The sequence below is a fragment of the Hordeum vulgare genome, chromosome 7H (genome assembly GCF_904849725.1).
Source record: "Hordeum vulgare subsp. vulgare chromosome 7H, MorexV3_pseudomolecules_assembly, whole genome shotgun sequence".
In the NCBI taxonomy this organism is placed as follows: domain Eukaryota; kingdom Viridiplantae; phylum Streptophyta; class Magnoliopsida; order Poales; family Poaceae; genus Hordeum; species Hordeum vulgare.
In genome coordinates this window covers 429,980,920-430,053,008 of record NC_058524.1, presented here as the reverse complement: position 1 = coordinate 430,053,008, position 72,089 = coordinate 429,980,920, and the positions used below count along the sequence as shown (strand labels likewise).

Here is a 72,089-nt window from a genome sequence, read left to right as displayed (position 1 = left end):
TATTGATATCCGAAGATTTCAAGGCTATCAAAGATGCTAGAAAAACTAGCATGTCCACTAGAATTTCATTGTCATAGGTTATCCTGGAGGTTTGCCACTTACTACCAGGGGTTTGGACAACCAATGGGATTAGCATATCACAACAGGACATGCTATGCAACTGTGCATAACTTTCTGAAATGAAGGAATGAGATGACCCAGTGTCAAAAAGAACAGACGCTGGGTGATGATTGACAAGGAGCATACCCAATATGACGCCGGGATCCTCTGCAGCTTCTTTTGCTGAAACATAGTTCATGTGGCCACGTGCAGGAGTTGGCTTCACATAGTAAGCTTTGCCCGACTTGCCTTGCCCAACAGACTTTCCAGGTTGCTTGGCACCCATATTCTAAGGACACTCTCGTGAGTAGTGCCCTAGTTCTCCACACTTGTAAGAGATCACCTGATTGACACGTGGTGCAGCATTGCTAGCTGGACCACCATAGGTTTTTGCTGGAGGGTTGGTCTGATTCGCCTGGGGCGCCACATAGGATGGCCTCGGGGTATATCTGGGCGACAGAGAGCTATTTGGAACCCACAACCTGCATTTTGGGAACTCGGAGCCATATGAGGAGTGAGAGTCACGGGAGTGCTTCTTCGTGGCTTCATAGTCGATATGACCAGTCTCGGCACTGATCGCCTGGTTGGCAAGAGCTTGAAAACCTGTACATTCATGGAGGTGCAGGTGATGACGAAGTTCAGGACTCAGACCCTTGCGGAATCTTGCTTGCTTCTTGGCATCAGTTGACACCTCTTCAGTTGCGTAGCAAGCGAGATTACGGAACTCGCGGCTATAAGCATCCGCGGTCAACTTTCCCTGGGTGAAGACACATAATTCCTCTCTCTTACGGTCCATGAGACCCTCTGGAATGTGGTGCAGACGGAAGACTACACTGAAATCTGCCCATGTGGCTGCTGGTCCGACAGGACGCATAGCTTTAAAATTCTCCCACCATAGATTGGCGGGGCCTTCCAGAAAGTACGCAGCAAAGGTCACCTTGTCGGCCTCAGAAACATTGACAGAGCGTATCTTGCGCGATATACTGCACAACCAGTCATCAGCGTCGAGAGGATCGATGGAGTGATGGAACTTCGGGGGATTCAGCTTTACGAAGTCATTGAGGGACACTACGTCATTTCGCGGATGACGAGCCGTATTTTGCTCAATATGCTCTAGCAAGCAGTTAGCCTCTCGCTTGTTTCTTTCCGCCTCAAGCATAACTTCCGCCACAGAAGGCGGGTGAGGCAGTTCCATCTGTGATGCTTGACTACCTTCTCCCTGCTCATGGGTAGGGGCACAGTTCAGCCTGGTGAACACCATCCTGGCAAACAGACTCACAACTTAGACTAATATCAGTATCAATACTAGCTATGGATTAATAATGCACTGAACACATGGAATGCGCAAATGAACATCTGAACAACATGGTAACAGGCAACTGCTATATATACACCATGGTTCATACACACCATTACATAGTTCAGTACAACCTTAACCGAAGAGCAAACTACTAAAAAGATGATACTAGTCATCAAAGGCTGTCCAAGGTTCCTATACATTATTTATCTATGCCTCCGGAATTCATCTCACGACATAAGCATACTCCACAAGACACACAGGACTGTGGAAGTACAACTACTACTATACTACTCTTCCACTCACGGGTTCAGGCATTCGCATAAAACATCTCATAGAGATTGCCTCCATGGCCTGGAAGATCAACCTGCGGATCAGGAAATACTCGAGCTTGAGACCCCTGGGAACCGTAAGGACACGGGTGTGGCCTTGGTCCCCTGACTAGTGGTAGTAGAGGTACCCGAAGAGGGGTGACTCCTCCTATACCAGGCTAGTCACCATGAGCCGGAAGATGGGTCCTACCAGGGTTCAACATCTCCATATCTCCATACCCTGGCTGGATTACAGGTGCCAGCTATGTCAAAGCCGTCCACAGACGGGCATGTGTAGCATAGAGCTCCATGCGAAGGGCATGAGCATCCCTGTCTCTATTTTCTAACATCTCAGCGGTGGACTGCAGAAGCGGATCCTCCAGAGAGGAATCAAAGTAGACCCCACTGAGGTATCCTTCTTCTCCTGGCTGAGAAGCGGGAACATAGCAGAACTCTGGATTCTGCAGCACTGCATGTCTGGCTCTCATGATGGTCAACATTGAATAGGCAGCATCCTGTAGTGCCATGTCAATAGTAACCCCCAATCCATAAGACCAATGGATCGGCTCCTCAGCTCCAGGGTAATCTGGGAATACCCTAACAGTGCACAGGTACTGATTCTGATTAAAATCCCGGTACTGCTCCTCCACTGTATACTCTGGGTACCAGCGGTAACCGGCTACTGACATCATCCTTACTAACATAGCCGTGTGAACCGGCACATCAATGCACCTAGTCAGACGGACCACCTGACGAGAAGGACGGCTAGGCATCTGAAAATAGAGAGTAATGCAAAGGCATTAGAGCTCTGGAGACAAAATTGGGTAGCCTAATGGCTGTAAATGCCGAAAAACAATTTTGAGACAACCCAGAAAAGATAGGATAGCATAAACACTCAACTATCAAGTTCAATTCCATGGTCATCAAAACTTACTTTCTTTCCTTTGGAATAAAAGAAACTCGGAGTAACTCTCGACTGGTCATCCTATAATCTACCGATCAGAGTACACGAACCTGAGACAAAGATAAATAATCCAGTTCTTAATCCCCGCAGAAAAGATGAGGATGACCAGAATAGAATAATTTAAGAAGAGAAGCAAGAATCTTACGTTCCCTTCCACAAACAATTCCCTTATATATAACTAAAGCAATTCTAGACTCAACTTCGACTAGTTTGGCTTGGTAATCCTACAGTCAGTCAGGCTCTGATACCAACGCTGTTGGGACCCCTATCCTAAGCCATAGGAATCCAGCCTGTAACACATCACATCCCTTTGCGGTCTCACGCACGGTTATCCCCACGGCTGCAGCCTTACCTTAGCTAGAACCATTTGCGTCTTTTGACTCGCGTATGCAATTGTGTCGCTAGAATTCCGATGTCAAAGAACCCGGGTTGACATGTCTAGTCATAAACTCAAGTGGCAGTTCCATACACGGACATGCATACATGACCCAACAAAGTAGGTGTCGGTCAACAGCGAGTGTAGACGAGTCGTAGCAAGCTACAAGGACTCTATTACACCCCGTGACATTTCCCCAAAGGGACAGACACATCAGCTAAGAAGGACACATGCCGGTCAACCAATGTGTCCGGAGCAGTAGCGAAGTACCATGGCTCGGTGGAAACACAAAGGGGCATTTCCCCGTAAGGAATGCTACTAAGGCATACAACTAGGTGTTCAAACACCATACATATCAAGTACAAAACACGTACACATGACATACCCAATATGCATAGCTACATCGATGGCATCACAACAAAACCATAAACATAAAAACTTTATTTAGAAGGCTTAGAAGAGCCTTACACGTAATATTACGCAGATAGGGGTCTCACGACCCACCATCACAAGTCATTCAAACAAGTCTTACAAGCCAGCGGAAGATTAAAACTGTCTGAGTACAGACAGATGGAAAGGTAAAAGGCACATGGCCTGACTATCCACAAACCCAACCTAGGGCCAGATCGTAGCTCGGACACCAGCTACTCGTCGTCGTCAACGTTTAGATAGAACCCACCATTAGGGTTATTAACAACCTGTGCAACAAATTATCTAGCAAACGTGAGTACAAAAGTACTCAACAAGACTTTAGAATAATCTATCTACTCATGCAATGTATCAACAAGGAGTTGTGGGGTTTCATGCAGAATGCTAGCTTTGACTCTTGGCTAGACAAACTACATTTTTAAATAGTTTTGACAACTTTGTTTTCTCGCACACAATTCCACTAACTCCACAACAATACACCATCGTGGAATCATTCCGTCTCCCTACGGAAATGCCATCCACGACACTCACACTTATCTTGACATTTTTATGAGTAGCCATTATAGTTGTCTATGAACAACATATGTTTCCAAGTTGTCCATATCCGCGGACGCGACTATTCGAATAGATCATAACCCTGCAGGGGTGTACTTCTTCACACACGCTCTCGCCACTTATTGCTATGTGCACGTCATGCACCTCGGCAACCTTCAAGCGGAAGCCCAGCGAGGGAGTCGGCCACGACCGTTAACCACACTAATACCTAGTCCAGGTTTATCGCCTATTTGAGGGTAACCCGCATGGAAGTCCGGCTGAGGTTTCCACCATGGCCCCAAACGATGTGCGCAGGGTTCCCAAGCCCACCATCCGGGTGTCACTTGGTACACCGTGACACTGCCTACCGCATCATAGCCCACCTCTAAGGTCAGCAGTATGCACGGCCTCCAGCATGACTATAAACACCAGAAATTACTTGCAACTCCTGGACCTAGTACTAGGCGATTAATAAGTCGAGAGGGCCAATTAGGTATCCCAATGTGTGGTAGTATCTAGTCTTGGATTACATACACGGAACTCAGTTCCTAAGGACGGTTCCAATGAAACAACCCGCCATGTACTCCTATATAGCCTTTCACTGTTACCTTTACCAAATCAGGTTCAACACACAACCTTTATTAACTGAACACATTCTCACGATCCTGTTCATCACCCAAATGATAGACCAGACACAACTCTAAGCATATCATACATAGCAGGATAAGACGCAACATGGCTCAAGCATCTACCACGTATGCTAGGTTGCACAGTTTAGCTAATTACTGTGACAAAGACAGGTCATGCAAAGGAATGGGTTCAACTAATGTGGTAAAAGCATTTGAAGCATTTTGACCTAATGCAATAAATAAGAGCAGGAGCGAGAACATGGGATTTATCGTGATGATCAAAATTGTTGCTTTCCTTGTTTCTGAGCAGAGGGGCGATATCCGTCAGTCGGATAATCAGTCATATCCGGAGGGGCGGGGCCTACCGAATAACAACATACAATTAATAACAATCATATGCAACAATCATGATGCATGAACATGACATGAAATGAAGGGTGATATGTTTCAATGTGGTTGGTGAAACCTTGGTTTGCATCTGGTTTGAAATCCAAATTCAAATATCATTTGAAATGCATATTTATCTTAAGCATTTAATTGATTTGACCTGATGCTGTTTCATAACTTTGTTTTTCATGCATTAAAGTAGCACCATTGGGTTCATTGAATTGTTCTGATCAATTTGCATATATTATTTGTCTGATTTGTAGTTATAATCAAATTTCTATGAATTTCCAAAGTTTTGAAATTATTCTGGAATTATATTAAAACCAGAATTGGATTTATTGCATCACCAGGTCAGCTGGCCGTTGAAAGTCAAACCTGACCAGTGTGACCCATTGGTCAGTGACTATTTAACTTTTAATAAAACTTTTATTTTTAATTTTAACTAAATTTAATTAGTCTGGGGCTGGCCCCACCTGTCATAGGCTCACGGAGGTTGAACCCACCGGCGACGAGGTCGATCTAGCCGGCGGTGAACCTTCGGCAGCACCAGAGACGGCGGAGGGCGTCGGAAACGCGTCTCCGATTACCATTCGAGCGGCAGAAGGCACAGGGAGAACGGCCACTCAATGGCGTGCAGGATGGAGCAAACCCCAGGGGCTGGTGTGGCTGGAATCGACGCCGGCGACAAGCTTGGCGGCGGCCAAAGCTCGACCATCGTCGAGGTCATCGTAAACGGGGGCAAAACGCACGGGGCTGGGCTCCTAAAGCACGTACAGGACGAACTGGAGGTGTTGCAAGCCTCGGATGGACCAACCGGTCACCGTAGGGTCACCGGCGACGAGCTATAGTGGCGGTCCTTGTCGGGCTACGGTGAAACTGGGCCTAGAGCTCGGAAAAGAGAGGGGAAGATGGGGGAAACACTCCGGAGCTCACCGCGGTGACGAGGGGATGCTCAGGCTTCTCGGGGAGGCACTGGATCCGGCGAATTGACGATGGCTTGCTGGCGGCCGAAGGTTGAAGACGACGGTGACGAGGGCGATGCAGGGCTCGGGGGCCCTTCTCCTTTGGCAGGGACAACCAGCTTGTCGAGGCGGAGCGAACAGCAAACTCAGATGCGAGGGAGAAAGACCGGAGCAATGGCTAGCTCAAGCTCGAGCTCGCAGCAATGGCGGCCGAGAGGGGGAGACACAGGGGGCGAGTGAGGAGAGGGAATGGATGGGAACGAGCTCGGGGAGGCTTATCCTCCCTCTCCAGCTCATCCGGGCGAGCCAGGCACACATATAGGTGCGTGGGTGCGCCGGGAGAAGCGGCGGCCAGCTCGTGCTCCGAATGGCGAAGGAGGAAGACGAAAGAAGGGGAGGACATGGGCCTGGGCCAGGGTGAGCGTTAGGTAAGCTTCTCCACCTTTTCTATCCATTTCTATTCCTGTTTTAAACTTTCTGGCATTAGTTTCATTTTCTTGTTAGCTCCAAACTAATTCTAAAATAGTTTGAAACATGCTGAGATGTTATTTGGAATATTTCCAAACATATATAAAAGTTTCAGCATTTTTGGAAACTTTGGAATATTAGAAATAAATTATATAGTTGGTTTCAGTAAATTTTAACTTTAAAATAAAATGCCAAAAGCATTTTGAAAATATATTTCACCCCTGATATTTTGTTTTCAACATTTATCAGAAATGATGAACTTTTCTAATGGCCATCTTGGATTCTTTAGTTGCCACCAAATTTGAATTGCTTTTGAATATAGAGTTGCTAGGGTTTGCTTTTGTTTTCTTTGCTTTGATTTTGATTTTATTTCATTTACTTGGATGCAAAGAAGAAGACATGAGGACAAACTTTCTATACTCTATTTGGGATTCAGGGATGTGACAGCATCATAGCCCACCTCTAGGGTCATCACTATGCACGGCCTCCAGCATGGCTATAAACACCATAAAATACTTGCAATTCCTGGACCGAGTACTAGGCGATTAATAAGTCGAGCGGGGTCATATTTCAGGTCCCATCATGTGGTAGTAACTAGTCTTGGATTACATACACGGAACTCAGTTCCTAAGGACGGTTCCAATGAAACAACCCGCCATGTACTCTTACATACCCTTTCATCGATACCTTTACCAAATTAGGTTCCACACTTATTCTTTGTCACTAGAACACATTCATCCATTCCTGTTCATCACCCAGACGAAACAGACCTGACACAACTCTAGGCATAGCAAGCATAGCGGAATAAGACACATCATGTCTCAAGCTACTACTAGGTATGCTAGGTTGCAAGGTTTGGCTATTTACTGTGACAATGACAGGTCATGCAAAGGAATAGGTTCAGCTACCGAAGTAAAGCATTTGAAATATTTTGTCGTAATGCAATAAGTGGGAGCAGGAGCAGGAACATGGGATTATATCGGGATGATCAAAAGGGTGCTTGCCTTGCTGCTCAGCAGAAGGGTTAAATCCGTCAGTCGGATATTCGGACGTATTCGGAAGGGCAGATCCTACCGAAATAATGACGACAATCAATATCATTCATATGCAACAATATGACGCATGATCATGGCATGAAATGAAATGTAGCATGAGCTACTGTGGCTATGAAAACCTTAGTATGAATCCGATTTGAATTCAAAATTCAAATATTAATTGAAGTAAGATATTTATCAAATTCATTTAATTGATTTGCCTGATGCTGTTTCATTACTTTTTTGTCATGCATGAAAATAGCACCATTGTGTTCATTAAATTTTTCTGATCATTTTACATATATTATTTGTCAAATTTGGAGTTATATTTAATTTTCTATGAATTTCCAAACTTTTGCACTTATTCTGGAATTATTATAAAACAGAAATAGCATTACTACATCAGCATGACATCAGCGGGTCAATCTGGCCGTTGAAAGTCAAACCTCACCAGTGGGACCCACTGGTCAGTGACTCTGGTTAGCTAATTAACAGTGGCTGGCCCACATGTTAGTGACTGATTAGTAATTAATATTTTCTTTAATTCTGTTTAGGTTAGTTTTATTTAACCAAGGGCTGGCCCCACCTGTCATAGGCTCAGGGGGTTGATCCCACCCGCGACGAGGTCGATCTCGTCGGCGGTGAGCCTCCGGCAGCACCAGGGACGGCGCAGAGCGTCGGAAACGCGACTCCGATGACCAAACAAGCGGCGGAGGGTACTGGGAGAACGACCACTCGATGGCGCGCACGATGGAGCAAACCCCAGGTTCTCGGGTGGCCGGAATCGACGTCGGCGATGAGCTTGGCGGCGGCCGAAGCACGGGCCTTGTAAGGATCACTGCTACAAGGCTCAACACCCTGAGCTCACGGGGGTTGCAGAGGCGTCGAGAGCGGGCTCGGGGATGGCCTGGAGAGGAAGAACGACAACGACGAACTACGGTGATCCGAGTAAGAAGACGACTGTGTTGAGGCGATGTAGGGCTCGGGGGCTCGTTTCCTTTGGCGGGGACGACGTGCTCGACGCGGCGGAGAGGAAGGCATGCTCGGGGAGGCTTGTGGTGTCCGGAAGCGATGGCTAGCTCGAGCTTGAGATCGGCTCTAATGTCGATCAAGAGGAGGGGGCGCAGGAGAGCGAATCAGGAGGGGGGAGGATTGGAATGGGTTGCGGGGGCTCATCCCTTCGCGGCCAGCACGACGGGGAGGCCAGGCAGGCACCCAGGTGTGTGGCCGTGCCGAAGGAAGCGGCGGCCACCTCCTGCTGCCGACTTGCAAGGAGGAAGACCACACGAGCAGATGGGCTAGGTCAAGGTGAGCATCAGGTAAGATTTTTCCATTTTGCTTTCATTTCTAATTTCTGTTAAATCATTTCTGACATTTGTTTATTTTATTTTGGCTCCAAACTATTTCTATAAATAGTGAATAAAACTCTGGGGTGTTATTTGGAATATCTCCAAGCCCATATAAAAGATTCAACATTTTATGCTATTCTGGAATATTTAAAATCACATATTTGGGTGATTTCAGTAGCTTTTATGATTTAAATAAAATGCCAAATGTATTTTAAAAATAAGTTTCACCCCTGAAATATTGTTTCCAATATTTATCAAAAAAGGTGGGCTTTTATGAAGGCCATTTTGGGTTCATTGATTTTTCACAACTTTGAATTGGGTTGAATATGGAAGTGCTAGGTTTTATCTTTGATTTCTATTTTCATTTTAATGCAAGAATAAAACATGAGCACATTCTTGCTAATCATCAAATGGTAGCTAGGGATGTGGCAACTCACCCCCACTCAAAAGAATCTCGTCCTGAGATTTGGAAGTCGTCGGGAATAGCGCGGGATACTCAAGTCGGAGATGGTCCTTTGTTTCCCATGTTGCTTCTTTTTCAGAATGATTTGACCATTGAACTTTAAGAAACTTGAGGTTTCGACGTTGAGTGGTACGCTCAGCTTGATCAAGAATACAAACAGGGTATTCTCGGTACGAAAGGTTATCTTGGAGATCAAGCGTTTCGTGGTCCACTTCATGGATAGGATCCGAGAAGCAACCCCTGAGTTGCGAGACATGGAAAACATCATGAACCTTGGAAAGATGCGGAGGAAGTTCCTACTGGTAGGCAACCTCTCCTTGTTTGGCAAGAATGTGAAAAGGACCAATGTAACGAGGAGCCAATTTGCCTTTGATACCGAAGCGATGGGTACCCTTCAAACATGTAGCCCGAAGTTAAGCCTTCTCGTCAACTTCGAAGGTCACACCCTTATGATGACGGTCGTATTGGCTCTTTTGACGAGATTGGGATGTTTTCAACTTTTCACGAATAATGTGAACTTGCTCTTCTGCTTCCTGGATCATATCCGGACCAAAGAGTTGCCTCTCTCTGGTTTCTGACCAGTTAAGAGGTGTTCGACATCTTCGTCCATAGAGAACTTCAAAAGGGGCTTTACCCAAGCTTGATTGATAACTATTGTTATAAGCAAATTCGGTGAATGGAAGGCACTTCTCCCAATTCATACCGAATGATATAACACAAGCTCGGAGCATATCCTCTAGGATTTGATTCACTCTTTCTACTTGCCCACTTGATTGAGGATGGAAAGCAGTGCTAAAAGATAGATGAGTCCCCATGGCATTCTGAAAACTTTCTCAGAAACGAGAAGTAAAAATACTTCCATGGTATGAGTTAATCTCTAGAGGAACACCATGAAGAGACACTATTCGAGAGAGATATAACTCTGCTAGCTGGCTAGCTATTATACTCTCACGAACTGGAAGAAATTGTGCTACTTTGGAAAGACGGTCAATGACCACAAAGATAGCATTATTTCCTTTCTTGGTCCTGGAAAATCCAGTGATGAAATCCGTACTAACTTTATCCCATTTCCATTCAGGAATAGCTAAAGGTTGAAGGGTGCCAGCATGCCTTTCATGTTCTGCTTTAACTCTGAAAGTGCATTATATCGACTAGAGGGGGGTGAATAGGAGATTTTTAGAATTTCATCACTGAGGAAATTCCTATTGAGGAAATTCCTCAGTGATGACTAACTTACAGCGGAAACAGTAAAGGCTCAGGAGTGCAAAGTTTGACAACGGCAGTTTTTCAGGATGAAGAATACGAAAACAGTTCGCACAGTATGCAGGCACGCAGAAAACAGATGCGGATTAACTTGCGTGAAAAATTTGGGTTTGAGGAATTTCAGAGAAAGTCTTCAGCAAATTCTTCAAACAGTGATAGTGAAAATCATCAACACACAATCTGAGGAATATAAAGAGTTGATGAAATAGAACCTGTTTCACAGTGAAGATAGTGGTTGATGACCCAGTTCCAACTGTTGTGACAGTTGTACATCTCGTTTGGAGCGGCTTGGTATTGAAACCAAAGGACACACAGTCCCGGGACACATTGTCCCTACCGTATTCTCCTTGGGCTAAGAACACACAGTCCTCGCCCAACACTCGTGGTAAGTCTTCAGGGCAGACTTCCAAACCCTCACAAACTTGGTCACCTGGCGATCCACAATTGACTGTTGGATTGCTCTAGACCATGACGCCTCACCTTCTGAAGGATGCACAGTCCTCAAAGGTAAAAGGCTTTAGTCCCACACAGGAACAACTTCTTTAGTGATGCTCAATCACTTGGTTTCGGTTTGTGGTTTGGTGTTTGGGGTATTTCCTCACTGATGAATTACTCTCGAAGACTTTGAGGAATTTGGGTTGCTCTTATGACAAGTGTCAGTTTCTAACGGAGCAGCCAACCAGCTAATGGTTGTGGGGGTGGCTATTTATAGCCTGGGAGCATTCCGACATGATTTGATATTAATGCCCTTAAATAATATGACCGTTGGTGTGGATAAGACCAATGATGTGGCGAGGCTATCGATAACGGTCGGGAACCCTCAACTGTGAGAGTCCTCATGTCTCTCATATTCCTCATTTGAGGCTTTTGGTAGGATTAGGCTTGGGTTGAGCATCATGAGGAAATTCATTCCAATGTGTTACCTCGATCCCCTTTAACAGTACGCGCGTTCCTATTACTCAAGTGTGAAGAAAATAAAACAGAAAGGATAAATATTCATGCTTTAAAGTCTTCGGATTGATTTTCTTCAGGACACATCGAATTCCTCAATTTCAATATCTTCATGAGGAATATCAATTTCATCGCAAATTCTTCACGATTTAATTTTTCAGCTTCAGACCAATTTCTTCAACTAAAGATATACATTTTTAGGGGTCGATATTCATCGATTATTTCAAACTCCTCAGTGACTTATAGATCCTGTGTACACTCAAGAACACATTATATACTTAACCTATAAGTCTTCAAACCACCAAAATCACTAAGGGGCACTAGATGCACTTACAATCTCCCCCTTTTTGGTGGTTGATGACAATTAGGTTAAGTCTTCAACGGGAATAAGCATATGAAGTGTAAATACTCATTTTAGGAATTTGAAATCAAGATTCAGAGAGACTCCCCGTGAAGATGTGCATATCTTGAGGATTTTGCTTTTCACAGCAAATGCACATTGATGATTTATATCATGGAGATATCCCCCTGAGTCTTGTAAATCATGCATACATATGACATATAGTATGAAGACATTGAGGATGCATGATGACAAATGGTATCTGACAAATTCCAACATGCGTGCATTAAAATTTTGAGGAATAAGCATGCGAAGAAAAACGTTCAAAAGCGTCAGAGTACCATCGGGCTTAAGTTACAACTCATCACATAAAACACTTCAGAAGAGCCAAGAGTTTGTAACTTAAATAAAGTTTATAAGCCCCCAAAATATCCCGTGTGAAGACTAACTCTCAAGTTTCTCCCCCTTTGTCATCAAGTGACAAAAAGGGACAAACTGACGACTAACGTCCGTGAAGACTTTCACTCCTTGGCAGTTGAGGAAGACGCGTGAGGATTCTTGGGAGCACACTTCCTCCTTGGACCGGTGGTAGTGTCTTGTTGTTCTTCATCAGATTTAGAAGTGCGGAATGAAGAAAAAGAACCGTCCTCAAGGTCTGGAACTGGAATTGGCCTGAATTTCTTCTTTGGTGGCCACGACCAGTCGAAGTCCCGCACAAACTCCAATTCTTCAAGTTCTGCTGGAGTCTTCAAATGAGCCAGTGTAGCCCAGGTGCGATCAAAAACCTCATGAAGATAATAATGGTTAAGCTTCACAGCATTCTGCGTTTCATTGAGGGTTTTCACAATGGCGGCGAACTGGCGTTTGACCCACTTGTGATTCCGATCCACCTTCTGTTGAAGACTGAGAAGAAGCTCTTTGGTATTCATCACCCGAGGAGCAACAAGACTTCGAGGATGGGTTTCAGTGTCATCCCATGAAGAATAAGCTTCGGGATCTCTGAACTGGCCATCAAGGGGCCGACTGCCTTCATCAATGACGGACTTGCCTTTTCCTTCAACAAGCTCGAAAGTCTTCTTGTTGACCCTTATAGGAGGCATATAACCGACATGGTTGTTGAAATCAGTGTGATAATTGATGCCTGACCTTGTTCTAATGAATCTCATGATCCATGGAGCATATATCTTGTGGTCAAAAGGATACATTGCATTCTCGGCCAAAGTCCTCAAGAAGAAATCATGAATGTTGATGGTAATACCATGTATGATGTTGAAGAGGATATTCTTCATGATGCCTACGACATCTTCTTCATCATCATGGCCCTTGATTGGCGCAAGAACGCTGCAGAGGATTCTGTAAACGGTCCTGGGTTCATATTTGAGCTCATGGATCGGGAAGGTTGTTCTTGGTGGTTGCCCCTTAGCCAAAGGCTTCATGAGGACATCCATCAGCTTGTTAGACAGCACACGTTCATCATAAAGCTTCACGGCCTGCTCTGAGGGAATTGATATTGGTAGTTCACGCAGTAGCTCATTGGCAGGAGCTTTGAAGTGTGTGGTTTGCGTCATCCAGTCTAGCACCCATGTGTTGATGTTTGTTGGATCTCCTGAGATGTGAAGAGTTGCATAAAATTGAAGAATAAGCTCACTATTCCAATCATAGATATCCGAGCACATTGGGAGGAGTCCAGCTTCAAAAAGGACGTTGAGGACTGGAGCAAAGCATGGTATTTCTTCAAGCTCAACGTGAGGAATATGCCTGTGCTGGAAAATCTTGTTTCTTCCACACAACACAGAGGCATAGTAGTTGAGCTGTGTCCTTGTCCAAAACTTCAGATGCCTGATGCGAGGCTTGTCATAGGGATTTTCTCCGATGAAGAACATGCGTTCTTCAAAGAAGGACTCCTTTTGAAACTTTGGCCACTTGGAGAACGGCTGACGTTGCATTGACTGAAGATTTTGCGGCTGGACTTGAGGGGAGACAACTATTGTAGAATCTGGGTTGAGGTCGACAAAGGCATTGTCTGGGTCTCGTGCATTTTCCTCAGCATGGTCCTCAGGGTGAGGAATTTCATCAGCTTGAGCTACAGGATGAGGAACATGCTCTGGTTGAGCTTCAGGCTAAGGAATGTCGTCAACGGCAGCATCCTGTTTTGCTCTGAAGGAGGAATAGGTTCATCCCGAGCCTCAGCTTGAGGGTTTTGCTCAGGAGGAGGAGGAGTTGGGTCAGCCTAATCCTCAGGTTGAGGATTTTGCTCAGGACTGTGACTTTCATCAGACTGAGGATTTTCACTTTGTTCTTCCTCAGCTTGCTTGGTGACGGAGCCAGATTCATCAGCTCGTGCAGCTGATCCTTGTGCAGTTTCTTCATGAGGAATGGAGGGTTGAGGACTGTCATGAATGAGAATTTCCTCATCAGTATGTTCCTCAGATTCAGCATTCTTCATTTCCTCATCTGCCCCTTGCTCCTGGTCTTCGCTTGCGAAGGGAATCGTCTCATATGATGGAGTGCTGTTAAGAGGCACAAGATCCAGAGGAGCATTTTGTTCAAGTGCTTTGAGGCGCTTGGCCTCAGTGAATTTCTTCTGCTGATGAAGCTTTTCTTTTCTTGGCTTCCTTTTCAGCAGCCCTGGTCTTTTTCACGTCTGATGCAGACGGAATCATTTTCTTCACCTTTGAAGCTTTTGGTGAAGGTGTTTTTTCAGCAGAGACATTTTCATCAGCTGGCTTTGAAGCACCAGATGGAGCAGAGTCATGAGCTGGCTTTGAAGCATCAACTGGAGCAGGGTCGGTCTCACCAGCTGTAGCAAAGTCATCAGCTGGATTTTCCTTGGTGATTTCCTCAATCGCCGGTTCATCCGCACGGCTTCCTTGAGGGATTTCCTCAGCATGAGCAGTTTCATCAGCTGGTTCTTCAATCAGAGGCTGAGGAGTTGGTACTGGAGGGGCAACCTTCTTGTTGTAGTTGTCAACAGCTTTAGTGGCAAATTTGATGAAATTTCTTTTGAGACTTTGATGGTCAGAGAGCTTACAGTACTTATCTATCAAAGTCTTCCATTCAGCATGTGTTGACACAAGTGCATTAGGCGTCAGGTTGAGGAGATTCTGCCTAAGGAATTTCTCCTTTTTGAGCTTGGCAACCTTGGCCTGTTTGGCTTGCTTCTCCTTCCACTTGGTCTCGTTGATGAATGTGGCCACCATGTGGCTGATGCCTGGGGGAAGCTTCAAATCATCAAGTGGAGTGTTGGGGTCCTCATACCAGATGTTGATGTAGTCGAGGAGGACTTTTGGGTCCATGGCTAGAGGAATGCAGCTGCCAGAAGCTTGAGATACCCTCTCTTGCTTGTTTTTGATGATGGCTTGCAGAGTGTCATCATCAAATTCATCACTACCTTCTGATGCAGAAGGGACCTTGATGATTTTGCTTGGGCTTGGTATTGTTCCTCTCCCAGCAGTCACTTTAGTCTTCAGAGGAGTTGGTGAAGACTTTGTCTCTGAGCTTGTTGCAGATGGGACTGAGGAGCTGGAGACAGCGGGCAGTTGCTTCACTATCGGCTTCTGTTCACGCTTTGAAGCCTTCGGAGCTGAGGGTTTTGGTGATGAAGGTTTTGGTGTTGATGCTGGAGCAGTTTTTCTCTTGAGGCTTTGAAGCCTTTGTGTGACAACCTAGATGCATCTCCCCTCCCCTTTTGTATCTTTCTTGTATGGCAACCTTGGCATGTTGATGTTTTGTGGGGTGAGCCTAACATAGTGTCATCATTTCATGTGCATCATGCCTTCTTGCATTGCATTTTTTTTCTTTTTGTTGTGGTTGTGTTGATGTGGGTGTCCTTGTTGCGATGTGCAAGTGTTGTGTGGATGTGCTTTGTGTTTGTTTAGGTGTGGGGGACAACAAGTGCTTGTAGATATCCACAAGTTGCTCCATAGGGAAAAACCTTCTCTCTCTCTCTCTCTTAATTTGTGGCAGGTTTAAAAGGCTTTGTTTCTCCCCTTTAAAAAAATGTTCATCTTTCCCTAAAAAAATCCTTTTCATTTTGTGGAGGCAACCCCTCTGGTTTCTACTTTCTTTTCCTTTTTATATTATTTAAAAATCAGAGCCCATTTAAATTAGATGAATATAATTTTGGACTTCTAAAAATGTTCCACTTATTTTTATAAGCAGTGGCAACATTTTAAAAGCCAGTTATATTTTTGTTTCCACCAAAAATATTTTCCTTTAGCCCCTGTGATTTGATTTTCGCTGTAATGTTTTATTGGGAAGGCCTTCTCAGGGAGATAGGGAGCACCAGTCCCAGGTGAGTGCAATCGGCCCAGGCCTGGCTGGCAGCAGCTTCTTCCTCCTCGATCACGTCAGCACGTAAGAACCCCCTGACCACCATAGATCGTTTCTTCCCTCGATTAGACGGCCCCGAGCGGGTGGTGCGAGATACTTAGCACCCCCGGACCCTCTGTAACCCTAACCCTCGCCGTTTTCCCCTCCTCCTCTCCCTCCTAGCGCCGTCGGGGCGAGTTCCCGAGCTCCACCGCACCATGGCCGGCTAGGGGAAGTGCCCGATGCGTGGTAGCCCGACACCCTCTCCTTCCCCCTCCTGGACCAGAAGCTTGCGGGCGCCCATGGGGTTCCGTTCCCGCGAGCAGCAAGCGCCAAGGACGATGGCCCTGACCTTCTCGGCGGATGGTCTTCTTCCTCTCCGGCGAGTTCTGTGCAGCAGGTCGTCGTCGCGCCGACGTGTCTCTCCTCCCGCGAGCCCCTCTCTCTGCACCCTTGGTGAGCGCAGCTCTGCCCTCCTCCGTTTCCCTCGCTGCAGCAGGTCGTCGTTGTTGCGCGTGGTCGCCGCCCTGCCGGAGTTGCACCGGCAGGATGCGCTAATTGTCGCCGCTCTATGTGCATGTGTCCTTATAGGCTTAGATTCAGCGCCTGCTGCGTAGTGCCGCGAGGGGCGTAGCGCGTAGCGTGGATGTGCGCCGTTTGTGCGCATGCAGGTGTGTGGCTCTGGCGAGCGTTGTCGTCGCTGGCGTCTCCCTGCTCCAGCGACGCCCCATGTTTTCTTTTAGTTTTGTTTTGCTTCCTTCTTAGGCAAAAACCCCCACGGTAGCGCAGTGGCATCGAGCTTATTTTCCTTCGCAACGTCTTGGGTTCGAGTCCCCATGTCGCCCCGTTTTGCTGTTTTGTATTTCCTGTTGTGGCTCAGTAGTTAGGCATGGTATGTCTGCATATCTTGCCATACTAGTTCAGCTGCATGTGGCTAGCCCACTGGTGGTGACCGTGCACTCCACCAGGGAGATGGTGGGTTCGACTCCCACCTCTCTCATATTTTCCTTTTATGTGATGTGGGCTGTGTGTGCCACTGACACGTGGTCCCAGGGCCCACCTGTCATGCACTAGTGGTCCTGATGACTATGACCAGTAGGCCCCGTGTCAGTTTACATTTTAGTGGTGATATATTTGTGACTTGTGTGATATCTCCTTATTTGGAAAAATACCAGAAATGGAATGGCCTGATCTAGTATATCCAAAATTGGGCAGGCTCAGGAACAGTTCCTGTTCTTGAGTATGTTGTAGTTTGATCCTGTGTTATTTTTCTTTTACTGTTTGTGGTGTTTTTCTGCATGTAACTTGGGCAGTATGATATATGTATTTGGGGTAGCAGAACCCAAGGAATCCAATGGTTGCATTGGATTCCAGTTTTGAACAGTTCTGTAGAAGTGTCACTTGGTGATGTGGTGGCACTTGGTTACCATTGTACGCTGGTGAAAGTGCATAGTTGGGATCGAGCATCCATGCATCATATTGGGTAGTGCATCCTGTTGTGCATGTGTTCTGGTGAATATCATGTGTTGATTCGTGTTTCCATTTGCTTCGTCTCGTTAGAGTTCCGCAAGCGTGTCGGAAATGTGAGGATCCGTTCGACTACGTTGGTTCATCTGCTTCACGGAGGCATTCTTCTTCCAAGCGGGATCTCAGGCAAGATGACCATTTCCCCAGATACCACTACTATCATTGCCATGCTAGTTTTACCGTTTCTACCGATTATGTCTCGTTGCCTACCACATGTTAACTATCAGCCTCTCAATCATGCGATGATAACCTTCAACCTGTTCGACCTAGCAAACCACTGATTGTCTATGTTACCACTTGCTTAACCATATTGTTAGTGTTGCTAGTTGCAGGTGTAGTTTCTTCCATGTGAAAACATGGGTTCCTTGTTATATCACCATATTAAATGCTATTTAATTTAATGCACCTATATACTTGGTAAAAGGTGGAAGGCTCGGCCTTTCTAGCCTGGTGTTTCGTTCCACCATTGCCCCCTTAGTTTCGGCTACCGGTGTTATGTTCCATATACGAGCGCTCCTAACACGTTCGGGGTTGTTATGGGGACCCCCTAGATAATTCGTTTTAGATTAAAGCTGGTCTAGCAAGGCCCAACATTGGTACTACATTTGCCCAACATAATAACTTTGATAATACTGAAAGCATACGGCGTCATGAACCCGAGGAGTAATTTCACATAATACAGGTGGGCCAGTGCTGTTGGTGCTGGTCCAAAACTAGAGCCGTTTGCGGGGCCAACCCAGGGCAACTCGGGAGATTTCTATCAGGCCACCGTACGCTATGCTTATCCGTCGTGTCCTGAGAATGAGATACGGGGCTCCTATCGGGATCGTCGACACGCCGGGCGGCTTTGCTGGATTAGTTTTACCTTTGACGAAATATCTTGTTTATCAGGATTCCGGTGATGCTTTGGGTAATCTCAGAGTTGAGGTTTTCCACTAGGGAATCCGACGAGATCAGGAGCTTCGTGATTGAGGATTTCTATGCGGCTTGTGGTAATTTGTGATGGACTAGTTGGAGCACCCCTGCAGGGTTAAATCTTTTCGGAAAGCCGTGCCCGCGGATATGTGGCAACTTGGAAACTTTGTTTAACACGGGTTCTAGATAACTTGAAGTTAACTTAATTAAAACTTGCCAACTTTGTGCGTAACCGTGACTGTCTCTTTCGTGAGTTCCTTCTCCGATCGAGGACACGGTGGGGTTATGACTGACGTAGGTAGGTTTTGAGGATCATTCATTTGATCATCAGTAGTTCACGTCCGCTATGCGTAGATCTTCCCCCTCTTATTTCTGGTACTCGTAAGTTTAGACACCAAATGTATGCTTAGCCGCTGTTGCAACCTCACCACTTAACCATGCCTCACCCATTAAGCTTTGCTAGTCTTGATACCTTTGGAAATGAGATTGCTGAGTCCCCTGTGGCTCACAGATTACTACAACACCAGTTGCAGGTACACGTAAAGGTTACTTGACACGAGCGCGTTGATTGTTCATTTGGAGTGGCTTCTTCTTCTTCTTATTCTTCATCGATCTAGGATGGGTTCCAGGCCAGCAACCTGGGATAGCAAGGATGGACGTCGTTCTTCTTTTGTCGTTTGTTTTCATCCGTAGTCGGACCCTGCTCTTACTCTTGATGATTATGTAATGTACTGATGTGACTCTGATGTAGCTTGTGGCGATTGTAAGCCAATTATATATATATATATATATATATCTTCTTTTCAGTACATGTACTTGTAACGATATCCATTCTTGTGAGACAACGAGATATGCTTCAATCCCTGACGAGGCCTTCGTGCCAAATTGAGGATAGGGTCGCATCTTGGGCATGTCAAGTTGGTATCAGAGAAGTACCGACCTAGGAGCCCCCTTGATTGATCGAACTTGGACGAGTCGAGTCTAGTGAAAAACTGCTTTGAGTCTAGTTATATATCAGAGAGTAGGATTCTTTTTTCTCCTCTTCTATGCTCTGGTGAGGAATCTTGACGTAATAATTTATTCTACTCCTCTTCTCACTCGAATTTTTTTTAGGATCACGCGGATATTCTTGGGATCTATATGATGCCGATGTGACGGAGTTCTGTCTTGGTGCCTCCTATCTGCTTTGAGTTTCAGGGGAGTTGAGCTCCAGGGGATTCTTGAGCACATCGTTATCATTTAGATTTCTTAGTATCTCAGAACGAAGGATGTTCGTAATTGCTTCAATACTAGTAGTGGCGAGATAACCCCGATGTCCCCAGTACTGGTGCAGATTGTTCGGGAGTACTGCCACACTTTGTATCGTTGTGATCACGAGGGTCTCTTGTAGATGAAGGTCCGAGATTCTGGTCATGTGTTGACGGATGTGATACAGGTGACGGGTTAGTATAGGAGTTGTGTGATTATTACTCCTTGTATACGTGTACCAGATTGCATGACCAAATATTTCGGGAATTCATAGGTGGGAATTCAAGTAGTTTCTTATAGGACAATCTCCAACAAATGCATGATGTTAGATTGGGGTTCGACATCTAGTGGATTCCTGTCCACGAAAATATCGGACGAAATCTTTCTCATGAGTTTGTTCTGGCTAATTGCAAGTCGCATCCTTTGTTTGGTTGGAGTTTGGTAATTTGTGTTGCTTCGATGTCAAGTGGTGATTTCAGATCTTTTCTAAGAGGTGTTCTCATATTTTTATGAGAGTATTAATTCTTTTGCTCTATCAATTGTCTTATCAATTCTTTTCAACCGGAGTCATCGTATCAATTCCATTCAACCGGTGTGTTTCTCTTCAAGTGGATTCAATCCTCTCCAATTTTTGCAAGATCATTCTCTCATTTTATTCCAGAGTTCATCTCATTTGTCCCAAGTTGTCTTTGTTTTCCCCGCCCTCCCACCCTTTTTCTTCGGTGATTCAATTTTTCATCCAAGAGTTTCTTTTCTTTGTGCTTCTGCTGTCTGTTCTTTTCTCTCTTGTCCAGCGATTCATTGTGAAGATTCTCAGAAGATTCATGTAATATTTATTCATTCTTGTCATCTTTTCCGGTGAATTCAGTTCAAGCTATCCGTATTCACTATATCCTATTCATCCCTGTAAATCTTTCCTATGTTGGGAATTCTTATGAGCCTATCTTGTTATTAATTCCTCTCTCTTTCTATCCGGAGTGTTAAAGATATTTCAGAAGTCTTTCTTTCCAATCTTTTCAATTATTTCGAGGTGCTAACCTCATCTAGTTCTCTTCATACCGGTGCAATATCTCTCTTCTAAGCAATCTTTTCAACGGTGGTTTCTTTGAGTGGGCCCATAACCCACAAGTTCTTTCCCAGGATCTTAGTGCAGCTCTTGTATTTTGTTTTCCCGGAGATCTCTAATTTTTTCACCTGTGACGTAAGTATGAATTTCATCAGTCTTATTCCTTCTTCAAGATCGTTGCAAATTTATTTTCGTCATTGGATCAACTTTTCCTTGTCCTTATTCCGGAGTGTCTCAGTTATTGTTGGTGGTGTTCTCCTCATCATTTTCAGTTTGGAAGACCGAAGGAGTATTTCTCTCGATCTTGGTTCATTCTCTTGGAGATTCATCATTTCATCTTTGTGCCATTATCTTAATTGTTGTCAATCACGAGTAATTCCTTCCGTGCTATCCGATGCTTTTCTGAATTGTTTTCATTCTCGATCCTCCAAAGGCCATCATTCCAGAAGAATCTTCATTCTCAGCTTTCTGCTTTCATCCTTAACTCTTCTCCATTGTTGTCTCTTCGTTCGTCTCTCGTTTATTCCGGCGCCTTATTCAAGTTTTCTTTCAGGTGGATCATGATCTCTTCATTCTCATGTATCTCCATTAATTCTTGGTTTTCCGATTCAATGTGAATTCTTACCGGTCCTTCTTTGAATTATACTTCAAGTGGTGCTTACCTATCTCTCTCTTCAAGTTTCTTTCAAGAATAATTAGTTGTATGCTAAATTCATTGCTTGTCATCAATTTAACTTGGTGAAGGATAAGCATAACATAATTCTTATTCTTGTTCATAGTAATCTCAATTCTTCTTCCGGAGTGGCTCATGATATCAATTCCTTTTTCTCAACTGTTATTATCTTTTCTTTTCCGGAGTTCCAAGTTTTCTCAAGAATCTCTTTGTGAGGATTCATCTAAATCTTGGCAAGGTCATAATCTTATTCTTTTCTACCTTCATATCCTTGCATCATTCATTTGTATACGGAGGTCCTTCTTGGTGGTTCTTCAAGGTTTCAATTCTTTCTCAAGTGTTCTTCAAGATTCTTGTTGGAGAACCTCAAGTATCCGTTCTCTTGCATTCCCAAGTGCATTTGTTCTTCCTTTATCCTTTGAGGTGGTATTATAGAATTCTTGTTAGTGTAGGAGCCTCGAAGAGATTTCCTTTCAAGAATGAGATAATTAAATCCACCAATTCTATGATCATGAGATATTTGCAACCCATGATTTCTCCATTGAGCTATCTTGGTTTGGACTTCACCTAAAGCTTTTCCTATGGATTATGCTATCATGGTGCTTGTCATTGATCCCAGTTCTCAATGCACCCTCGGTGTAAGAAGTGTTGATATCTTTGCTTTCATCTATCCTTGTTTCTTTTAGTGGTTGGTTGTCACCTCATATTTGTTGAGATGATTTTCATAAACCCACTACTATCTTGCTCTTCGTTGTTGGTTTTCCAACTACTACGTTAATCTCCGTCCGGAGGCTCTTCAATTCTATTGTGATGATAGTTGGCATTCTTTCTTCATTCTCTTCTTCCGCTTGAGCTAGTTCATATTCTCTTGTTCCGGAGGCATTGTGATGTTGCTCTTTTGGGTCTAGCATCTTGTCCTGTCAAGATCATGGTGTTCACTTGCTCTATTTACTTGTTTGTTATGAATATTATCTAATTCTCCTATCTTTTCGAATGTTTTGTCCCATTTTCCTACCGAAGTGCTGCCGAAATTTTCCGTGAATTCTTGCTTCTTTCTCATGTCAGTTCTCATCTCTTTCCAACCTTCAAGGATTGTTGGTGTCACTCGTTTGTCAAAGAAGTGACTAAGTTTTACCTCTTGTTATTTCTCATCCCCTTCCCCTTTCATTCTTGGATCTCGGGGCGAGATCCTCTTGTAGTGTTGGAGTGTTGTGACAGCCCAGATGCATCTCCCCTCCCCTTTTGTATCTTTCTTGTATGGAAACCTTGGCATGTTGATGTTTTGTGGGGTGAGCCTAACATAGTGTCATCATTTCATGTACATCATGCCTTCTTACATTGCATTTTTTCTTTTTGTTGTGGTTGTGTTGATGTGGGTGTCCTTGTTGTGATGTGCAAGTGTTGTGTGGATGTGCTTTGTGCTTGTTTAGATGTGGGGGACAACAAGTGCTTGTAAATACCCACAAGTTGCTCCATAGGGCAAAACCTTCTCTCTCTCTCTCTCTTAATTTGTGGCAGGTTTAAAAGGCTTTGTTTCTCCCCTTTAAAAAAATGTTCATCTTTCCCTAAAAAAATCATTTTCATTTTGTGGAGGCAACCCCTCTGGTTTCTACTTTATTTTCCTTTTTATATTATTTAAAAATCAGAGCCCATTTAAATTAGATGAATATAATTTTGGACTTCTAAAAATGTTCCACTTATTTTTATAAGCAGTGGCAACATTTTAAAAGCCCAGTTATATTTTTGTTTCCACCAAAACTATTTTCCTTTAGCCCCTATGATTTGATTTTCGCTGTAATGTTTTATTGGGAAGGCCTTCTTAGTGAGAGAGGGAGGACCAGGCCCAGGTGAGTGCAATCAGCCCAGGCCTGGCTGGCGGCAGCTTCTTCCTCCTCGATCACGTCAGCACGTACGAACCCCCTGACCACCATAGATCGTTTCTTCCCTAGATCAGATGGCCCCGAGCAGGTGGTGCGAGATACTTAGCACCCCCGGACCCTCTGTAACCCTAACCCTCGCCGTTTTCCCCTCCTCCTCTCCCTCCTAGCGCCGTCGGGGCGAGTTCCCGAGCTCCACCGCACCATGGCCGGATAGGGGAAGTGCCCGATGCGTGGTAGCCCGACACCCTCTCCTTCCCCCTCCTGGACCAGAAGCTTGCGGGCGCCCATGGGGTTCCGTTCCCGCGAGCAGCAAACGCCAAGGACGACGGCCCCAACCTTCTCGGTGGATGGTGCTTCTTCTTCCTCTCTGGCGAGTTCTCTGCAGCAGGTCGTCGTCGCGCCGACGTGTATCTCCTCCCGGGAGCCCCTCTCTATGCACCCTGGGTGAGCGCAGCTCTGCCCCCCCCCTCCGTTTCCCTCGCTGCAGCAGGTCGTCGTTGTTGCGCGTGGTTGCCGCCCTGCCGGAGTTGCACCGGCAGGATGCGCTAATTGTCGCAGCTCTGTGTGCATGTGTCCTTATAGGCTTAGATTCAGCGCCTGCTGCGTAGTGCCGCGAGGGGCGTAGCGCGTAGCGTGGATGTGCGCCGTTTGTGCGCATGCAGGTGCGTGGCTCTGGCAATCGTCGTCGTCGCCGGCGTCTCCCTGCTCCAGCGACGCCCCATGTTTTCTTTTAGTTTTGTTTTGCTTCCTTCTTAGGCAAGAACCCCCACGGTAGCGCAGTGGCATCGAGCTTATTTTCCTTCGCAGCGTCTTGGGTTCGATTCCCCATGTCGCCCCGCTTTGCTGTTTTGTATTTCCTGTTGTGGCTCAGTAGTTAGGCATGGTATGTCTGCATATCTTCCCATAGTAGTTTAGCTGCATGTGGCTAGCCCACTGGTGGTGACCGTGCACTCCACCAGGCAGATGCTGGGTTCGACTCCCACCTCTCTCATATTTTCCTTTTATGTGATGTGGGCTCTGTGTGCCACTGATAGGTGGTCCCAGGGCCCACCTTCCATACACTAGTGGCACTGGTGACTATGACCAGTAGGCCCCGTGTCCGTTTACATTTTAGTGGTGATATATTTGTGACTTGTGTGATATCTCCTTATTTGGAAAAATACCAGAAATGGAATGGCCTGATCTAGTATATCCCAAATTGGGCAGGCTCAGGAACAGTTCATGTTCTTGACTATGTTGTAGTTTGATCCTGTGTTATTTTTCTTTTACTGTTTGTGGTGTTTTTCTGCATGTAACTTGGGCAGTATGATATATGGATTTTGGGTAGCACACCCAAGGAATCCAATGGTTGCACTGGGTTCCAGTTTTGAACAGTTCAGTAGAAGTGTCACTTGGTGATGAGGTGGCACTTGTTTACCTTTGTAGGCTGGTGAAAGTGCATAGTTGCGATCGAGCATCCATACATCATATTGGGTAGTGCATCCTGTTGTGCATGTGTTGTGGTGAATATCGTGTGTTGATTCGTGTTTCCATTTGCTTCGTCTCGTTAGAGTTCCGCAAGCGTGTCGGAAATGTGAGGATCCGTTCGACTACGTTGGTTCGTCTGCTTCACGGAGGCATTCTTCTTCCAAGCGGGATCTCAGACAAGATGACCATTTCCCCAGATACCATCACTATCATTGCCATGCTATTTTTACCGTTTCTACCGATTATGTCTCGTTGCCTACCACATGTTAACTATCAGCCTCTCAATCATGCGATGATAACCTTCAACCTGTTCGACCTAGCAAACCACTGATTGGCTATGTTACCGCTTGCTTAACCATATTGTTAGTGTTGCTAGTTGCAGGTGCAGTTGCTTCCATGTGAAAACATGGGTTCCTTGTTATATCACCATATTAAATGCTATTTAATTTAATGCACCTATATATTTGGTAAAAGGTGGAAGGCTCGGCCTTTCTAGCCTGGTGTTTTGTTCCAACTTTGCCCCTCAGTTTCGGCTACCGGTGTTATGTTCCATATACGAGCGCTCCTAACACGTTCGGGGTTGTTATGGGGACCCCCTTGATAATTCGTTTTAGATTAAAGCTGGTGTGGCAAGGCCCAACATTGGTACTACATTTTCCCAACATAATAACTTTGATAATACTGAAAGCATAGGGCGTCATGAACCCGAGGAGTAATTTCACATAATACAGGGGGGCAGTGCTGTTGGTGCTGGTCCAAAACTAGAGCCGTTTGCGGGGCCAACCCGGGGCAACTCGGGAGATTTCTATCAGGTCACCGTACGCTGTGCTTATCCGTCGTGTCCTGAGAACGAGATAAGCGGCTCCTATCGGGATCGTCGACACGCCGGGCAGCTTTGCTGGATTAGTTTTACCTTTGATGGAATATCTTGTGCATCGGGATTCCGGTGATGCTATGGGTAATCTCAGAGTTGCGGTTTTCCACTAGGGAATCCGTCGAGATCACGAGCTTCGTGATTGAGGATTTCTATGCGGCTTGTGGTAATTTTTGATGGACTAGTTGGAGCACCCCTGCAGGGTTAAATCTTTTCGGAAAGTCGTGCCCGCGGTTATGTGGCAACATGGAAACTTTGTTTAACACGGGTTCTAGATAACTTGAAGTTAACTTAATTAAAACTTGCCAATTGTGTGCATAACCGTGACTGTCTCTTTCATGAGTTCCTTCTCCGATCGAGGACACGGTGGGGTTATGACTGATGTAGGTAGGTGTTCAGGATCATTCATTTGATAATCAGTAGTTCACATCCGCTATGCGTAGATCTTCCCCCTCTTATTTCTGGTACTTGTAAGTTTAGCCACCAAATATATGCTTAGCCGCTGCTGCAACCTCACCACTTAACCATGCCTCACCCATTAAGCTTTGCTAGTCTTGATACCTTTGGAAATGAGATTGCTGAGTCCCCTCTGGCTCACAGATTACTACAACACCAGTTGCAGGTACAGGTAAAGGTTACTTGACGCGAGCGCGTTGATTGTTCATTTGGAGTTGCTTCTTCTTCTTCTTCTTCATCGATCTAGGATGGGTTCCAGGCCGGCAGCCTGGGATAGCAAGGATGGACGTCGTTCTTCTTTTGTCGTTTGTTTTCATCCGTAGTCGGACCCTGCTCTTACTCTTGATCATTATGTAATGTATTGATGTGACTCTGATGTAGCTTGTGGCGAGTGTAAGCCAATTCTATATATATCTCTTCTTTTCAGTACATGTACTTCTAACGATATCCATTCTTGTGAGACAACGAGATACGCTTCTATCCCTGACGAGGCCTTCGTGCCAGATTGAGGATAGGGTCGCATCTTGGGCGTGACACTTTGATTTGGTGGTACAAACTTCAGTTGAGGAATTGTCGTACCAGAAGTCTCAGCTGTAGAGGAAGTAGCGGCAGTTGCAGCAGCAGCAGATTCTTCATTGAACTTCCTCACAGCAGCCTCTGCTTGCTTCTGAAGCTTTCACAAGTGTTAAGACTTTTCCTCAGGATAGTCATCAATTGTCTGAGGCTTGAGGGGTGTGCTTCATGATAATCCTCAAGTGGAGCCCGTTTGCGAGGAGGCTTCAGAGCGAGTTTCTTCGCGTATTTGGGAGTGACGAATTTGTACTCCTTCCACTCCTTAGCCCATCGGCGTTCTATCTTTTGAAGCCTGATATTTCTCTTGGGCATAGATTCATGTTCATCAGGAGTGCAGTAATCCAGGTATACATCCTCAGGGATATCTGCGGCAGTGTTCTGCTCGAGTTTCTTGCCTCCCTTTTGCTTCCTTTCATCCTCCATTTTCTTCAGCTGAGGCTTTTGCTGATGAGATTGAACTCTTGAGGATTCTGATGAGACTTGCAGATTTTCTTCAAGAAACGTTGCAAATGAGTTAATTTGATGAGAACCGAGAGATTCATCAGCTGACATGTTTGTACATGTGACCAGAGTATAGTTGCGAGGAATTTGGAGAGGTCATATGCGTTCTCAGAATTGATGAAATGAATTTTTTTTATAGTTGAGGAATTTGACTAGTGGTTGAGGGATTCGTCTAACAATACTGTTCTTGGGTTCCAGAGTTGTACAGATCCGAAAATTCACACAACTGAGGAATCTCGTGAAAATCTTAGATTCTTAGTGAAGTTCATCAATAGTTTGGTGATAGGCAGTTGTTGGAGCATATATTGAGCATATATCTCCATATGTGGTTTTGGTACTTGATGACAATTCCTATGGACTAATGGTTGCCTTAAGTTACATTTATAGGATTTGTCCATAGGCACTTCTCGAAGTCCATCTGTTGGGTTCAAGGAGTTTATATGATGACCAAGATGGTATTCAAGGTATTATCCAAAGAATGGTCATAGAGACGCATGGTTGATCAAGATCTCAGACAAAGAGTAAATCAAGATGATCAACACACAAAGCCTACAAGATGTACCGAGAGGGATCAAGTGATCCCATGGTATGGATTTGTCCATAGGCACTTCTTGAAGTCCATATGTTGGGTTCAAGGAGTTTATATGATGACCAAGATGGTATCCAAGGTATTATCCAAAGAATGGTCATAGAGAGAGACATGGTTGATCAAGATCTCAGACAAAGAGTAAATCAAGATGATCAACACACAAAGCGTACAAGATGTACCGAGAGGGATCAAGTGATCCCATGGTATGGTAAGCATTGTCCATTACGTGTTTGTGTACTAACCCATGATCTTCGTGAGAGTTCTATGTGGGGGTTAGGTGTGTTTACATGGGCTTGCGTCAAAAGGAAGATCTCATACAACCCATGGAGTATGACGTAAAGTTGTGATCATCATCAATGGTTGATCAAGATCTCAGACAAAGAGTAAACCAAGATGATCAACACACAAAGCGTACAAGATGTACCGAGAGGGATCAAGTGATCCCATGGTATGGTAAGCATTGTCCATTACGTGTTTGTGTACTAACCCATGGTCTTCGTGAGAGTTCTATGTGGGGGTTAGGTGCGTTTCCATGAGCTTGCGTCAAAGGGAAGATCTCATACAACCCATGGAGTATGACGTCAAGTTGTGATCGTCATCAAGATTGCGACGTGCAAGTTCAATTGGATCAGCACGAAGATAGCATGCTTGAAGCTTGCCGTCCATTATGGTGGCAATGGACTTGTGAAGATATGCTGAAGAGTGGCTCACCCATAGTGAGTATGGGGGAGCAATCAACTAGTATTCATCAAGCCAACACAATCAAGAAAGGTGGTCCATCTTGAGGAAGCCAAGATCATCATCATCTAGCTCAAGAGGATGAGGTGCAAGGTATAGGTTTGCCCTTGATAGGTTTTCTGGTTAGGATAGATTGTTGTTCTATCAAGGGGGGCTCTCAAGTGAGTAGCTTGATCGTATCGCTCGTTGAGAGCTCAAACCATTTGCATCCTTGCATCATACTTCTTGGTTCTTAGTTAGTGTTTCTCTTTGTGAGTTTTAGAGCTTATGGTCATCTTCATGACAAGCTCGAGTTCATCGAAAACGGAGTCCATATGCATCTACTATGATGTTTTCGATGTTGGAGTTTTTGCCGGTTCTTCATTCATAGAGATCTCACATCTCTATATCTTTGGCATATTCATAACCGCATGGTCTTAAGATTTCCAACAAGCTTGAGTTTGCTCGATTCAGAGCTCGTATGCGAAAGTTATGGCTGTTTCAGTGGCGAGCGGTAGTACCGCTGGACCTAGCGGTAGTACCGCTGGAGTTGGCGGTAGTACCGCTGGCCCTAGCGGTAGTACCGCTGGCTGGCGGTAGTACCGCCCCTGGTCAGCGGTAGTACCGCTCCAGGAGCTTAGTACCGCCTGCCTAGCGGTTGTTCGTGGACGGACCTTTTTGCGAAGACTTTCTTGGCGGTGGTAGTGCCGTTGCACTACCAGGGGCCCAGCGGTAGTACCGCTGGAGTGCCAGCGGTAGTACCGCTAGCTAGCGGTAGTACCGCTGGAGTGCCAGCGGTAGTACCGCTGCAGCCAGCGGTAGTACCGCTGGAGCTCAGGCAGAAAGTGGGGGTAACGGTCTGATTCCTTCCACCACTATATAAAGGGGGTCTTCTTCCCCCTTGGTCTTATCCATCCGTTGAGCTCTTGTTCTATCTCCATTGTTGACATTCTTAGAGCTTGATTACTCTCAATCCCTCCAATGATTCTTGCTTGTTCTTGAGGGAAAAGAGAGAGGAGATCTAGATCCACATCTCCACCAATCACTTTATCCTCTGTGAGGGGAACCCCTTGGATCTTGATCTTGGAGTTCTTTGTGAGCTCCTTGTTCTTCCTCTCATATTTCTCCATAGCTTTTGTTGTTGTGGAGGGATTTGAGTGTGAGGGACTTGACCACTTCGTGTGTTCTTGCCATTGCATTAGTTTCCTCGGTTTGAGTTATCCACGGTGATACGTGGAAGTGAAGTTTGAGAAGCTTACTACCTTTGGTACTTAGTACCCTAGATATTGTTCTTCGTGGATGCTTTGGCGTCCTAGAAGCTTGGTGGTGTCTCGGAGCTCAATCATTGTGGTGTGAAGCTCCGGGAAGCGTCGGGGTCTCCAATAAGGTTGTGGAGATTGCCCCGAGCAATTTGTACGGGTACCGGTAACCGCCCCCAAGGGTTGCCACGTGTACGGGTTCGGTGACCGCCCCCAAGGGTTGCCATTTGTACGGGTTCGGTGACCGCCCCCAAGGGTTGCCATTTGTACGGGTTCGGTGACCGCCCTCAAGGGTCCCTTAGTGGAATCATGGCATCTTGCATTGTGCGAGGGCGTGAGGAGATTACGGTGGCCTTAGTGGCATCTTGGGGAGCATTGTGCCTCCACACCGCTCTAACGGAGATTAGCATCCGCAAGGGTGTGAACTTCGGGATACATCATCGTCTCCCCGTGCCTCGGTTATCTCTTACCCGAACCCTTTACTTATGCACTTTACTTTGTGATAGACATATTGCTTATTGTAATATATCTTGCTATCACTTAGTTGTTTATCTTGCTTAGCATAAGTTGTTGGTGCACATAGGTGAGCCTAGTTGTTTGTAGGTTTTGTGCTTGACATATTAAACGTTAGTTTATTCCGCATTTGTTCAAGCCTTAACCTTATCTATTTTAAAGCGCCTATTCACCCCCCCCCCCTCTAGGCGACATCCACGTCCTTTTCAGCAGTGTTTGAGGAAAAGAAAGTGATGGATTCTTGAGGAAAAACAGATTTCACATCTCAAAGGTAAAATAGTAGATCAAACTGGCTGTAAAAATAGGGTTTTTATTTACCCTAGATGGCGCGCACGACGATCAGAGAAGAGGTAGCAGTAGATGCTCTTTCGGGGCGAGTTTAATGCGCCCTAACTCGACAGCAGAGGACGGCTACGGCGGCGATGGACGAAGATGGTCCGGTTCTGGCATGGTTTCGACGACGGAGAGGTCGAGGCAGTCAAGCTCTTCTTCGCTGGCGTCGAGACTTCTAGCGGTGGCACTAGGGCTTGGAGCTTTGCTATAGCAGGAGGGCGATGGAACGAAGAAGATTTTACCGAGGGAGATGGCGACATATTTATAACTAGGCGGTAACTGTTGGCGCGAAAATATCAGACCAAATAGCCCGTGTCTCTACGGCTCCGCAGGACACGTGTAGCTCACGAGAGAAGCAGTGGAGATCGTGGTTATCCGAATGAGGAAAGTGGGGTTGAGTTACTGTGTATTAAAAACATTTTTGAAGATTTGAGGATTTTGTTACAAAATCATCAGCTGACAAGGACGCAGTGAGGATTTCGAACAAAGTTTCAAGTAGAACGCATATGAAGAATTGAATAGACTGGGTGAGAGTAGCATAGAGGGAAAGTAGGGTCCGATCACATTCACTTAGATGAAATATCAAATTAAGGAAATAGCTATAAGTGAATGATGCTGAGGACTTGCAATCACAGTCTATCTAGGTAAACGAAAATCATCAAGTGTTTTTGAAGATTTGAATGACTTGAGGATTTTGTGATAAAGCGTCATGATGATGAATTTTAGTTTTGAAGAAAAACGATTTTGAAGAGCAACTATTTTGAAGAAAATCAAATTTTGAAGAAATGCAGCTTTGAAGAAATTCAACTTGAGGAATTTCACGTTGGGCGGTGGCGTGACCCAGCATATAAGAATGTTGATTACAGACGCCGCGTACAATTGTCGTAGGGCCCTGAAAATCAATTTCTTCGTTGAGTTCTTCACACTCAGAGTGATATTCTTCATTAGTTGAAGAAAATCGATTCATCATGTGTTGCACATCTAAGTCATCAATTTTGCATAAGTGTTAGGATGTGTACATGTTTTTACAAAACATTTGAAGATTCTAAGATATTTAGCTCACACCGCAACTTGCAAAACCTTTTCTCATCCAAGGGCTTAGTGAAGATATCTGCCAGTTGATCATCACTCTTCACATGGTCGATGAGGATATTGCCCTTGAGGACATGGTCCCGAAGAAAATGATGACGAATCTGGATGTGCTTGGTCTTCGAGTGCTGCACTGGGTTGTATGCAATCTTGGTTGCACTCTCATTGTCGCAGTAGAGAGGCACATTTTGCATGTTGATGCCGTAGTCGTTCAGGGTTTGCTTCATCCATAGCAATTGAGCACAGCATGAACCAGCAGCAATGTACTCAGCTTCGGCAGTGGAGAGTGAAACAGAGTTCTGCTTCTTTGAGGACTAGCAGACTAGTGATCTTCCGAGGAAATGACATGTGCTAGAGGTTGACTTGCGATCCATACGGTCACCAGCATAGTCAGAATCAGAATATCCCACAAGATGAAGATTTGAGCCCTTGGGGTACCATAATCCTAGTATTGGTGTGTGAGCTAAGTACCGAAGAATATGCTTCACAACCTTATGGTGTGATTCCTTCGGTTTTGCTTGAAAACGTGCACACATGCAAACACTAAGCATTATATCTGGCCTAGATGCACATAAATACAGTAAAGAACCAATCATAGAGCGTTATACCTGCTGATCGAATTCTTTACCATTTTCGTCAGTGCAGAGGTGGTCGTTGGTAGGCATTGGAGTCTTGGCACCTTTGCATTCATGCATGTCGAATTTCCTCAGAACATCCTTGAGGTCTTTCTCCTGTGATATGAAGATTCCATTGCGTTGTTGATGAATTTGGAGACCTAAGAAGAATTTCACCTCCCCCATCATAGACATCTGATATTCTTCACTCATCATGTAAGCAAATTCATCATTGTATCGTTTTTCGGTACAGCCAAACATAATGTCATCGACATATATCTGGCACACAATAGCTCATTATCATAGGATTTAGTGAAAAGAGTTGGATCGAGTGAACCAGGTTTGAAGCCTTTCTTCATGAGGAATTCCTTCAAGGTATCATACCATGCCCGAGGGGCTTGCTTGAGACCATAGAGTGCCTTTTTGAGTCTGAAGACTTTGTCTGGATTCTGTGGATCCTCAAAACCTGGGGGCTGAGCAACATATACTTCTTCCTCAAGCTTACCATTGAGGAATGAACTTTTCACATCCATTTGATATAAGATGATGTTATCATGATTAGCATAAGCAAGTAGTATTCGAATAGCTTCAAGTCTAGCAACAGGTGCAAAAGTTTCATCGAAATCTATTCCTTCAACCTGTGTGTAGCCTTGGGCTACAAGTCGTGCTTTATTCCTCACCACTTGACCATCCTCATGATGCTTGTTTCGGAAAATCCACTTGGTTCCGATGATATTGTGTTTGCGAGGATCTGGTCATTTGACGAGCTCCCATAAGTCATTCAGCTTGAATTGAAGAAGTTCGTCTTGCATTGCTTGGACCCACTCCGGTTCCAGAAAAGCCTCAGCAACTTTTGAAGGTTCTGTGATAGATACAAAGGAGAAATTCCCACAAAAGTTAACTAAGTGTGAAGATTTTGAGCGAGTGAGAGAACCTGACGTGTTGATGTCATTGAGGATTTTGTCAAGTTCTACTTCATTTGCAATCCTCGGATGAGCTGGTTGAGGATTTCGTCTCGGCTGAGGAATTGGTTCTGGAGCAATTTCCTCAGGAGCATCTTCTTGATTTTCATCAGTGATGGGAATGATTTCTTCATCAATTTCCTCAGTGGGAACAATGTCTTCAGTAGCTTTGAGCTTTATTACTTCCTCAGGAGACAGCTTATCTGGATCAGAAGGCAATTGCTCTCTTTGCGAGCCATTAGTTTCATCGAACCGCACATCTACAGTCTCAACAACATTGTTGTGATAGTTGTTGAAGACTCTGTAGGTGTGCGAGTCCTTTCCATAACCGAGCATAAAACCCTCATGTGCCTTAGGTGCAAATTTTGAGCTATGGTGAGGATTTCTAATCCAACATTTTGCACCGAAGACTTTGAAATAACTTACATTGGGTTTCTTGTCAGTGAGGAGTTCATATGAGGTTTTCTTGAGGAATTTGTGAAGATATACCTTGTTGATGATATGGCATGCAGTGTTGATTGATTTAGGCCAAAAGCGTCGAGGAGTCTGATATTCTTCAAGCATGGTTCTTGCCATCTGAACCAGAGTCCTATTCTTCCTTTCAACGACACCATTCTGTTGAGGAGTATAAGGGGCAGACAATTCGTGAGTAATACCAAGTTCATCAAGATAATTATCAAGACGAGTGTTTTTGAACTTTGTTCATTATCACTCCTGATGTGTTTGATCTTGATGCTGAAGTTCGTCGACGCCCTTGAAGAAAATCGTTTGAAGACTTCCTGCACTTCAGTTTTATATAAAATGATATGCACCCATGTATATCTGGAATAATCATCAACTATGATGAAGCCATATAAAGATGTTGCATTTGTTAGTGTGGCATAATGAGTAGGTCCAAATAGATCCATGTGAAGCAATTCAAATGGACGAGTAGTGGTCATGATAGTCTTCGAGGGATGCTTGGATCTGGTCATTTTCCCAGATTCACAGGCACCGCAGAGGTGATCCATGAGGAATTTGACCGATTTGATGCCAATGACATGCTTCTTCTTCGCGAGCGTGTGCAAATTCCTCATGCCTGCATGACCGAGTCTTCGATGCCACAGCCACCCTTCTGAGGCTTTTGCTAGTAAGCAAGTGGCTGTTGAGGACCTGTAGAGAAATCAACAATGTACAAATCCCATTTTGTGACACCTTCGAAGACTTTGGATCTGTCAGATTCCATGATGACAACACATCTATATCTACCAAAGATAACAATCATATGAAGATCACAAAGCATCGAGACTGACATGAGGTTAAATCCAAGGTATTCAACACGCATCACTTTGTCCATATGCCTATCCTTGGAAATAGCCACTTTGCCAAGTCCCGATACCTTGCTTTTACCTTTGTTAGCATATGTGATTTGCTTCAGGGGTGATGGAATTAGTGGCATATTCATCAGCAAGCTTTTATCACCAGTCATGTTGTCACATCCCTGGAACCCTAATAAAGTATAGCATTGTGCTCATATCTTCTTTGCATTGCATCAACGGAAATTGCAACAATATCAAAGCAAGTGGTGAAGCAAAACTCAAAAAACCCTAGCCACTTCTCAAATTCAAAGAAATTATAAACTTGTTCAAATCAATGAACCCAAAATGGCCTCAAGAAAAGTTCAACTTTTCTAATAATTCATGGAAGCAAGTAAGCAGTGAAGAAAACTATTTTCATAACACATTTGGCATTTTATTTAAATGCAAAAAGCTACTGGATTCAAGTTTAAATTTGAATTCAAAAACTTTAAGTTTTCAAAAATGCTAAAAACTTCAGGAATGGTTGGATATATTCCAACAAATATTCTCGTGTGTTCAAAATATTTTTGGTAAACTATTTTGGAGCTGAAATAAATAGCAAACCAAAATAGTTAGTAAAACAGAAAACAAAACACAAAAAAAGGAAGAAACACTTACTTGTCGCTCACCTGGCTCGGCCCAGCTTCTTCCCTGTCGTCTTCCTCCCCCGCCAGTGGGCAGCAGGAGGTGGCCGCCGCGTACTCCGGCGCGGCCACGCACGTGTGCGCCTGCCTGGTCGCCACTTTGCGCTGGCACGTGAGGGGATAACCCTCTCGAGGCGTGCCCGAGCTCATCCTCTCCTCATTCTCCCCCTCTGCTTCCTTCCCCCCTGCCGCCATTGGAGCCCGAGCAGAGCTCGAGCTCGCCTTGTTCTAGCCTACCTCTTTCCCTCCTAAGCCGTGCAATAGAACCGCCGCAGCTCCCTGAAGCTTCCTAGCCACGAGCCTGACGCCGAGACGCAGTGAAACGACGAGTCGCAGTCGTCTTCTTCCTCGGGTCACCGAAGTTCATCGCCGGTGTTCTCCCTCTCCAGGCCGTCCCCGAGCAAGCTAGCGCCACCACTGCACTCCCCGTGAGCTTGCGTAGCTTTCCCCCAAGTTTCCCCCTTCGATCCCTTCCTCTAGCCTTGATTTCACCGGAGCCCGACGAGATCCGCCGCGGGAGCTCGTCGCCGTTAGCCCTCTGGTGAACAGCTCGTCCTTCTGAGGCCACCAGCAGCTTCAGGCCGTCGCGTAGATGTCGTAGGAGCTCAGTCTCGTGCGTAGCTCCCTCTGTTTCGATGACCCCGATGACGCCCGAACTTTGGACGCCGCCAAGCTCGTCACCGGTGTCATCTCCGGCCAGATCAGCCACGGCTAAGTGCAAAAATGAACCTGCGGGAGTCGTGTCGTTCCTCTGGTGCACTCCGCGCAGAGTTTGGCCGCCTATGCGCCGTTTCCGAGCCTCACCGCCGTACTAGTCGTCGTCGGAGGCTCACCGCTGGCGAGGACGACCTCGCCGCCGGTGGATCTCAGCCGGCCTGAGCCACTGACGCGTGGGGCCAGCCTCTGGATGTTTTGGATTAATAAAAATAAAATCAATTAAACTAATAAGTCACTGGCATGTGGGTCCAGTGCTGTTAATTAACTAATTAAGTTTAAAACTAATCTAAAACTGACCAGAGTCACTGACCAGTGGGTCCGACTGGTCAGGATTGACTTTCGACGGCCAGTTGGACCTGCTGATGCCATGCTGACGCAATAAGTGGATTTCTGATTTAAACGAATTCCAGAAAAATGCCAAAACTTCTAAAAATCATAGAAATCAATCTATAACTCCAATGAAAATAATTTATATATGAAAAAGTATCAGAAAAATCCAAGGAATCTGAATATGTCATTTCCAAACATGTTTGAAAATGTTACTGCACCAAACATGTAGAATAATGAATAAGTTAGATTTTACAAATGCTATGGAGATGGAATTTGAAAATCATTTGAATTCCACTTCAATTGCTATGATCAAACATTGTTCAATCACAACCAGCAACTTACCATATCATTTCCATGCATGTTAAAAACAAGTTGATCTAAGCATCAGGTCGAATCAATTAAAATGTTATTCGAGAATACCTCGTTTGAAGTGATATTTGAATCTGATTCAAATCAACTTCAAACCTAATAAATGTTAGCTATATTAGCATACCCCCTTGCATCCTCATGCCATGCTCATGCATCATCTTGTTGCATATGATTGTTATTGATTGTTGTCATTTCTTTCAGTAGGCTCCGCTCCTCCGGATTCCACTGAATATCCGACTGACGGATATTGTCCCTCCTCTGAGCAACAAGGCAAGCAACCATTTTGATCATCCCGATAAATCCCATGTTCTCGCTCCTGCACTTACTTATTGCATTAGGATCGATTGCTTCAAATGCTTTTGCCACGTTAGTTGAACCCACTTCCTTTGCATGACCTGTCCTTGTCACAGTAAATAGACCTTGCAACCTAGCATACCTGGTAGTTTCTTGAGCCATGATGTGCCATATCCTTCTATGCATGCTATGCTTAGAGTTGTGTATGGTCTGTCATCTGGGAGATGAACAGAATTGTGAGGATGTGTTCAGTAAGTAAAGGTTGTGTGTTGAATCTGAGTTGGTAAAGGTATCGGTGAAAGGCTATGTAGGAGTACATGGCGGGTTGTTTCATTGGAACCGTCCTTACGAACTGAGTTCCGTGTATGTAATCCAAGATGAGATACTACCACATGCTGGGTCCTGAAATATGACCCCGCTCGACTTATTAATCGCTTAGTACTCGGTCCAGGAGTTGCAAGTAGTTTCTGTTGTTTATAGTCATGCTGGAGGCCGTGCATAGCGCTAACCTGAGAGGTGGGCTGTGATGCGGTAGGCAATGGCATGGTGTATCAAGTGGCACCCGGATGGTGGGCTTGGGAACGCTGCGCACATCGTTTGGGGCCGTGGCGGAAACCTCGGCCGAACTTCCGTGCGGCTACCCTGAGATAGGCGATAGACATGGACTAAGTATTAATGTGGTTAACGGTCGTGGCCGACTCCCTTGCTCGGCTTCTGCTTGAAGGTTGCCGAGGTGCATGACGTGCACATGGCGATAAGTGGCGAGAGCGTGTGTGAAGAAGTACACACCTGCATGGTTATGATCTATTCGAATAGCCGCGTCCGCGGATATGGACTACTTGGAGACATATGTTGTTCATAGATAACTTCAATGGTAGCTCATAAAATTGTCAAGATAATGGAGGGTTCTTCATAGACATCGACGACGATGAGTAGCTGGTATCCCAGCTACGATCTGGCCCTAGGGTGGATCAGTAGTATAGTCAGGCCATGTGCCTTTTAGTTTCATCTGTCTGTACTCAGACAGTTTATCTACTTCCGCTGGCTTGTAACTTGAGTGACTGTTATGATGGGTCGTGAGATCCCTACTGTGTAACATTATGTGTGAGGCTCTTCCGAGCCTTTTAAATAAAGCTGGTATGTTCATGGTTATGTTGTGATGCCATCGATGTATCTATACATATTAGTATGCCATGCGTATGTGTGTCATACTTGATATGTATGGGGTTCGATTACCTAGCCGTAGGCTTTAGCAGCATTCCTTACAGGGAAATGCCCCTTTGTGATCCAACGAGCCATGGTAGTTCGCTACTGCTGTGGATACATTGGTTGACCGGCATGTGTCCTTCTTAGCTGCTGTGTCTGTCCCCTTTGGGGAAATGTCACGCGATGTAATGGAGTCCTGTAGCTTGCTACGACTCGTCTGCATTCGCTGGTGACCGACATCTGCTTTGTTGGGTCATGTATGCATGTCCCTTTGTGGAACTGCCGCTTTGGTTTATGACTAGACATGTCGATCCGGGTTCTCTATCACTGGATTGCTAGCGACACAATTGCATACGCGAGTCAAAAGGCACAAACGGTCCCGGCTAAGGTAAGGCTGCAGCCGTGGGGATAACCGTGCGTGAGACCGCAAAGAGATGCGATGTGTTACAGGCTGGATTCCTATGACCTAGGATCGGTGTCCCGACAGCGTTGGTATCAGAGCCTGACTGACTGTAGGATTACTAAGCCAAACTGGTCGAAGTTGAGTCTAGAATTGCTTTAGTTATATATAAGGGAATTGTTTGTGGAAGGGAACGTAAGACTTTTGTTTTCTTCTCAAGTTATTCTATTCTGGTCATCCTTGTCTTTTCTGCGGGAATTAAGGACTAGGTTACTCATCTTCTTCTAGGCTCGTGTTTCTGATCGGTAGTTTATAAGACTACGGGTCGAGAGTTATTTTGGGTTTCTTTTATTCCTAGGAAAAGGAAGTATGTTTGATGATCAGAGAATTGAACTTGATAGTTGAGTGGTTACGCTATCCTATTTTGGGGTTGTCTCTAAATTGTTTTTGAGCATTTACAGCCGTTATGCTGCCCAATTTTGCATTCAGAGCTCTAATGCTTTTGCATTACTCTCTATTTTTAGATGCCTGGCCGTCCTTCTCGTCAGGTGGTTCGTCTGACCAGGTGCATTGATGTGCCGGGTCATACGACCATGCTGGTCAGGGTGATGTCGGTGTGCGGTTACCGCTGGTACCCAGAGTACACAGTGGAGGAACAGTACCGAGACTTCAACTAGAGCCAGTATATCTGCACTGTTAGGGTATTTCTAGACTACCCTGGAGCTGAGGAGCCAATCCATTGGTCCTATGGATTGGGAGTCACTGTTGACATGGCAGTACAAGATGCTGCCTATTCAATGCTAACCATTATGAGGGCGAGACATGCACTGCTGCAGAACTCAGAGTTCTGCTATGTTCCTGCCTCTCAGCCAGGTGAAGAGGGATACCTTAGTGGGGTCTATTTTTATTCCTCTATGGAGGATCCGCTATTGCAGTCCACTGCTGAGATGCTAGAGAACAGAGACAGGGATGCTCGTGCCCTCCGCATGGAGCTTTATGCTACACGTGCCCGTCTGTGGACAGCTTTGACGCAGCTGGCACCGGTAGTCCAGATAGGGTATGGAGATATGGAGATACTGAACCCTGTTAGAACCCATCTTCCGGCCCATGTTGACTGGCCCGCTATAGGAGGAGTCACCCCTCTTCGGGGACCCCTACTACCACCAGTCAGGGGGCCAAGGCCACATCCGTGTCCTTACGGGTCCCAGGGATCTCAGGCTAGGGTATTTCCTGATCCGGAGGTTGACCTTCCAGGCCATGGAGGCAATCTTTATGAGATGTTCTATGCGGATGCCTGAGCTGTGAGTGGAAGGATAGTATGGTAGTAGTTGTACGTTCACAGTCCTGTGTGACTTGTGAAGTATGCTTGTGATGTGGAATGAATTCCGGAGGCGTAATAAATAATGTATAGAAAGTTTGTAAGCCTCTGATGAGTAGTTTCATAATTTCAGTAGTTTGCTCTTCGGTTAAGGTTGTACTGAACTATGTAAGGGTGTGTATGAACCATGGTTTATATATAGCAGTTGCTTGTTACCATGTTGTTCGGATATTCAATTCCGCATTCCATGTGTTCACTGCATTCTTAATCCAAAGCCAGTATTGATGATGATATTGGTCTAAGCTGTGAGTTTGTTTGTCAGGATGGTGTTCACCAGGTTGAACCGTGCCCCTGCTCATGAGCAAGGCGAGGGTAGTCAAGCGTCGCAGGAAGACCTGCCTCACCCGCCCTCTCTGGCGGAAGTGATGCTTGAGGCAGAGAGAAACAAAAGGGAGACCAACCGACTGTTAGAGCGTATTGAGCAGAATACGGCTCGTCGGCATAGGAATGCTGCGGTGTCCCTCAATGACTTTGTGAAGCTGAATCCTCTAAAGTTCCATCACTCCGTCGATCCCCTCGACGCTGATGATTGGTCGTGCAGTATTTCACGTAAGATTCGCTCTGCGAATGTTTCTGAGGCCGACAAGGTGACCTTTGCGGCGTATTTTCTGGAAGGACCCGCCAATCTATGGTGGGAGAAATTTGAGGCTATGCGTCCTGCTGAACCAACAGCCACGTGGGCAGACTTTAGTGCAGTATTTTGTCTGCACCATATTCCATAGGGCGTGATGGACAAAAAGAGAGAGGAGTTATGTTCATTCACCCAGGGCAAGTTGACCGTGGATGCCTATAGCCGCGAGTTCGGTAACCTCGCCCGCTAAGCAATGGAGGAGGTGTCTACTGATGCCAAGAAGCAAGCAAGATACCGTAAGGGTCTGAGCCCTGAGTTTCGTCGTGATTTGCGCCTCCACGAGTGTACAAGCTTCCAAGCCCTGGTCAACAAGGCGATCAGTGCCGAGACTGGTCATACCGACTTCGAATCCACAAAGAAGCACTCCCGTGACTTTGGCTTGTCATCTGGTTCCGCGTTTCCAAAACGCAGGTTGTGGGTTCCAAACAGTTCTCTGCCGCCAAGATACACTCCGAGGCCATCCTATGTGGCGCCTCAAACGAACCAGACCAACCCTCCAGCAAAAACCTATGGTGGTCCAGCTAGCAATGCTGCACCACGTGCCAACCAAGTGATATGCTACAAGTGTGGAGAACCAGGGAACTATTCCCGTGAGTGTCCTTAGAATGTGGGTGCCAAGCAACCCGGAAAGTCCGTCGGGTAAGGCATGTCGAGCAAAGCTTACTATGTGAAGCCAACTCCTGCGCGTGGCCGTGTGAACTATGTCTCAGCAGAAGAAGCTGCAGAGGATCCCGACGTCATACTGGGTACGCTTCTTGTTAATCATCACCCATCGTCTTTTCTTTTTGACACTAGGTCTTCTCATTCTTTCATTTCAGAAAGTTATGCACAGTTGCAAAACATGTCTTTCTGTGATATGCCAATTCCATTGGTTGTCCAAACTCCTGGTAGTAAGTGGCAAACCTCTAGGATAACCTATGACAATGAAATTCTAGTAGACAGGCTAGTTTTTCTAGCCTCATTGATAGCCCTGAAATCTTCGGATATTAATATCATCTTGGGTATGGACTGGATGTCAGCTCACTATGCCAAGATTGATACTCATTCTAGAAATGTTCAGCTTACCCATCCCTCGGGTGAGATAGTCAATGTCTCTACTCGAGTTGCCAAATGCCAACTCTATTCCCTCAATGCCAACCCCCTTCCGGAACTTGAAGACATTCCGGTAGTCCGTGACTTCTCGGATGTTTTTCCACAGGAACTGCCAGGAATTCCACCTGACAGAGATGTAGAGTTCGTAATAGATCTTGTTCCGGGAACTGTTCCAATAGCCAGAAGACCATATAAGATGGCACCCCTGGAGCTAGCCGAACTTAAGAAGCAACTAGATGAGGCCTTGAATAAAGGTTTCATTCGTCCTAGCTCTTCTCCTTGGGCTTGCCCCGTCCTCTTCGTCAAGAAGAAAGATGGAACGGATCGGATGGTTGTAGATTACCGACCAGTTAATATGGTCACCATAAAGAACAAGTATCCGCTCCCCAGGATCAACGACCTGTATGATCAGCTCGCTGGATCCTCAATCTTCTGAAAAATGGATTTGAGGTTGGGATACCATCAAATCAAGATCAAGAACGGGCACATTCCAAAAACGGCTTTTGTTACTCGTTATGGCCAATACGAGTACACCGTCATGTCCTTCGGTTTAACCAATGCCCCAGCCACCTTCTCTCGTCTGATGAATTCAATCTTCATGGAGTATATGGATAAATTCGTCGTGGTATACCTCGATGATATTCTCATCTACTCGAAGAACGGACGGGAACATGCCGAGCATCTAAGGCTGGTATTGATGAAACTTCGAGAGCATCGCCTTTATGCCAAGTTTTCAAAATGTGAATTTTGGTTACCACAAGTGACCTATCTAGGTCATGTAATCTCTGGTAAGGGTATTGCTGTCAATCCCGAGAGAGTTCAAGCCGTCCATGATTGGACTCAACCTGAATCGGTTAACCAAGTTAGGAGTTTTCTTGGTCTAGCGAGCTATTGTCGCCGCTTTATCGAGAATTTCTCCAAGGTTGCAAAGCCTCTAACTGAACTCCTCAAGAAGGATAAAAGGTTCGCGTGGACACCACAGTGTGAGCATAGTTTTCAGGAACTGAAAAGACGCCTGACTTCTGCACCTGTGTTGCTACCACCAGATTTTTCTAAGGACTTTGTTATCTGTTGCGACGCCTCGCGGCAAGGATTAGGTTGCATTCTCATGCAAGATCGTCATGTGATTGCATACGCATCTCGACAGTTGCGTCCACATGAGGATAATTATCCCACACATGATCTTGAGCTTGCAGCTGTAGTCCATGCACTAAAAACCTGGCGACATTACCTTCTGGGTAATCGTTGCGAAATATTCACTGATCACCAAAGTCTGAAATATATCTTCACCCAGCCGGATTTGAATCTCAGGCAAAGACGGTTGGTTGAGTTGATCTCGGATTACGACTTAGGGATAACTTACATCCCGGGAAAGGCCAATGTTATGGCTGATGCACTAAGTCATAAATCTTATTGTAACAACTTGATGCTACAACAAGGTCAAGCACATCTCTATGAGGAATTTCAGAAGTTGAATCTTCATATTGTTCCTCAAGGATTCCTTTCTACCCTGGTGGCGAAGCCTACCCTTAGGGATCAAATTATAGCTGGCCAAAAGCGTGATAAGGGGATATCACGGATCAAGGAGAATACTATTAGCGGAAACGCTAATGAATTCTCCATGAATGATCAAGGTGTTGTGTTCTTCCAGAACCATCTAGTGGTTCCTAAGAACCCACATCTAAGGCAGTTAATCCTTAAGGAGGATCATGATTCTCCTCTCACCATTCATCCCGGAAGCACTAAGATGTATCAGGACCTACGCCAGAGGTTTTGGTGGACTAGGATGAAGAGAGAAATTGTTGAGTTCGTTGCTAACTGCGATGTTTGTCGTCGAGTTAAGGCAGAACATCAACGGCCTGCTGGCACCCTTCAACCTTTAGCTATTCCTGAATGGAAATGCGATAAAGTTAGTATGGATTTCATTACCGGATTTTCCAAGACAAAGAAAGGAAATAATGCTATCTTTGTGGTCATTGACCGTCTCTCCAAAGTAGCTCATTTTCTTCCAGTTCATGAGACTATAACAGCTAGCCAGCTAGCAGAGTTATATGTCTCTCGAATAGTCTCTCTTCATGGTGTTCCCCTGGAGATTAACTCAGACCGTGGGAGTATCTTTACTTCTCGCTTCTGGGAAAGTTTTCAGAATGCTATGGAGACTCACTTATCTTTTAGCACTGCCTTCCATCCTCAGTCAAGTGGTCAAGTAGAAAGAGTGAATCAAATCCTAGAAGATATGCTCCGAGCTTGTGTTATATCGTTCGGTATGAATTGGGAGAAGTGCCTTCCATTCGCCGAATTTGCTTATAACAATAGTTATCAATCAAGCTTGGGGAAATCCCCTTTTGGAGTTCTCTATGGGCGAAGATGTCGAACACCTCTTGATTTGTCAGAAACCGGAGAGAGGCAACTCTTTGGCCCGGATATGATCCAGGATGCAGAAGAGCAGGTTCGCATTATTCGTGAAAAATTGAAAACTGCCCTGTCTCGTCAAAAGAGCCAATATGATCATCATCATAAGGCTGTGAACTTTGAAGTTGACGAGAAGGCTTACCTTCGGGTTACACCTTTGTAGGGTACCCATCGATTCGGTATCAAGGGCAAGTTGGCTCCTCGTTACATAGGTCCTTTTCGCATTCTTGCCAAACGAGGAGAAGTTGCCTACCAGTTGGAACTTCCTCTGCATCTTTCCAAGGTTCATGATGTCTTCCACGTCTCGCAACTCAGGCGTTGCTTTTCAGATCCTATCCGTGAAGTGGACCACGAAATGCTTGATCTCCAAGATAACCTTTCATACCGAGAATACCCCATGGGTATTCTTGATCAAGCTGAGCGTACCACTCGATGTCGAAACCTCAAGTTTCTTAAAGTTCAATGGTCAAATCATTCTGAGAAGGATGCCACTTGGGAAAGAGAGGATCGTCTCCGACTTGAGTATCCTGCGTTATTCCCGACGACTTCTAAATCTCGGGACGAGATTCTTTTGAGTGGGGGGTGAGTTGTCACATCCCTGGAACCCTAATCAAGTATAGCATAGTGCTCATATCTTCTTTGCATTTCATCAAAGGAAATTGGAACAATATCAAAGCAAGTGGTGCAGCAAAACTCAAAAAATCCTAGCCACTTCTCAAATTCAAAGAAATTATAAACTTGTTCAAATCAATGAACCCAAAATGGCCTCAAGAAAAGTTCAACTTTTCTGATAATTCATGGAAGCAAGTAAGCAGTGAAGAAAACTATTTTCATAGCACATTTGACATTTTATATAAATGCAAAAAGCTAATGGATTCAAGTTTAAATTTGAATTCAAAAACTTTAAGTTTTCAAAAAATGCTGAAAACTTCAGGAATGGTTGGATATATTCCAACAAATATTCTGGTGTCTTCAAAATATTTTTGGTAAACTATTTTGGAGCGGAAATAAATAGCAAACCAAAATAGTTAGTAAAACAGAAAACAAAACAGAAAAAAAGGAAGAAACACTTACGTGTCGCTCACCTGGCCCGGCCCAGCTTCTTCCCTGTCGTCTTCCTCCCCCGCCAGTGGGCAGCAGGAGGTGGCCGCCGCGTACTCTGGCGCGGCCACGCACTTGTGTGCCTGCCTGGCCGCCGCTTTGCGCTGGCACGCGAGGGGATAACCCTCCCGAGGCGTGCCCGAGCTCATCCTCTCCTCATTCTCCCCCTCTGCTTCGTTCCCCACTGCCGCCATTGGAGCCCGAGCAGAGCTCGAGCTCGCCGTCGTTCTAGCCTACCTCTTTCCCTCCTAAGCCACGCAATAGAACCACCGCAAATCCCTGAAGCTTCCTAGCCACGAGCCCGACGCCGAGACCCAGTGAAACGACAAGTCGCAGTCGTCTTCTTCCTCGGGTCACCGAAGTACATCGCCGGCGTTCTCCCTCTCCAGACCGTCCCCGAGCAAGCTAGAGCCACCATTGCACTCCCCGTGAGCTTGCGCAGCTTTCCCCCAAGTTTCCCCCTCCGATCCCTTCCTCTAGCCCTGATTTCACCGGAGCCCGACGAGATCCGTCGCGGGAGCTCGTCGCCGTAGCCCATCGGTGAACAGCTCGTCCTTCTGAGGCCACCAGCAGCTTTAGGCCGTCGCGTCGATGCCGTAGGAGCTCAGTCCCGTGCATAGCTCCCTCCGTTTCGATGACCCCGATGACGCCCGAACTTTGGCCACCGCCAAGCTCGTCGCCGGCGTCATCTCCGGCCAGATCAGCCCCGGCTAAGTGCAAAACTGATCATGCAGGAGTCGTGTCGTTCCTCTGGTGCACTCCACGCAGAGTTTGGCCGCCTGTGCGCCGTTTCCGAGTCCCACCGCCGTACTGGTGGTCGTCGGAGGCTCACCGCCGGCAAGGACGACCTCGCCGCCGGTGGATCTCAGCCGACCTGAACCACTGACGCGTGGGGCCAGCCTCTGGATGTTTTGGATTAATAAAAATAAAACCAATTAAAGTAATAAGTCACTGACATGTGGGTCCAGTGTTGTTAATTAACTAATTAAGTTTAAAACTAATCTAAAATTGACTAGAGTCACTGACCAGTGGGTCCCACTAGTCAGGTTTGACTTTCAACGGCCAGTTGGACCTGCTGATGCCATGCTGACACAATAAGTGGATTTCTGATTTAAAACAATTCCAAAAAATGCCAAAACTTCTAAAAATCATAGAAATCAATCTGTAACTCCAATGAAAATAATTTATATATGAAAAAGTATCAGAAAAATCCAAGCAATCTGAATAGGTCATTTTAAAACATCTTTGAAAATGTTACTGGACCAAACATGTAGAATAATGAATAAGTTAAATTTTATAAATGCTATGGAGATGGAATTTGAAAATCATTTGAATTCCACTTAAATTGCTATGATCAAACATTGTTCAATCACAACCAGCGACTTACCATATCATTTCCATGCATGTTAAAAACAAGTTGATCTTAGCATCAGGTCGAATCAATTAAAATGGTATTCGAGAATACCTCGTTTGAAGTGATATTTGAATCTGATTCAAATCAACTTCAAACCTAATAAATGTTAGCTGTATTAGCATACCACCTTGCATCCTCATGCCATGCTCATGCATCATCTTGTTGCATATGATTGTTATTGATTGTTGTCATTTCTTTCGGTTGGCTCCGCTCCTCCGGATTCCACTGAATATCCGACTGACGGATATTGTCCCTCCTCTAAGCAACAAGGCAAGCAACCATTTTGATCATCCCGATAAATCCCATGTTCTCGCTCCTGCACTTACTTATTGCATTAGGATCAATTGCTTCAAATGCTTTTGCCATGTTAGTTGAACCCACTTCCTTTGCATGACATGTCCTTGTCACAGTAAATAGCTGAACCTTGCAACCTAGCATACCTGGTAGTTGCTTGAGCCATGATGTGCCTTATTCTGCTATGCATGCTATGCTTAGAGTTGTGTATGGTCTGTCATCTGGGAGATGAACAGAATTGTGAGAATGTGTTTAGTAAGTAAAGGTTGTGTGTTGAATCTGAGTTGGTAAAGGTACCGGTGAAAGGCTATGTAGGAGTACATGGCGGGTTGTTTCATTGGAACCGTCCTTAGGAACAGAGTTCCGTGTATGACCCCGCGTAATCCAAGATGAGATACTACCACATGCTGGGTCCTGAAATATGACCCCGCTCGACTTATTAATCGCTTAGTACTCGGTCCAGGAGTTGCAAGTAGTTTCTGTTGTTTATAGTCATGCTGGAGGCCGTGCATAGCGCTAACCTGAGAGGTGGGCTGTGATGCGGTAGGCAGTGGCATGGTGTATCAAGTGGCACCCGGATGGTGGGCTTGGGAACGCTCCGCGCATCGTTTGGGGCCGTGGCGGAAACCTCGGCCGAACTTCCGTGCGGCTACCCTCAGATAGGCGATAGACCTGGACTAAGTATTAATGTGGTTAACGGTCGTGGCCGACTCCCTCGCTCGGCTTCCGCTTGAAGGTTGCCGAGGTGCATGACGTGCACATGGCGATAAGTGGCGAGAGCGTGTGTGAAGAAGTACACCCCTGCAGGGTTATGATTTATTCGAATAGCCGCGTCCGCGGATATGGACTACTTGGAGACATATGTTGTTCATAGATAACTTCAATGGCTTCTCATTAAATTGTCAAGATAAGCGTGAGTGTCGTGGACGGCATTTCCGTATGGAGACGGAATGATTCCACGATGGAGTATTGTTGTGGTGTTAGTGGACTCGTGTGCAAGAAATCAAGTTGTCAAAAATTATTTTAAAATGCAAGTTGTCTAGCCACGAGTCAAATGCTAGCTTTCCGCACGAAACCCCACAATTCCTTATTGATACATTGCATGAGTAGATAGTTATCCTAAAGTCTTGCTGGGTACCTCCGTACTCATGTTTGCTTAATATTTGTTGCAGAGGTTGTTAATGACCCTAATGGACGGTTCTTCATAGACATAGACAACGACGAGTAGCTTGTATCCCAGCTACGATGTGGCCCTAGGTTGGGTCTGTAGTATAGTCACGCCATGTGCCTTTTAGTTTCATTTGTCTGTACTCAGACGGTTTATCTACTTCCGCTGGCTTCTAACTTGAGTGACTGTTATGATGGGTCGTGAGACCCCTACTGTGTAATATTATGTGTGAGGCTCTTTCGAGCCTTTTAAATAAAGCTTGTATGTTTATGGTTATGTTGTGATGCCATCGATGTATCTATACATATTTGTATGCCATGCGTATGTGTGTCATACTTGATATGTATGGGGTTTGATTACCTAGCCGTAGGCTTTAGCAGCATTCCTTACAGGGAAATGCCCCTTTGTGATCCAACGAGCCATGGTAGTTCGCTACTGCTCCGGACACATTGGTTGACCGGCATGTGTCCTTCTTAGCTCTTGTGTCTGTCCCCTTTGGGGAAATGTCACGCGATGTAATGGAGTCCCTATAGCTTGCTACGACTCGTCTACATTCGTTGGTGACCGACACCTGCTTTGCTGGGTCATGTATGCATGTCCCTGTGTGGAACTGCCGCTTTGGTTTATGACTAGACATGTCGATCTGGGTTCTCTGTCACTGGATTGCTAGCGACACAATTGCATACGCGAGTCAGAAAGCGCAAACAGTCCCGGCTAAGGTAAGGCTGCAGCCGTGGGGATAACCGTGCGTGAGACCGCAAAGAGATGCGATGTGTTACATGTTGGATTCCTATGACCTAGGATCGGGGTCCCGACACATGTGATGTGTGCAGCCACTATCAAGAACCCACTCAGTACTCTTGGGTTTGTCATCCTGCAGATGAATTAGTACAGCTTACCATCTCATATGCTTCAGACTTGAAGAATATGATTTCAATTTCATCACATAGGAATTTCATCATAACAAAATTATAAGGACTTGTGAAATATTTCTATCTCATCAATATTAGCTTGCGTCCTATCAAGCATTCTCCTCATCTCTCTAGCAAATTCTTCAGATGATGATTTTCATCTGGAGACCTGACCTGCAGAAGTGATTAGTTAAATTTCTTCACCACCCACATCTGAAGGGGTGGTAAAGCACTCATCATCCTGCGAGCACCATATGAGAAAGGGGGAATTGAAGCTAATGCACTTCTCTTAACAGTAGGGGGGTTAAAGTACTCATATGAATATGCAGAGAACTGGTTTGAGGATTTATGAACATAATGATTTGAAGAATAACGCTCATATTCATATTCCTTATAGTTTCCCTGCATGTTAGAAGCATTAGCACGGGTACGAGCATAGTTTTGACCAGTTGAGGATTTTGATCCTCTTGAAGACTTTGGTCCTCCAGAGGAATTTGATCTAGGGTTCAAATTCTTCATCGGTGGTGTCATGAGGACATTCACCTGAAGATTTTCAAGACAAATTTTGGGAACCCAGATTTTACTCACGGGAGGGCCATTCCTGCAGTTAGTTCCAACATATCGAGCAAATACTTCACCAGATTGATTTTTGAACAGTTTATAGTTGGAGTCAAATGACTCATCTGAGGAATAGGATAATTCACATGAAAAGCCTGTTAGATTGGATGGATCAAAAGGAGGCCCAGTAGCAACAACCCATGAGGTTTTGGGATAGTGCTTAGGTTTCCAATAAGATCCATCAGCATTCAATTTCCTCTCAAAGGCAATTCCTTCTTTCCTCGGGTTCCTGTTCAAGATCTGCTTTTTGAGCACATCACAAAGGGTTTGATGTCCTTTGAGACTTTTGTATATGTTTGTCACATAAAATTCCTTCAGCCCTCCATTTTCATCACTGACATTTGTGTTTTCCTCAAGTGAGGAATTTGACACTACTGGAGTAGTTGAAGAATTTGTAGCAATTGAATCATTTGATGATTCTGGTGAAGAATTAGCAGTTTCACGTTCAATGCATTTAAGACATGGAGGAATGAATTCAGCTTGAGCAGCGCTGATCTGTTGAGCTAGTAATGAATCATTTTCCATACGAAGATCATCATGAGAAATCCTCAACTTCTCTAGATCAAGCTTCCTTTGAAGAAATTCATAGGAAAGTTTCTCATGATCAGCGAGGAGTGTATCATGACGATCTTGAAGATTATCAAATCTAGACTGAAGACTTTTCATATCTTCAGTGAGGATTTGGGTAAGATTCATTTCATCATTCAACAGATCATCGCTTCTATCTAGCAGTTTCTGAAGCTTTTCCAAGGCAGTTTGTTGTTTAGTGGCAATGAGAGCAAGTTTACTGTAACTGTGTTTTTTATAATCATCAGGTTCACAGTCACTTGAATCAGAGGAGGAAGCATGATTCGGTACCTTTGAACCTTTTGCCATGAAGCAATAGGTTGGAGCGAAGTCATCAGCATAGTCATCAGTGTGGATGGTGTTATCATTTTCTTCAAGGTTGTAGATTGACTTGCTCACGAATGTGGTTGCAAGTGCAAGACTAGCCTGTCCGGATTCTAAGTCTTCATCAGAACCCTCCTCTTCATCACATTCCTCGGATTCTGCCTCGGAATCCATTTCATTGTCAATAAGTGCCCGAGCCTTTCTGAAACTAGTCTTCTTGTACGATGAGGACTTTGATGATGAGGATTTTGAAGGTTTCTTCTTTTTCTTCGAGTCATCAGAACTTTCATCCTTGTATTTCTTCTTCTTTGATTCCTTTCCCCAACGAGGACAATCAGCAATGTAGTGGCCTGATTTCTTGCATTTGTGGCAGGTTCTTTTCTTGTAGTCCTCAGATGAAGATTCTGATTTCCTCATATCTCTTCTTGAAGATTTACCGAACTAGCCATGTCGTGTAAACCTTTGGAATTTCCTCACGAGCATTGCAAGCTCCTGTCCAAATTCTTCAGGATCACCAATGCTACCATCCGAGTCTTCTTCTTCAGATGAGGAAATTGCTTTGGCCTTCAATGCACATGGTCTAGAATAGCTTGGTCCATATAGATCTCTCTTTTCTTCTTGTTGGAATTCATGAGTATTGAGTCTTTCGAGTATATCAGATGGATCAAGCATCTTGTAGTCTGGTCTTTCTTGAACCATCAGAACTAAAGTATCAAATGAAGAATCCAAAGATCTCAGCAGTTTCTTCACAACTTCGTGATCAGTAATGTCTCGAGCTCCCAGTGCTTGCAGTTCATTTGATATGTCAATGAGGCGATCAAAGGTATCTTGGCAGCTTTCATTGTCAAACCTCTTGAAGCAATTGAAGAGATTGCGAAGAACATCAACACGAGAATCATGTTGGGTTGATACTCCTTCATTAACTTTGGACAGCCTTTGCCAGATAAGTTTCGCTGAGCCCAAAGCACTCACTCTGCCATACTGGCCTTTGCTCAGATGGCCACAGATGATATTCTTCGCTTGAGAATCACGTTGCTTGAATTTCTTCACATCAGTAGCAGAGATAGAAGCAAAGATGATGGGGACGCCATGTTCCACAATATACCAGAGATCATTGTCAATAGCTTGTAGATGTATCTGCATCTTGGTCTTCCAGAAGGGAAAGTCCTTTCCTTCGAAAGTAGGACATGCTGCAGTAACCTTAATCATGCCTGCAGTCGACATAATTAAAACTCCAGGTGGTTAAACCAAAATCACACAGAACAAGGGAGTACCTTGCTCTGATCCAAATGAAAGTGCGTTATATCGACTAGAGGGGGGTGAATAGGAGATTTTCAGAATTTCATCACTCAGGAAATTCCTATTGAGGAAATTCCTCACTGATGACTAACTTACAGCGGAAACAGTAAAGGATCAGGAGTGCAAAGTTTCACAACAACAGTTTTTCGGCATGAAGAATATGAAAACAGTTTGCACAGTATGCAGGCACGCAGAAAACAGATGAGGATTAACTTGCGTGAAGAATTTGGGGTTGAGGAATTTCAGAGAAAGTCTTCAGGAAATTCTTGAAACAGTGACAGTGAAAATCAATAACACACAATCTGAGGAATATAAAGAGTTGAGGAAATAGAACCCGTTTCACAGTGAAGACAATGGTTGATGACCCAGTTCCAACTGCTGTGACAGTTGTACATCTGGTTTGGAGCGGCTTGGTATTGAAACCAAAGGACACATAGCACCGAGACACACAGTCCCTACCGTATTCTCCTTGGGCTAAGAACACACAGTCCTCGCCCAACACTCGTGGTAAGTCTTCAGGGCAGACTTCCAAACCCTCACAAACTTGGTCACCTGGCAATCCACAATTGACTGCTGGATTGCTCTAGACCATGACGCCTAACCGTCTGGAGGATGCACAGTCCTCAAAGGTAAAAGGCTTCAGTCCCACACAGGAACAACTTCTTCAGTGATGCTCAATCACTTGGTTTCGGTTTGTGGTTTGGTATTTGGGGTATTTCCTCACTGATGAATTACTCTCGAAGACTCTAAGGAATTTGGGTTGCTCTTATGACAAGTGTCAGATTCTAACGGAGCAGCCAACCAGCTAAAGGTTGTGGGGGTGGCTATTTATAGCCTGGAAGCATCCTGAGATGATTTGACATTAATGCCCTTAAATAATATGACCGTTGGTGTGGATAAGACCAATGATGTGGCGAGGCTATTGATAACGGTCGGAACCCTCAACTCTGAGAGTCCTCATGTCTCTCATATTCCTCACTTGAGGCTTTTGGTAGGATTAGGCTTGGGTTGAGCATCATGACAAAATTCATTCCAATGTGTTACCTCGACCCCCTTTAACAGTACGGTGTTCCTATTACTCAAGTGTGAAGAAAATAAAACAGAAAGGATAAATCTTCATGCTTCAAAGTCTTCAGATTGGTTTTCTTCAGGACACACCGAATTCCTCAATTTCAATATCTTAATGAGGAATATCAATTTCATCGCAAATTCTTCACGATTCAATTCTTCATCTTCAGACCAATTTCTTCAACTGAAGATATACATTTTTAGGGGTCGATATTCATCGATTATTTCAAACTCCTCGGCGACTTATAGATCATGTGTACACTCAAGAACACATTAGATACTTAACCTATAAGTCTTCAAACCACCAAAATCACTAAGGGGCACTAGATGCACTTACAAACTCGACGACAAACATCGCAGTTAGCAACGAACTCAGCAATTTCTCTCTTCATCCTAGTCCACGAGAACCTCTGGCGTAGGTCCTGATACATCTTAGTACTACCAGGATGCATGCTGAGAGGAGAATCATGAGCCTCCTTAAGGATCAACTGCCTCAGACGTGGATTCTTAGGAACCACTAGACGGTTCTGGAAGAACACAACATCTTGATCATTCATAGAGAATTCCTTACCGTTTCTGCTAGTAATATTCTCCTTGATCCGTGATATACCCTTATCACGCTTTTGGCCAGCTATGACTTGATCCCTAAGAGTAGGTTTGGCCACCAGGGTAGAAAGGAATCCTTGAGGAACAATGTGGAGGTTTAACTTCCGAAATTCCTCATAGAGACGTGGTTGACCTCGTTGTAACATCAGATTGTTACAGTAAGACTTACGACTTAGTGCATCAGCCATGACATTGGCCTTCCGTGGGGTGTAAGTTATCCCTAAGTCGTAATTTGTGATCAACTCAAACCACCGTCTTTGCCTAAGATTCAAATCTGGCTGGGTGAAGATATATTTCAGACTTTGGTGATCAGTGAACATTTCGCAACCATTACCAAGAAGGTAATGTCCCCACTTTTTTAGTGCATGGACTATAGCTGCAAGCTCAAGATCATGTGTGGGATAATTATCCTCATGTGGACGCAATTGTCGAGATGCGTATGCAATCACATGACAATCCTGCATGAGAATGCAACCTAATCCTTGTCGCGAGGCGTCGCAATAGATAACAAAGTCCTTAGAAAAATCTGGTGGTAGCAACACACGTGCGGAAGTTAGGCATCTTTTCAGTTCCTGAAAGCTATGCTCGAAGTGTGGTGTCCACTCGAACTTTTTATCTTTCTTGAGGAGTTGAGTTAGAGGCTTTGCAACCTTGGAGAAGTTTTCGACAAAGCGGAGGCAATAGCTCACTAGACCAAGAAAACTCATAACTTGCTTAACTGATTCAGGTTGAGTCCAATCAAGGACAGCTTGAACTCTCTCGGGATTGACAGCAATACCCTTAACAGAGATTACGTGTCCTAGATAGGTTACTTTTGGTAACCAAAATTCACATTTTGAAAACTTGGCATAAAGGCGATGCTCTCGAAGTTTCATCAATACCAGCCTTAGATGCTCGGCATGTTCTTGTTCGTTCTTCGAGTAGATGAGAATATCATCGAGGTATACCACGACGAATTTATCCAAATAGTCCATGAAGATTGAATTCATCAAGCGAGAGAAGGTGGTTGGGGCATTGGTTAAACTGAAGGACATAACGGTGTACTCGTATTGGCCATAACGAGTGATGAAGGCCGTTTTTGGAATGTCCCCGATCTTAATCTTGACTTGATGGTAACCCAACCTCAAATCCATTTTGGATCAGACTGAGGATCCAGCGAGCTGATCATACAGATCGTTGATCCTGGGGAGCGGATACTTGTTCTTTATGGTGACCAGATTAACTGGTCGATAATCTACAACCATCCGGTCCGTTCCATCCTTCTTCTTGACGAAGAGAACGGGACAAGCCCAAGGAGAAGAGCTAGGACGAATGAAACCTTTGTTCAAGGCCTCATCTAATTGTTTCTTAATTTCGGCTAGCTCCAAGGGTGCCATCTTATAGGGTCTTCTGGCCATTGGAACAGTTCCTGGAACGAGATCTATCACAAACTCTACATCCCTGTCAGGTGGAATTCCTGGCAGTTCTTCTGGAAAAACATCCGCAAAGTCACAGACTACCGGAATGTCTTCAAGTTCTGGGAGAGGACTAGCATTGAGGGAATAGAGTTGGCAATTGGAAACTCGAGTGGAGACATTAACTATCTCACCCAAGGGATGGGTAAGCTGAACATTCCTAGTATTGGTATCAATCTTGGCGTAATGAGCTGACATCCAGTCCATACCCAAGATGATATTGATATCTGAGGATTTGAGGGCCATCAATGATGCTAGAAAAACTAGCCTGTCTAGTAGAATTTCATTGTCATAACTTATCCTAGAAGTTTGCCATTTACTACCAGGGGTTTGGACAACTAATGGGATTGGCATATCACAAAAGGACATGTTATGCAACTGCGCATAACTATCGGAAATGAAGGAATGAGATGACCCAGTGTCAAAAAGAACAGACGCTCGCTGATGGTTGACAAGGAGTGTACCCAAAATGACGCCGGGATCCTGTGCAGCTTCTTCTACTGAAACATAATTCACGCGGCCACGCGCAGGAGTTGGCTTCACATAATATGCTTTGCCCGACTTGCCTTGCCCAACAGACTTCCCAGGTTGCTCGGACACTCTCGTGAATAGTGCCCTTGTTCTCCACACTTGTAACAGATCACCTGATTGGCACGTGGTGCAATATTGCTAGCTGGACCACCATAGGTCTTTGCTGGGGGATTGGTCTGGTTTTCCTAAGGCGCACATAGGATGGCCTCGGGGTATATCTTGGCGGCAGAGAGCTATTCGGGACCCACACCCGGCGCTATGGAAACGCGGAACCGGATGAGGATCCAGAATCGCGGGAGTGCTTCTTCGTGGCTTCATAGTCGGTATGACCAGTCATGGCACTGATCACCTTGTTGACAAGAGCTTGAAAGCTTGTACATTCATGAAGGCGCAGGTCGCGTTGAAGTTCGGGGCTCAGACCCTTGCGGAATCTTGCTTGCTTCTTGGCATGAGTTGACACCTCTTCAGTTGTGTAGAGAGCGAGATTACCGAACTCGCGACTATAAGCATCCACAGACAACTTTCCCTGAGTGAAGGCACATAATTCCTCTCTCTTAGAGTCCATCAGACCCTCTGGAATGTGGTGCAGACGGAAAGCTGCACTGAAATCTGCCCATGTGGCTGTTGGTCCGGCAGGACGCATAGCTTCAAAATTCTCCCACCACAGATTGGCGGGGCCTTCCAGAAAGTACGCAGCGAAGGTCACCTTGTCAGCCTCAGAAACATTGGCAGAGCGTATCTTGCACGATATACTGCACAACGATTCATCAGCGTCGAGAGGATCGACGGAGTGATGGAACTTCGGGGGATTTAGCTTCACAAAGTCATTGAGGGACACTGCGTCATTTCGCGGTTCACGAGCCGTATTTTTTTCAATACGTTCTAGCAGACGGTTGGTCTCTCGCTTGTTTCTTTCCGCCTCAAGCATAACCTATGCCAGAGAAGGCGGGTGAGGAAGTTCCTCCTGTGTTGCGTGACTACCTTCTCCCTGCTCATGGCTAGGGGCACGGTTCTGCCTGGTAAACACCATCCTGGCAATCAAACTCACAGCTTAGACTAGATCAACATCAATACTAACTATGGATTAAGAATGCACTGAACAAATGGAATGCGGAAATGAACATCCAAACATCATGGTAACAAGCAAACTGCTATATACACACCATGGTTCATACACACCATTACATAGTTCAGTACAACCTCAACTTAAGTGAAAAGTACTAATAAGATGATACTACTCATCAGAGGATTTCCAAGCTTCATATACATTATTTATCTATGCCTCCGGAACTCATCTCACAACATAGTCATACTCCACAAGACACACGGGACTGTGGAAGTACAACTACTACCATACTACTCTTCCACTCACGGGTTCAAGCATCCACATAAAACATCTCATAAAGGTTGCCTCCATGGCCTGGGAGCTGAACCTGCAGATCAGCAAATACTCGAGCCTGAGACCCCTCGGAACCATAAGGACACGGGTGTGGCGTTGGTCCCCCGACTGGTGGTAGTAGAGGTCCATGAAAAGGGGTAACACCTCCGATAGGAGGCTAGTCAACATGAGCTGGAAGATGAGTCCTAACGGGGTTTAACATCTCCATATCCCCATAACCTGTCTGGACCACAGGTGCCAGCTATGCCAAGGCTGTCCACAAACGGGCACGAGTAGCATAGAGCTCCATACGAAGGGCACGAGCATCTCTGTCTCTATTCTCTAACATCTTAGTGGTAGTCTGCAACAGCGAATGCTCCAAAGAGGAATCAAAGTAGACCCCACTGAGACATCCTTCTTCTCCTGGCTGAGAAGCGGGAACATAACAGAACTCTGAATTCTGCAGCAGTGCATGTCTGGCTCTCATGATGGTCAACATTGAATAGGCGGCATCTTGTACCTCCATGTCAACGGTAACCCGCAATCCATAAGACCAATGGATCGGCTCCTCGGCTCCAGGGTAATCTGGGAATACACTAATAGTGTACAGGTACTGACTCTGGTTGAAATCCCGATACTGCTCCTCCACTATATACTCTGGGTACTAGCGGTAACCGGCTATTGACATCATCCTGACCAGCATGGTCGTGTGACCCAGCACATCAATGCACCTAGTCAAACGGACCACCTGACAAGAAGGATGGCCAGGCATCTGAAATAGAGAGTAATGCAAAAGGCATTAGAGCTCTGGAGATAAAATTGGGCAGCATGACGGCTGTAAATGCTCAAAAACAATTTTGAGACAACCCACAAAAGATAGGATAGCATAACCACTCAACTATCAAGTTCAATTCCATGGTCATCAAATACTTATTTTCTTTTCCTTGGAACCAAAGAAACTCGGATTAACTCTCGAACCGTTTTCCTACAATCTACCGAATAGTAACACGCGATCCTGAGAGATAGATAAGTAACCTAGTTCTTAATCCCCGTAGAAAAGACGAGGATGACTAGAATAGAATGACTTGAGAAGAGAAGCAAGAGCCTTACGTTCCCTTCCGCAAAAAATTCCCTTATATATAACTAAATCATTTCTAGACTCAACTTCGACCAGTTTGGCTTGGTAATCCTAGAGTCAGTCAGGCTCTGATACCAACGTTGTCGGGACACCGATCCTAAGCCATAAGAATCCAGCCTGTAACACATTGCATCCCTTTGCGGTCTCACGCACGGTTAACCCCGCGGCTGCCACCTTACCTTAGCCGGGACCATTTGCGCCTTTTGACTCACGTATGCATTTGTGTCGCTAGCATTCCAATGTCAAAGAACCCGGGTCGACATAACTAGTCATGAAATCAAGTGGCTCAAGTGTAGAGAGACATGCATACATAACCCAGCAAAGCAACTGTCGGTCATCATCGAGTGTAGACGAGTCTTAGCAAGCTACAAGGACTCCATTACACCGCGTGACATTTCCCCGTAGGGACAGGCACAACAACTAAGAAGGATACATGTCGGTCAACCAATGTGTCCGGAGCAGTAGCGAACTACCAAGGCTCGGTGGAAACACAAAGGGGCATTTTCTGTATACAGGTCTACTAAGGGAATACGACTAGGTGTCGGATCCCATACATATCACAGTGCATCACAAGTACGCGTGACATACTCGATATGCATAGATACAACAATGGCATCACAACATAACCATACAACATGACAACATTTATTTAGAAGACTCGGAAGAGTCTTACATAATATGTTCATACAGGTAGGGGTCACATGACCCGACACTCAAGTCATACAAGCAGAGTCATACAAACCAAGCGGATGAGTACAGACAGTTAAAAGGAAAAGGCATAAACCCTGACTATCTACAGATCCCTTTTGAAAGGGGCCAGGTCGTAGCTGGGACACCATCTACTCGTCATCATCGAGGTCTAGATAGAGCCCACCTGTTGCTCGTGGGTATCCTCTGCAACATTTATTAAGCAAACATGAGTACAAAAGTACTCAGCAAGACTTTAGAACAGATCTATCTATTCATGCACATGTATCAATAAAGGGGGTTGGGGGGTTACATGCAGCAAGCCAGCTTTGAATCTTGGCTAGACCAAACTACAATTTATTTGGTTTTTAACAACTTTGATAAGTCGTACACGACTCCACTACCACCACAACAATACACTATCATGGATTCCTTTCCGTCTCCCTACGTAAATGCCATACATGATACTCACACTTATCTTGATACTTTTATGAGTAGCCATTAAAGTTATCTATGAACAACATATGTCTCCAAGTAGTCCATATCCGCGGACGCGGCTATTCGAATAGATCATAACCCTGCAGGGGTGTACTTCTTCACACACGCTCTCGCCACTTATGGCCATGTGCACGTCATGCACCTCAGCAACCTTCAAGCGGAAGCCCAGCGAGGGAGTCGGCCACGACCGTTAACCACGCTAATACCTAGTCTGGGTTTATCACCTATTTCAGGGTGAACCCGCACGGAAGTCCGGCCGAGGTTTCCGCCACGGCCCCAAACGATGTGCGCAGGGTTCCCAAGCCCACCATCCGGGTCCCACTTGGTACACCGTGCCACTGCCTACCGCATAATAGCCCACCTCTAAGGTCATCACTTTGCACGGCCTCCAGCATGACTATAAACACCAGAAACTACTTGCAACTCATGGACCAAGTACTAGGCGATTAATAAGTCAAGCGGGGTCATATTTGAGGGCCCAGCATGTGGTAGTAACTAGTCTTGGATTACATACGCGGAACTCAGTCCCTAAGGATGGTTCCAATGAAACAACCCGCCATGTACTCCTACATAGCCTTTCATCGGTACCTTTACCAAATCAGGTTCCACACTTATTCTTTATCACTAGAACACATTCATCCATTCCTGTTCATCACCCACATGAAACAGACCTGACACAACTCTAGGCATAGCAAGCATAGCGGAATAAGACACATCATGGCTCAAGCAACTACCAGGTATGCTAGGTTGCATGTTTGGCTATTTACTATGACAATGACAGGTCATGCAAAGGAATAGGTTCAGCTACCGAAGTAAAGCATTTGAAATATTTTGTCCTAATGCAATAAGTGGGAGCAGGAGCAGGAACATGGGATAATATCGGGATGATCAAAAGGGTGCTTGCCTTGTTGCTCAGCAGAAGGGTTAAATCCGTTAGTCGGATATTCGGACATATCCGGAAGGGCAGAGCCTACCAAAATAATAACGACAATCAATATCATTCATATGCAACAATATGATGCATGATCATGGCACGAAATGAAATGTAGCATGAGCTAGTGTGGCTATCAAAACCTTAGTATGAATCTGATTTGAATTCAAAATTCAAATATTAATTAAAGTAAGATATTTATCAAATTCATTTAATTGATTTGACCTGATGCTGTTTCATAACTTTTTTTGTCATGCATGAAAATAGCACCATTGTGTTCATTGAATTTTTCTGATCATTTTACATATATTATTTGTGAAATTGGGAGTTATATTTAATTCTCTATGAATTTTCAAAGTTTTGCACTTATTCTAGAATTATTATAAAAAAAATAGCATTACTGCATCAGCATGACATCAGTGGGTCAATCTGGCCGTTGAAAGTCAAACCTGACCAGTGGGACCCACTGGTCAGTGACTCCGGTTAGTTTTTAGTTAAACTTTAAGTTAATCAGCTAATTAACAGTGGTTGGCCCACATGTGAGTGACTGATTAGTAATTAATATTTTCCTTAATTTTGTTTAGGTTAGTTTTGTTTAACAAGGGGCTGGCCCCCACCTGTCATAGGCTCAAGGGGGTTGATCCCACCGGCGACGAGGTCGATCTCGCCGGCGGTGAGCCTCCGGAAGCACCAGGGACGGCGGAGAGCGTTGGAAACGCGTCTACGATGACCAAACGAGCGACGGAGTGTACTAGGAGAACGGCCACTCAATGGCGCGCACAATGGAGCAAACCCCAGGGGCTGGGGTGGCCGGAATCGACGTCGGCGACGAGCTTGGTGGCGGCCGAAGATCGGGCCTCGTCGGGATCACTGCTACGGGGCTCAACATGCGCGGGGCTGGGCTCCTACGACACCTACACGACTAGTTCGAGCCGATGGTGGCCTCAGAATGACCAGCCGATCACCGGAGTGTCACCGACGACGAGCTCCCGCGACGGATCTCGTCGGGCTCCGATGGAATCAGGGCCTAGAGCTCGGAATCGAAGGGGAAAAGAGTGGGAAAGGCACCCTGAGCTCACGGGGGTTGTAGAGGCGTCGAGAGCGGGCTCGCGGATGGCCTGGAGAGGAAGAACGATGGCGGCAAACTTCGGTGATCCGAGGAAGAAGACGACAGCGTTGAGGCAATGTAGGGCTCGGGGGCTCGTTTCCTTTGGCGGGGACGACGTGCTCGACGAGGTGGAGAGGAAGGCGTGCTCGGGGAGGCTTGCGGTGGCCAGAAGCGACGGCTAGCTCGAGCTTGAGCTCGGCTCTAATGGCGGCCGAGAAGAGGTGGCGCAGGAGAGCGAATGGGGAGGGGGAGACGATTGGAATGGGTTGCGGGGGCTTATCCCTTCGCGGCCAGCGCGACGGGGAGGCCAGGCAGGCACCCAGGTGCGTGGCCGCGCCGGAGGAAGAGGCGTCCACCTCCTGCTGCCGACTGGCGAGGAGGAAGATGACACGAGCAGATGGGTTGGGCCAAGGTGAGCGTCAGGTAATATTTTTCGACTTCTCTTTCTTTTCTCATTTCTGTTAAATCATTTCTGACATTTGTTTGATTTTATTTTGGCTCCAAACTATTTCTATAAATAGTGAATAGAACTCTGGGGTGTTATTTGGAATATTTCCAAGCCCATATAAAAGATTCAACATTTTATGATATTCTGGAATATTTAAAATCACATATTTGGGTGATTTCAGTAGCTTTTATGATTTAAATAAAATGCCAAATGTATTTTCAAAATAAGTTCCATCCCTGAAATATTGTTTCCAATATTTATCAAAAAAGGTAGGCTTTTATGAAGGCCATTTTGGGTTCATTGATTTATCACAAGTTTGAATTGGGTTGAATATGGAAGTGCTAGGTTTTATCTTAGATTTCTATTTTCATTTTTAATGTAAGAATAAAACATGAGCACATTCTTGCTAATTATCAAATGGTAGCTAGGGATGTGACAATGCTCGAGTTGTATGAGTGAACTACAACCGGGGCGAGATCATTTTGTATGCAGACATGTGTGCCGACATGAACTCTGGTTAACATGCATGAACTATCGCCTTTTTTATGTGCTAACATGTGTGCTGACATTAAAAATGCTGATTTTTTTGTAGGCTGACATGTATGTCGTCATGAACTATGGTCATCACCCTGAATAATTGTGAAAAATATATGCTTGTTGCAAAAAAATCGGCCAACCAAATGAAACGGATTGACCTGTTAGGCACATTGGCTAGACTTGGACAGACGACGCGCCTCGAGCTGACCCAAACGAATAAAAAGAAAAAAATATGTGTCAATTTGGCTCCGCATGTTGGAATTGGCCTTACGGAGGGCCGATTCCTATTTGGTGCTTGATCCGCCAGTTAAGTAGAAAAGAGCTCTGAAGTCACTAGTTAAGAGTTATCCTTACAAAGTTAACTTCACACCTTCTCACGCGCTAAGGAGTGACACACTCCATCTGCGTCATTTATCGCAACCTTTGAGTTCATTTATTTCGTATTCGTTTAGTCAAAACGTTTTATCTCTTGAACCGTGCGTTCAAATTCTGAACCGTTTTCATTGTTGAATTTCTGACGTCAAGGTCTTTAAAACTAGACCACATGTTAATATGTTTCAACGGACTTTATTTTTACAAAAAAACAAAAAACAGAAAAAAAAAACGATCAAACAAAATCAACAACCGGAATAATACAAAAAATAAACCAACAAAAGAGGAAGACAAAATCAAAGCCCCAAAGCACGGTTTCGGTTTTTGATTTTTTTCTCTTTTCAAAAAGCATATATTTGCTTCTTGCCGAAGCAAATATGTGCATTCCTGAGAGCAAATCTATGCTTTTGGTGAAAGCACTTAAATTTTTTGCCTCCTTTTAGAGGTATAGTTGTGCTTATCGCGAAGGCAAATATGTGCTCCTAGTGAATGCTTATTTTTCTTCTCACAAGCACCATGAGAAGCAAATCCGTGCTTCTTGTGGTAGCACAATGCTTTTCATTTTTAAGAACCACAGTTGTGTTTTGCAAAAAACTATGTTTTCATCAAACACACAGGAAAAACAGGAATAAGCCGAACAACCAAAACCATAAGTTTTCAAAAACACACATGAAAACATAAAAGAACTGAAATTCGAAGGAGCGCCAACACACGACATGTGATGACGACGTAGTTGCTCTTCGAGAGCTCTTGTACCTCCTTTGGCATCGGTTGAGCTTGTTAGCCCACACACATGGTCAATTGGCCCGGGCCATTAAAGCAAAACGCTTGCTGGATCACTCTCCATTGTTGATAGGTTCGCTTGCTCGATTTTCTTGCTGGCTTGGTCATTCGTTGAGAGGTTGACCCTTGAAAACTAACCGTTTGCCATATTGATCGATAATTTTCAAAAAATGGCAACAAATCAGGAATTTTCAAATATATATAAGAATTTGATAAATAAGTTCACGAATTGAAAAAAGTTCATCAACCTATAAAAAGTTATGAAATACCAAAAAGTTCACGCATTTAAAAAAGTTTGCGAACATAAAAATGTTTATGAATTTGATGTTTTACAGGAAAATAAACAATTCACGAAATACAAAAAGTGCACGCATTTGAGTCATCGATTTAAAAAAATCAAGGACAAAGAAAAGTTTAGAATTATTTTTAAAATGGTTTGAGAATTTGAAAAAGTTTATGAGTTTAAATGAATGTTCGTAAATCTGGATAAACATTTTATGAATTTGAAAAAATTTCATGAATTTGTACTTATTTTAAAAGTGTCACCTCGTAAAATAAAAAAGGAATAAAGAAAATAAAAAGGAAAATGGACACAATAGAAAGGACAAAAAATACTACGCAAACCACGTTCCTGAAAAACTAGAAAACAAACCGGCCATGGAAGCTTCAAAAACTAGGTTCGGTCTGGCAAGTTAGCGGGAGAGCTTTCACGAAATCACTAATTGAGGGTTACCCTTTTCAAAGACCGCTCTCATTTCCCTAGGTTGCGACAAGTGGCGTATTTCATATCTACCGCTTGTTGCAACCTCGAAGTGTTTTCCTTTTTTGTAGATCTGTTATTTTCAAAATGTTTTATATCTTAAATAGTGCATTCAAATCTTAAATCTTTTTAATCATTGGATTCCTCGCGTCGAGATCTTCAAATCAAGATCCCATGTTGATAGACTTTGCTAAAAAAAATCACAGAAAAAATTGAATGAAAAAAGTTGTGCCTCCCGCAAAAAAAAACAAAATAGAAATACGTTTTTTCGTTTCTGAGAGACACGGCCGCGTCTCTCGCGAAAGCAAATCCGTACCTCTCGTGAAAGCAAATCCAGAAATGTGCGCCATGGACCCTAAATAGGAAGGAAAATTTTATTTGGTGCTGCAAACGCGGTGCATTTCGTTAAGTCGCGTCTGCCGCGCACACCACCTCCCTTGACCTGGGCTAGTCCATTTGTTTTTTCCCATTTTGTTAAATTGCAAAATACAAGGAAAAGTTGGGATTCTAACCAGCAACCTGATGGTTGCAAGTGTTCCACAACTCCTGCTGACGAGTCCGGTCCAAGGTTGCGGAGCGAGAGCGGCATAGGCGAAGTAGTCGAAGTAGTCGAACATAGAGTCAAATAACACCAGGAAATAGAGAGAGGAACAAAACTTTATTAATCATCAAGTCTCTGTTACAATGATGGCCTCTCCTCTGTTTATATTGGGGTATGGGATGAAGGGATTAGTACCCATCTAACGTGAGTTTAGGAAACGAGAGGGGCTGTCTGCGTGCCTCCCACGCTAGCCAGCCAACCTGAGCCGCGCGAGGCCTCTTGGACCGGCCCGGTTTCCCAACAGCAAGTACACCGCAATAACCACCCAGCCACCTCCTTCGGACAATTTACTTACTATTTTCTGAATGATTTTTGTTCGGTTTGTTCTTTTTACATTTTTTTCTTTCTTTATTCTTACACTTTTTGATAAATGATAAATATACAAGTTTTTTCAATTTAGCTTTTTTTTGTAAAGTCAATGAACCAATTTTCAGTTTGTCAACTTTTTTGAATCGATCAACTATTTTTTTCAAATTTCATGAATTTTTTAAAAACAATGAATTATTTTGAAAATCAATGATTTTTTGTCAAAATCAATGACTTTTTCAAGTTTGTGAACTTAAAAAATATTATGCACCTCTTTTTTAGATTTGTGAACTTCGTTTCAAAATTCATGAACTTTTCAAACATCTGTTAACCTTTTTGAGATCACCGTGAACTTTTGTTCAAAATTTATGAACTCCTTTTCACTTTCACAAACTTTTTTGTATTTCACATTTTCTTTTGAGTATTGGATATTTTCAAGAAAGTCAACGATTGAGAAACTAGAGGAGTGCTCGCCACATGGGTTAGCCCACGAGCACGCGGGTGTGGGCGCAAGCTAGGGGAGTTGGCGCCTGCATAGGAGCTCCCAAATAGGAATCGGGGAAGTATTTTGAGTCTAACCACACTCTTTATTGATGATAATAAACAAGGTTCATAGGGATGCAATTTATATTTGGAGTATTAATGAGCCACAAATGTTGTTTGCAAGAAAGTCCTAGAAGGTGCTTAGCGAGACTATGTGCCTCAATATAGGTGTCACATCCTTCGAAGATGAAGGAGTATCTTTCATATTGCCTTGATGTTACTATAATCTCCTTGATTATGCTTGCATATTGGTTTCCCGTGCTTTTCTCCAAGTCATCCACCACACACTTGCAATCTTGGGCTACAATCGCATGTGTGTGTGAGAGAGAGAGAGATCCAGGACAAGAGATAGGGCCTTACGACAAGCCAAAGCTTCAAGAATTGTCGGCTCTAAGATCCAAAACATTTGGAAGCCAAGGCACCTAAGTATGTACGTGAATCATCCTGCAAACTACGCCAAAAGATCCTTTATTACTGTTTCGGGCCATAGCCCCATCAACCTTGATCTTGGAAAACCTAGCTCAGGGGGATCCATCGACCCCTATCAACTACAGTATGTGCGGTGGGCGGAGCAATACCCTTCTATGGTCTACATGCTTGTAGTTCTTTGATGTTGCTATGAACAAAATGGTGGGTTGCGTGAGGTACGGTGTCTGAAATTCTCGTTCATGCAAAGGTTTCCTCCGAGCGTGCCAAATTGCCTAAAGGGAAACCAAAGCAGTAGTGAAATCAGCATGCAGTAGAAGATCCATTAGTGCAAAAAAAAAAAATCATCTCTTTGCATCAGGTTCGTGGTTGTCAAACACAACATTCGCCTGGTCCTGGTCCTCGAGGGCCAAACGCACCTCGTCATGTTGCATTCAAGCAACGAATGGTGCCATGAGTCGACGGATAGGCAAATACCACAACAATCCTTGGTAGCCATCTTCCGATGGAGCAACACGTCTCTGGTAGGTAGCGAGTGTTGTGCAAATCTCCGGAGGAAATTTTTGATTTTTACTGGAACGTTGTTATTCCACATTTTAGTCCATAATTTCATGTCACCTTCCAAATTTGAGGAGCCCGCACCTCCCTCCAGCCACGCTTCATGGCGTATTTTTTTGGACACGAGCATTTTATATGCTGTCACTACAGGAAATAAGGTCAATTATAACTCCCTATATTGGTCACTGATTCATCATTATTGTTGTTTATTGACTTTTTTTTATCAAATTTACAACGTCAACAGTTGGCCGTCAAGAATGAACAAACATGACCTTTCTAAAATTTTGATCGCAGGTCTCTGTCAACCAAAATTTTGGTTTGGGCATTACCCATTTGTGTGAGCCACGTAGGATCTGACGTGGCCAAGCTGACGTGGCATTGCTAGTGACCAAATGGAATCATCATAAATTTCAGATCCATGTCCACCAATCTAGCTACATGGGCCTGGCCCAATGCCTATTTTACTATTGAAAATGTGTGACTTGTTTGGGTTGAAGCATTTTTTTTGCTAGAAGCACGCATATCTCAGGATAAGCCCATTAAAAATAAGTACAACAGAATAAAAGATTGTAGATAAAATGTATTTCATTTCAGTAGCATATCACATCAAATACAGTACATCATCCACCGACTCCACGCATCTCTACTATTAAAGCAGGATGTGCCGTCGTGATGGTTCAACCTCCGCGATGGTTCGACCTCCGAGCGATCGTACGATCCCACCTTTCCTTCGTTCGACCTCCTCTTCCCACGCCCACGTAAAGAAAAACGCTAAGAAAAAAAAAAGTTCGTCGACCTCCTCCTCCCACGTCACACGTCCCTCTCCCAGTCTCCCCCACCTGTCGCCCCAGATCCGTCCTCTCCACGCTGAGCAGTTCCTCATCGCCAACGCCGCTGCCGCCGGTCGAGATCCCGCGGTCCCCGGCCACCCCCGACGCGCCGACGCCGTCGGAGGACGTGCTGCTGCGAGTCCCCCAGCGCAGCCACCCGCTGGCCGCCGGCGACCTCTCCCTCCACCGCATCCGGGCCGGAGACACCCCCTGGCCGCCATCCCGGCCCTCGGCGCCGTCCAGTGGCCGCTGGCCCGCGACGTCGCGGCCGTCAAGCTCGACCCCCTCCACTACTCCTTCTTCTTCGCCTTCCCCGCCTCCCCCGACGACCCGGCCCCCGACCCGCTCCACTACGGCCTCACGCTCTCCGTCACCGACCCGCGCCTCGACATCCTGCTCGCCGCCTACACCAGGTTCTCCGCCCACTCCATCGCCGGCAGCGAGGGGCTGGCCGATGGGGTGCGCGGCGAGGTCGAGGCCGCCGCGTACTGGACCGCCGTCGTGCCCAACGTCGAGGAGTACTGTAGCGCCGTCGCCAGGGCCATCGCGTCGTACGCCGTGTCAGTGAAACTGACAATTCTAGTTAAGGTTAAACGCCTAACAAGGGCACATCAAAATAATTTTACATGTGCACAACAAAATAATTTTACATGTGCGGACGGAGAAGGTGTCATTCCTCTCATAGATCCAATACCACAAGTCGTCTATCTGTCTAGTGCACGGTGGTATGGAGCCTATGGTCTCGGCATCAGTTGGCAAGGTCTGTGTCCTACTCAAACCTGAGAATGGTCATTAAAAAACCGGGTGTAATGGTTCAGTTCTTTCTTTGGGTTTGATTGGTTCAGGTTTTATTGGGTTGAGCTTTTTTAGTTTGGTTTTGGTTTGGGTATGTGGAGATACTAGTTTGGGTATAGTTGGTTATGGGTTTAAACAGTTTGGTTATTAGTGGTTATAAACTATGGGTTTAAAACGGTTTCTAGGCATTGGTTATATGCAATAACCAATGACCACCGAGAATGAGTATATTTGATCCGCGTGCACACTGTAATGCACTATGTAATTATGTATTATGGGAAAACACCACATAAAAATCGGAAGTGTTTGCTTGTGCTTTGGCTATGCAATTTGGTTTTAATACACTTGTTAGTGAGCGTTTCAGCCATGGGCATTTTCTTTTTGCCTCTTGCTCTGTGTTGACTGTATCTCAAGGGTAACTTTGTTCCCAAACTCTTGTAGATGAACTTATGCCTTTTCTATCTCGTTTGCTTTTTAACATCTCAATTTGTGCAATCATATGTACATTGAAGCAAATCTATAGTTATGTACCGGGTTAAAACACATGGTTATGTATTGGGTTTTAATTGGTTTGGGTGAAAAAAATAATGGGTTCAGTTTTGATTGGGATGAAAATGACATTAAATTGGTACGGTTCAAGTAAGGTTTTGAGAGATAAATGTGTGGGTACGATTCAAGTATTGTTCAAGTATGAAACTATTCCCACGTATACTGGCGGGTTTGCATGTAAGCTCACAATAGGCCGCATGTTGAAGTATCGAGGTAGACAATTGTGATTTCAAATATGCGTGGTTTTCCCATCTCCAATCCTCCTAACAAGTCCCTAAGTCAATGTATCTCTATCATCCAGAATAGATCTCCAGATAGTGAGCTTCCTAGTTTACCGTGCAAGAAGTCACATGAGGGGAAATATTTTGCCTTTAGTATACGTGCACTACAATAAGTAGGCTCAATCAACACCCTCCAAGCCCGACGCGCCAAAAGAGCGTTGTTAAAAAGTTCAATATCACAAAAACTGAGGCCAGTATAACTCTTTGGTCTTATCATTACACTCAAGGATATCTGGCTTGTTTTCTCTTCCCTTCCTTGCTTCCCCATCAAAACTTGTGAATGAGAGAATTAATATGCTCACATAATCTCTACTAGCAAAAGGCTTATAGATGAACCACAATAAGTGACGGGCACTCCAGGGCACTCGCCAGTGCTAGTATTGAAAGCCAGCAGTGGTGGGTGACATGATGGACCCGCTAGTGTTGGTTGGCTAGTAGTGGCGGGCCTGCCGTTGTGGGGACCCCGACTGGTAAGTTGAGATCGCCGTGCCCACTGATCCCAAGGATCAATGCTCACTGAACACAGATAATGAATAATAGAGTCTTACATCCATACATACCGTTTGATACAATAAATGACCACTTCGGTCGGGTCTTACATACATAGGGCCTTAAAGGCCAAAGCACCAAACTAGACCAATAGCGGAATTATTGGTTGAATGTGTGAACCCATGCCATCAGCCTTAACCTACAGGCATTCTGACTGGGAAGCGTCCTAGCTCGCAAGAACGTCACCGAGTTAATCTTCACCGTATCCTGTCTTTCACACCTGGTCAATGAAATAACTAGTGGCAAGCCAATGAGTACTTTGAAAGTACTCGCAAACAGTCCATGATACGAACAATGAAAGTGAAGGATAACAGTATCATGCATCTTTAGTGTAACTCATCTCGGTGGAATGATCAGGTATATGCAACAAGTTAAAGAGCTACTCTTAAGGAACAGTTACAGATATCAACACATCTGCAAAGGGTTGAACCATCCGGGTTCACCCTATATGCCAAGTCGTCGGACTCGTCATAACCTCAATGTATTAATGAGGGCTAAACCATCCGGGTTTACCCTATATGCCAAGTCATCGGACTTGTCATAATCTCAATGTATCAACCGAGGGCTAAACCATCCGGGTTTACCCTATATGTCAAGTCACCGAACTTGATCATATTATAGTGATTATCATAACAACACCTTTTTAACACCACACACACACACTCTTGGTTTATGCGGAAACATTGGACATAGTTTAAGAAGCACCACCCAACTGCCCTTGACCGTGGACACGGCTATTCGAATAGTTTGACACTCTGCAGAGGTAGTACGCTGCACCCACGAGAAACGGGAAACTTCCGTGTCATCCACGACTCGCGGTATATCACATATACCCGAGGTAAGTACCCGATCATCATCTTTCCCCTGACGATACTAGACAAAGAGGTCCACTCGATTGGTACCCAGCCCACATGTTGTACGTCTTACGAGCACCGACTCTGGACTGTAAGAACCATGCAGGGACCAACGGTGTGCCTGGAACTCATAATAATGGCATAGTCGTCCTACCTGGCACGACCCCATCACGAGAGTGACACCGATCACTCCCGCCACTAGTAATGTGGCTCTTTGCTAGTACCGACCAGAGTAATCAACAAAGCCCCGTCCGATAAAGGGGTATCGTGGTCGTACTGGTAAGGTTGGGACGGTCGACACATCATAAATCTAATCCCATTTCCGAAACCATACTCACACAAAAACACCGGTGCATCACTTCACCAAAAGTGATCACCAACTCATCATCACCCTCGGGCATTAGTGCCACCCGACGGGGTTTTCATAAACTATTTATTTAACTCAACATCATGCTCATGACAAATGCTCTATCTTGACTTGTCAACATGGTAATAACATGACCCTCACGGGGTAGGGTCAAGCTCAATGCAATGATCTTATAACTTTACTAATCAACATGACAGTAGCATGATCCTCATGGACAGTAGGGTCAGCTCATCATGTTTGTGCTCCGAGGAGCCAGGTGAATAACATTACTATCACGCAAGTGCTTCGAAGAAGCCTTCGGTACCATCACATCAATGATGAACCGACATTGTGATCGCATGCAACGGAAAGTACTTCCTATACTAACCTGCATCATTTCATATGCTTAAGTCATGGTCAAAGGGCTGCTTGCCTTGCTCACGTAAGTCCTTGGGGTCTTCGAGGTGTTCCACTCCGTCCCCGAATACTCCATCTACCGTCAACTACGTCGGAAATAACCATAGTAAGCCACACATCCAGCAGAATAAAAGTGTTCTATAAATAGAAGTTATATTTTTCTTGGACCTCTATGGTCATGAGAAAAAATACCTGAATCCTTGCCAAGGGGTTTGAATCATCAGGGGTGTCTAGATGGAAGGAAAGGAGGGATAGGTTATTATTGAAGAAGCCAACAAAAATAATTCTGTTAAAAATGAGTGGAGGCACCCATTTAACAGAGAAGGATTTTCGAAATATTTAGGAAGTGGTTTCACTGGATTTGGAGGTGGTATGAATATACTAGGAATTTTCTAATGTGGAATAAATAGCAATAGGAAGCTATTTATTTTAAGCAACAGAATGAAGTTTGATCAAAATGTTGACAAAGGCTCTAAAATTAGGAAATGATTTAAGAAGGTTCTCGAAATTTGAATCACTCCAATTGGAGTTGATATGAACCCTATAGGATTTTACAAAGATGGGCTAAATATATTCAAATCTGCATTTGAATAATAATACCACAAAAAGGTTTCTTGGAAAAATGTGCAAGGCACATATTCGGATAGTCCTTGATTTTAGGATCCTGTAGGAATTTGAATCAAGTGATTTGGAGTTAGTATGAATTTGATATAGATTTTTGAAGTTGAAGAAAATCTGAAAAATGGAAAAGCTTAGCTTTGGGGCTATCCTGCGCACAGGCGCTTGGTAAGCGTCCAGGCCGGCCC

At 44.8% G+C, this 72,089-nt stretch overlaps 1 pseudogene; it reads left to right on the top strand.

The window, feature by feature from the left end:
* Window positions 1-23,762: 23,762 nt before the first annotated feature.
* LOC123409029 lies at window positions 23,763-68,352 on the top strand (annotated as a pseudogene).
* The last annotated feature ends 3,737 nt before the right edge of the window (window positions 68,353-72,089 follow it).